Source organism: Bubalus bubalis, chromosome X, assembly GCF_019923935.1.
Source record: "Bubalus bubalis isolate 160015118507 breed Murrah chromosome X, NDDB_SH_1, whole genome shotgun sequence".
In the NCBI taxonomy this organism is placed as follows: domain Eukaryota; kingdom Metazoa; phylum Chordata; class Mammalia; order Artiodactyla; family Bovidae; genus Bubalus; species Bubalus bubalis.
In genome coordinates this window covers 70,253,859-70,325,947 of record NC_059181.1, presented here as the reverse complement: position 1 = coordinate 70,325,947, position 72,089 = coordinate 70,253,859, and the positions used below count along the sequence as shown (strand labels likewise).

At 39.6% G+C, this 72,089-nt stretch overlaps 1 pseudogene; it reads right to left on the bottom strand.

Moving 5' to 3' along the window:
* Positions 1–18,661: 18,661 nt before the first annotated feature.
* LOC123331917 lies at positions 18,662–58,830 on the bottom strand (annotated as a pseudogene).
* Positions 58,831–72,089: the final 13,259 nt, after the last annotated feature.

Here is a 72,089-nt window from a genome sequence, read left to right as displayed (position 1 = left end):
ATACAGTGAAGGTGATGAATAGATTCAAGATGCTAGATCTGGTAGACATACTGCCTGAAGAACTATGAATGGAGGTTCATAACATTGTACAGGAGGTGGTGACCAAAAGCACCCCTAAGAAAAGGAAATGCAAGAAGGCAAAGTGGTTGGCTGAGGCCTTACAAATAGCCGAGAAAAGAAGAAAAGTGGAAGGCAAAGGAGAAAGCGAAAGATACACCCACTTGAATGCAGAGTTCTAGAGAATAGCAAGTAGAGATAAGAAAGCCTTAAGCGAACAAGGCGAAGAAATAGAGGAAAATAATAGAATGGGAAAGACTAGAGTTCTCTTCAAGAAAATTGGAGACACCAAGGGAATATTTCATGCAAAGTTAGGTAGAATAAAGGACAAAAATAGTGAGGACCTAACAGGAGAAGAGATTAAAAGAGGTGGCAAGAATACACAGAAGCACTATACAAAAAGTTCTTAATGATCCAGAAACTATGATGGCGTTGTCACTCACCTAGAACCAGACAACCTGGGGTGTGAACTAAGTGGGCCTTAAGAAGCGTTACTATGAAAAAAGCTCATGAGGTCATGGAATTCCAGGTGAGCTATTCAAAGTCCTAAGGTTATGCCATCAAAGTGCTACACTCAATATGCCAGCAAATTTGGAAAACTCAGTAGTGCCACAGTACTGGAAAAGGTCAGCTTTTCTCCTCCCAATCTTGCAGAAAGGCAATGCCAAATGTTTAAACTACAGTACAATTGCACTCATGTCACATGCTAGCAAGGTTATGCTAAAAAAATCCTTCAAGCTAGGCTTCAGCAGAATGTGAACTGAGAACTTCCAAATGTACAAGCTGGACTTAGAAAAGGCAGAGGAACATGAGATCAAATTGCCAACATCTGCTGGATCACAGAAAAAGCAATGGAATTGCAAAAAATTCTACTTCTGCTTCACTGACTACACTAAAGCCTTTGACTGTGTGGATCATAACAAATTGTGGAATATGTTTGATAAGATGGGAATACCATGCCACTTTACCTGCCTCCTGAGAAACCTGTATGCATGACAAGAAGCAATAGTTGGAACTGGACACAGAACAATGGACTGGTTCCAAATTGGGAAAGGAGTATTTCAAAGCTGTTTACTGTTGCCCTGCTTATACTGAGTGCATCACAGGAAATGCTGGGCTGGATCATGCACAAGCTGGAATCAAGATTGCCAGAAATATCAACAACCTCAGATATACAAATGACACCATCCTAATGGCAGAAAGTAAAGAGGAACTAAAGAGATTCTTGATGAAGGTAAAATAGGAGAGTGAAAAAAACTGGCTTAAAACTTAACATTCAAAAGATGAAGCTCATGGAATCTGGTTGCATCACTTCACGGGCAAATAGAAGGGGAAAAAGTGCAAGCAATGACAGATTTCCTCCTCCCTCCAACCACTTCGCTGAGATCCAAAATCACCGTGGATGGTAACTGCAGCCATGAAATTAAAAGGCACTTGCTCCTTGGCAGAAAAGCTATGACAATCATAGACAACATAATAAAAAGCAGAGACACCACTTTGCTGACAAAGGTCCATATAGTCAAAGCTATGGTTTTCCCAGTAGTCATGTATGGATTTAAGAGCTGGACCATAAAGAAGACTGAGCACTGAAGAACAGATGCTTTCAAATTGTGGTGCTGGAGAAAACTCTTTGAAAGTTCTTTGGACTGCAAGATCAGACCCGTCAATCCTGAAGGAAATCAACCCTGAGTATTTATTGGATGGACCGTTGGTGAAGCTAAAGATCCAATACTTTGGCCCCCCGTTTCAAAGAGCTGACTCATTGGAAAAAAAAAAAAAAAAACCTGATTCTGGGAAAGATTGAAGGCGAAAGAAGAAGGGGGGCAGAGGATGAGATGTTTAGAGAGCATCACTGATTCAATGAACATGAAAATGAGTCTGGGAGATAGTGGAGAACAGAGGAGCCTGACGTTCTACTGTCCATGATGTTGCAAATATTCAGACACTACTTTATAACTAACAGCAATTACAAAAGGCTAACATACTATAAAAGTAGGATACTACCTATACAAAAATACAATATTAATACCAGCAACCATGATAAGAAGAGAGTAAAGATGTAGCAAAGGAATTGCATTTCAAATTGAGGGGCCAAAAACTTAAAATAACTTGAATATATACAGATTGCTCTATCAAATCCTATTGGGAAATGTTAACCAAAATAAAACAATAGATACACACACAGAAAAGAAACAGAAACCCAAAAATGACACAAGATGGTTATCAAACCACAAGAAAAAAGAACAAAATAGCAAGTGAGAAAACACACCTATAAAAACAAATGTAAAACAAACTGGCAATAGAAAAATATATATTAATAATCATCTTAAATGTAAGTGGATTAAATGTTTCAAACAAAAGACACAGACTGGTTGAATAGATACAAAAACAAGACCCTAATGTTTTTGTTCAGTCGCAGAGTCATGAATGACTCTTCGTGAACCCATGGACTAAAGTGTACCAGGCTTCCTCACCCATCACAATATCCCAGAGTTTGCTCAAATTAATATCCGCTGAGTCAGTGATACTATCTAACCATTTCTTCCTCTACCACCCTCTTCTCCATTTGCCTTCAATCTTTCCCAGCGTCAGGGTCTTTTCCAGTGACTCAGCTCTTCGTATCAGGTGGCCAGAGTATTAGAGATTCATCAATGGCATCAGTCCTTCCAATGAATATTCAGTGTTGAGTTCCTTTAGGATTGACTGTTTTGATCTCCTTACTGTCCAAGGGACTCTCAAGAGTCTTCTCCAGCAGCACACTTCAAAAGCATCAATCTTTCAGCACGCTGCTTACTTTATGGTCCAGCTCTCACATCCATACACGACTACTGGAAAAAACAAATTAAACTATATAGACTTTTGTTGGCAATTTATGCCTCTGCTTTTTAAAACACTGTCTAGGTTTGTCTACGAAAGTTGGCATAGCAACACTCATATTTTACAAAAAAGACTTGAAAATAAATACTGCTACAAAAGATAACAAAGGATACTATACAATGATCAAGGGATCATTCCAAGAAAAATTTGCAACAATTATAAATATATATGAACCCAACATAGCAGCACCTCAATTTTTAAGACAAATGACAGTAACAAAATAATTATGGGTGGACTTTAACACCCCACATTAAACAACAGACAGATCATCCAGACAGAAAATTAACAAGGAAACAAAAACCATAAATGATACATTATACCAGATAGACTTAACTGATATATATAGGATGTTCCAACAAAAAGCAGTAGAATAGATTTTTTTTTAAAACTCACGTGGAACATTTTCCAGAACAGATCACACCTTGGGCAACAAATCAAGCCTTGGTAATGTTAAGAAAATTAAACTCATATCAAGCATCTTTTCCTAACACCACAATGTGAGCTTAGAAATCAGTTATAAGAGAAAAATGTTAAAAACTCAGGCACATGGAGACTGAACTCTATGTTCAGTTCATTTCAATTCAGTTCAGTCGCTCAGTCATGTCCAACTCTTTGCGACCCCATGAATCGCAGCACGACAGGTCTCCCTGTCCATCACCAACTCCCGGAGTTCACTCAGACTCATGTCCATCGAGTCAGTGATGCCATCCAGCCATCTCATCCTCTGTCCTCCCCTTCTCCTCCTGTCCCCAATCCCTCCCAGCATCAGAGTCTTTTCCAATGAGTCAAGTCTTCGCATGAGGTGGCCAAAGTACTGGAGTTTCAGCTTAAGCATTATTCCCTCCAAAGAAATCCCAGGGTTGATCTTCTTCAGAATGGACTGGTTGGATCTCCTTGCAGTCCAAGGGACTCTCAAGAGTCTTCTCCAACACCACAGTTCAAAAGCATCAATTCTTCGGTGCTCAGCTTTCTTCACAGTCCAACTCTCACATCCATACATACTAAACAAACAATAAGTCACTGATGAAATAAAAAAGGAAAATAAAAACTGCCTAGGAGCAAATGAAAATGAAAGCATAATGATCCAAAACCTATGGGAAGGAACAACAGCAAGTCAAATAGGGAAGTTTTTAACAATATAATATTACTTCAGGGAATAAGAAAAAACCTCACACAACCTAAATTTTCACCTAAAGCAACTATAGAGAGAAGAACAAATAAAACTCAAAGGTAGTAGAAGAAAATAAATCATAAATATCAAGCAGATAAAATGAAATAGAGACAAAGGAAATAATGAAAAATATCAATGAAATTTAAACCTAATTCTTTGAGCATGCAGACAAAATTGATAAACCCTTTTAGTCAGTCTAATCAAGAAAGAAAGGAGAGGACTTAAATCACTAAAATTAGAAATGAAAAAGAAGTTGCAACATACATCGAAGAAATACAATGAATCGAGACTACTACAAGTGACTATATGGCAATACAAAGGACAACCTAGGAAAACTTATAGAGGACAAAGGAGGCAAGACTCTGCAATGAGATATGACTATCTAATCAATAAGTGATTATGGGAATACTGGACAACTACAAGTAAGTGAATGAAATTAGAACAATCAAAAAACCACTCAGGGGGGAAGGTCAAACATGGCAGAGGAATAGGATGGGGATACCACTTTCTCACCCATGGAAAGATCATCTGAACACTGAGCAAATACCACAAAACAACTTCTGAATGCTGACAGAGGACACAGGCACCCAGAAAGGCAGCCCATTATCTTTGAAAGGAGGTAGGACAAAATATAAAATATAAACAGAGAGACAAAAGAGTTAGGGATGGAGACCTGTCCTGGGGAGAGAGTCCTAAAAGAGGAGAAGTTCACAAACACCAGGAAACCCTCTCACGGGTGGGTCTGTGGGGAGTTTTGAATCTCAGAGAGCAACATAACTGGAAGGAAAAAATAAATAAAACCCATAGATTACGTGCCTACCTGCAATTCCCAGTGGAGTAGCCCAGACACTTGCGACTGCAGTGGGGGCTGAACAGGGAGGCGTGGGCTGCATTGCTTAGGGTAAGGACAGGGCCTGAATGCCCTGAGGACAATCTGAGGGAGCTAACATGAGATAGCAACCCAAACGGTGGGATAGCCAGAGAGAGAGGGAAAAAAAAAAAAAAAAAGAGGAGAGAGAGAAATTTACCACTAAAATAAATTTACCGCACGTGGCCGACAGCGAGAGGTGGAAGGCGAGGGGACAAACTAAGCCCCAGAGATGGAATCCTCAACCAAACTGGGAGCAGGCTTCCAGTTGCTAATCAAGTCTTCCTAGGATCCTGGACAGGTGACTTCTGCCAGGATTGTTACAGCCAGAAATCGGCACCCCAGAGGAGACACACAGCACACCTGAGACGGCACTCCCACTGTGCACCCGGGAAACTGAGCAGCTGGGATGGGGGAGGTGATAAGACGCACCTCCCACCTGGGGAGAGTGTGTTCATAAGTACCTGGTCGCCTGAGCTTCTCGGACCTGGGAAGGGCACAAAACGCAGGCCCAACCGAGTCTGCGCCTTTATGGAGTACCCGAGAACCTGAACCTGAGTGGCTTAGACCTGGGAAGTACATGCAACCCAGGGCCTACCTTAGACAGTTCCCCTGCAAAGCAACCTGGAGCCTGAGCAGTGTAGACCAGGAAAGAACACATGCTGTTAGCGGGGGCAAACCCATTGTGGCCCAGATACTGCCAGCACTCCCCACACACGCCAGTGATATTGGTTTGCAGTGTTTCTCCTTCCCCGCAGCACAATTGAACAAGTGAGCCTAAATAAATGACCATCTTCAGCCCCTTGTATCAAGGCAGAAGTTAGATGCAGAAGAGACTTGCAAACAGAGGAAGCCAAAATAAACAAAGAGGGAACCTCTTTGGAAGTGACAGGTGCAATAGATTAAAACCCTGTAGTTAGCACTGCTACATTGGAAGGGAACTATAGACCTTGAGAAGAAGTATAAGCTGGAATAAGGAATTATCTGAAACTGAACTGACCCTACACTGCCCTCAACAGCTCCAGAGAAAATCCTAAATATATTTTACTATTACCATTTTTAATTTTTCTTTAAATTTTAAGTTCTTTATTATTTATTTTTCATTATCTTGCAAAAAAAAAAAAAAGACCCTATCTTTAAAGCAAATTTTATAGTTTTTAATAACTTTCATGGTTTTGTTTTTTCTTTTTAATATTGTATTTTTGAAAGTCTAAGTTCTACTATAGATTTTTAATCATTGCTTTTTGGTATTTGTTATCAATTCTGAACCTTTAAGAATCCAATCTTCAGTACCAATTTTTGCTTAGGAGCATGATTACTGGCTTGATTGCTCTCTTCCCTTTTGACACTCCTTTTTCTCCCTGAGGTCACCTCTATCTCCTCCCTCTCCCCTCTCTTCTCTACTTAACTCTGTGAATCTCTTTGGGTATTCCAGGCTGTGGAGAACACTTAGGGAATTGATCACAGGCTAGATTGGTCACTCTCATTTGGACTCCCCCTCCTCTCCTCCTAGTCACCTCTATCTCCCTCTTCTCTTCTCTATGGAACTCCGTGAACCTCTCTGAGTGTTCCAGACTGTGGAGAACAATAGGGGATTGATTACTGGCTAGATTCCTCTCTCCCCTTTTGACTCCCCCTCTTCTCCTGGTCACCTCTATCTCCCTCCTCCCACTTCTCTTCTCCATGTAACTCTGTGAACCTCTCTAGGTGTCCCTCACTGTGGAGAATCTTTTCACCATTAAACTAGATGTTTTATCACTAGTGCTGTATGGATGGAGAAGTCTTGAGGATACTGTAGGAATAAGACTAAAAGCTAGAGACAGGGGCTTAAATCCCAAACTTGACAACATGAGAAAAATCCTGACTCCAGGGAACATTAATCAACAAGAGCTCCTCCAAAAGCCTCCATACCTACACAGAAACCAAGCTCCACCCAAGAGCCAACAAGTTTCAGAGTAAGGCATACCAAGCTAATTCTCCAACAAAGCAGGAACATAACCCTGAGCACAAAATACAGGGAGCCAAAAGTCACACCAAACACACTTACATCCCAAAAGTCACTACTGGACACTTCATTGCACTCCAGAGATAAGATATCCAGCTCTACCCACCAGAACACAGACACAAGCTTTCCTAACCAGGAAATCTTGACAAGCCATTCGTCCAACACCACTCACAGGGAGAAACCTCCACAATAAAGAGGAACCACAAACTTTCACTTCAAACACAGCAACCAAAACAAGATAAAAAGGCAGAGACATATTCAGCAGCTAAGGGACCATGATGAAAGCCCAAAAAAGCCAACAAAAGAGGAGGATATAGGGAGTCCAGCTGGAAAATAATTCAGAATAATGACAGTAAAAATGATCCAAAATTTTGAAAACAAAGTGGAGTTACAGATAAATAGTCTAGAGATAAGGATTGTGAAGATGCAAGAAAAGTTTAACAAGGACCTAGAAGAAATAAAAAAGAGTCAGTCAGTAATGAATAATGCAATAACTGAGATCAAAAGCACTCTGGAGTGAACCAACAGTAGAATAACTGAGGTAGAAGATAGGATAAGTGAGGTGGAAGACAAAATGGTGGAAATAAATGAAACAGAGAGGAAAAAAGAATTAAAAGAAATAACAACAACCTCAGAGACCTCTGGGACAATGTTAAACACCCCAACAATCGAATCATAGGAGTCCCAGAAGAAGACAAAAAGAAAGGCCATGAGAAAATACTTGAGGAGTTAATAGTTGAAAACTTCTCTAAAATGGGGAAGGAAATAGCCACCCAAGTCCAAGAAACACAGAGAGTCCTAAACAGGACAAACCTAAGGTGAAACACCCCAAGACACATAATCAATTTAATGAAAATCAAAAACAAAGAATAAATATTAAAAGCAGAAAGGGAAAAACAAATAACTTGGATTCCCATCAGGATAACAGTGGACCTTTCAATAGAAACTCTTCAGGCCAGAAAAGAATGGAAGGACACATTTAAAGTGATGAAAGAGAAAAACCTACAACGCAGATTACTGTACCCAGCAAGGATCTCATTCAAATATGAAGGAGAAATCCAAAGCTTTAGAGACAAGCAAAAGCTGACAGAATTCAGCACCACCAAACCAGCTCTTCAACAAATGCTAATGGATCTTCTCTAGACAGGAAAAACAGAAAAGGTTTATAAACTTTAACCCAAAACAACAAAGTAAATGTCAACAGGATCATACTTATCAATAATTCATTAAATGTAAATGGGTTGAATGCCCCAAACAAAAGACAAAGACTGGCTGAATGGATACAAAAACAAGACCCCTATATATGCTGTCTATAAGAGAACAGAGACATTATTTTTCCAACAAAGGTCCATCTAATCAAGGCTATGGTTTTTCCAGTAGTCATGTATGGATGTGAGAGTTGGACTATAAAGAAAGCTGAGCACTGAGGAATTGATGCTTTTGAACTGAGGTGTTGGAGAAGATTCTTGAGAGTCACTTGGACTGCAAGGAGATCCAACCAGTCCATCCTAAAGGAGATCAGTCCTGGGTGTTCATTGGAGGGACTGGTATAGAAGCTAAAACTGCAATACTTTGGCTGCCTGATGCGGAAAGCTGACTCATTTGAAAAGATCTGGATGCTGGGAAAAACTGAGGGCAGGAGGAGAAGGGGATGACAGAGGATGAGATGGTTGGATGGCATTATCAACACAATGGACATAGGTTTTGTGGACTCTAGGAGTTGGTGATGGACAGGGAGGCCTGGCATGCTGCGGTTCATGGGGTCACAAATAGTCAGATATGACTAAGCGACTGAACTGAACTGAATAAAAACACACCTCAAACCTAGGGATACATACAGACTGAAAATGAAGGGCTAGAAAAATATATTTTCCAGAAATGGAGACCAAAAGTTAGCAGGAGTAGCAATACTCATATCATATAAAAGAGACAAAGAAGGACACTACAACATGATCAAAGGATCAATCCAAGAATAAGATGTAACAATTATAAATATATATGTACACAACTAGGAGCACCACAATATATAAGGCAAATGTTAAGAAGTATGAAAGGGGAAATTAACAATAACAAAATAATAGTGGGAGACTTTAATACCCTACTCACTCCTATAGATAGATCAACAAAACAGAAAATTAACAAGGAAACACAAACTTTAAATGATACAATGGACCACTTATACCTAATTGATATCTATAGGACATTTCACCCTAAAGCAATGAATTTCACCTTTTTCTCAAGTGCACACGGAATCTTCTCCTGGATAGATCACATCCTGGGCCATAAATCTAGCCTTGGTAAATTCAAAGAAATTGAAATCATTCCAAGCAACTTTTCTGACCAAAATGCGGTATGATTAGATGTCAACTACAGGGAAAAAACTATAAAAAATACAAACATATGGAGGCTAAATAAAAAACTTCTAAATAACCAACAAATCACAGAAGAAATCAAAAAAGATATTAAAATATGCATATAAATGAATGACAAAGAAGACATAACAACCCCAAAACTATGGGATTCAGTGAAAGCAGTGCTATGGGGAAGGTTCATAGCAATACAAGCCTAACTCAAGAAACAGGAGAGAAATCAAATAAATAACCTAATCCTACACCTAAAGCAACTAGAAAAAGAAGAAATGAAGCACCCCAGTGTTAGCAGAAGGAAAGAAATGATAAAAATTAGGGCAGAAATAAATGCAAAAGAAACAAAGGAGACCATAGCCAAATCAACAAAGCTAAAAGCTGGTTTTTTTAGAAGATTAAAAAAAAAAAAATAGACAAACCATTAGCCAGACACATCAGGATACAAAGGGAGAAGAATCAAATCGCAAAAGTAGAAATGAAAATGGAGACATCACAAGAGACAACACACAAATACAAAGGATCATAAGAGACTACGATCAGCAACAATATGCCAATAAAGGGACAACTTGGAAGAAATGGATAAATTCTTAGAAAAGTATAACTTTGCAAAACTGAACGAGGAAGAAATAGAAAATCTTAACAGAACCATCACAAGCACGGAAATTGAAACTGTAATCAGAAATCTTCCAACAAAAGCCAAGGACAAGATGCTTCACAGCTGAATTCTACAAAAAATTTAGAGAAAAGCTAACACCTAACCTACTCAAACTTCCAGAAAACTGCAGAGGAAGGTAAACTTTCAAACTCATTATATGAGGCCACCATCACCCCAATACCAAAACCAAACAAAGATGCCACACAAAAAAGAAAATTACAGGCCAATATCACTGATGAACATAGATGCAAAAATCCTTAACAAAATTCTAACAAACAGAATCCAACAACATATTAAAAAGATCATACATCATGACCAAGTGGGCTTTATCCCAGGGATGCAAAGATTCTTCAGTATTCACAAATCAATCAATATGATACATCATATTAACAAATTGGAAAAATAAAAACCATATCATTTTCCCAATAGATGCAGAGAAAGCTTTGGAAAAAATTCAACATCCATTTATGATAAAAAAAAAAAAAAAAAAAAAAAAACAACAACTCTCCAGAAAGCAGGCATAGAAGGAACATACCTCATCATAATAGAAGCCATATATGATAAATCCACAGCAAACATTATCCTCAATGGTGAAAAATTGAAAGCATTTCCCCTAAAGTCAGGAAGAAGACAAGGGAGCCCACTCTCACCACCACTATTCAACACAGTTTTGGAAGTTTTAGCCACAGCAATCAGAGAAGAAAAACAAAAGTAATACAGATTGGAAAAGAATAAAACTCTCAGTTTGCAGATGACACGATCCTCTACATAGAAAACCCTAAAGACTCCACCAGAAAATTACTAGAACTAATCAATGAATATAGTAAAGTTGCAGGATATAAAATCAACACACAGAAACCCCTTGCATTCACATACACTAATAATGAGAAAACAGAAAGAGAAATTAAGGAAACAATTGGATTCACCATTGCAACAAAAATAATAAAATACTTAGGAATAAATGTACCTAAAGATACAAAAGACCTACATATAGAAAACTATAAAACACTGGTGAAAGAAATCAAAGAGGACCCAAATAGATGGAGAAATATACCATGCTCATGGATCAGAAGAATCAATTAAGTGAAAATGAGTATACTACCCAACGCAATTATACTATTCAATGCAATCCATATCAAGGTACCAATGGTATTTTTCAGAGAATTAGAACTAATAATTTCACAATTTGTATGTAAATACAAAAAACCTGCAAGAGCCCTTGAGATAAAAGAATGGAACTGGAGGAATCAACCTGCCTGACTTCAGGTTCTACTACAAAGCAACAGTCATAAAGACAGTATGGTGCTGGCACAAAGACAGAAACATAGATCAGTGGAACAAAACAGAAAGCCCAGAGATACATCCATGCACCTATGGACACCTTACCTTTGACAAAGGATGCAAGAATATACAATGGAGAAAAGGCAATCTCTTTAACAAGTGGTTCTGGGAAAACTGGTCAACCACTTGTAAAAGAATGAAACTAGAACACTTTTTAACACCATACACAAATATTAACTCAAAATGGATTAAAGATCTAAATGTAAGACCAGAAACTATAAAACTCCTAGAGGAAAACATAGGCAAAACACTCTCTGATGTAAATCATAGCAGGATCCTCTATGACCCACCTCCCAGAGTAATGGAAACAACAGCAAAAATAAACATATGGGACCTAATTAAACTTAAAAGCTCTTGTACAACAAAGGAAACTATAAGCAAGGTGAAAACCTTCAGAATGGGAGAAAAGAATAGCAAATGAAGCAACTGACAAAGAATTAATCTCAAAAATATACAAGCAACTCCTGCAGCTCAATTCCAGAAAAATAAGCGACCCAATCAAAAAATGGACTGAAGAACTAAACAGACATTTCTCCAAGGAAGACATACAAATGGCTAACAAACACATGAAAAGATGTTCAACATCACTCATTATCAGAGAAATGCAACTCAAAACCACAGTGAGATACCATCTCACACTAGTCAGAATGGCTGCTATCAAAAAGTCTACAAGTAATAAATTCTGGAGAGGGTGCAGAGAAAAAGAACCCTCTTACACTGTTGCTGAGAATAAAAAAATAGTACAGCCACTATGGAGAACAGTGTGGAGATTCCTTAAGAAACTGGAAACCGAACTGCCATATGACCCAGCAATCCCACTGCTGGGCATACACACCCAGGAAACCAGAATTGAAAAAGACACATGTACCCCAATATTCATCACAGCACTGTTTACAATAGCCAGGACATGGAAGCAACCTAGATGGTCATTGACAGACGAATGAATAAAAAGCTGTGGTACATATATACAATGGAATATTACTCAGCTATTAAAAAGAATGCATTTGAATCAGTTTTAATGAGGTGGAGGAAACTGGAGCCTATTATATTGTGTCAAGTAAGTCAGAAAGAAAAACACCAATACAGTATATTAATGCATATATATGGAATTTAGAAAGATGGTGATGATGACCCTAGATGTAAGACAGCAAAAGAGACAAAGATGTAAAGAACAGACTTTTGGACTCTATGGGAGAAGTCGAGGTTGGGAAGATTTGAGACAATGGCACTGAAACATGTATATTATCATATGTGAAATCGATCACGAGTCCAGGTTCATTGTACGAGACAGGTTACTCAGGGCTGGTGCACTAGGATGACCCTGAGGGATGGGATGGGGAGGGAGGTGGGAGGCAATGTCAGGATGGGGAACACATGTAAACCCATGGCTGATTCATGTGAATGTAGGACAAAAAAACCACCAGAATTTTGTAAAGGAATTTGCCTCCAATTAAAATAAATTTAAAAATGCACAAAATATATTGGAAATTGTTTAAATATCAAATATAAGGCCAAATACTATAAAAAATCTTAGTGGAAAACATAGGCAGAACACCCTTATAGATAAATCATAATAAGATCTTTTTAAATTTACCTTTTAGAGTATGAAAATAAACACAATGATAAACCAGTGGGACTTAATTAAACTTAAAAGCTTTTACAAAGCAAAGAAAACAATAAACAAAATGAAAAGATAACTGCTGTTGTGAAGGAGACTTTCTGAATTACAAAGGCCTCCACATCCCCACAGTGGAGTGTGATAAGCTGGGATACAGTGTTACATTCAGTCTTTATGTCTCTGTTGGTGCCTCTTGGCTGTGACAATTTCTCATACTTTCCTCATTTTTTATGACCTTAACAATGTTGAGGAGTACTTCCCTGTTCTAAACACTGAGTCTTCTGCTTCAGTAGGCTAAAATGGAAAGAGATAGTAGGGGAGCCACTTCAGGTTCATAAAAAAAAAAAAAATCAGTTTAGAGGAATATTATATATCTTAATCCATTTTGGCCAATAATGAAGATAAAATAAAAAGAAGAGGAAGTCTTGGGGCACTACCCAGGAGATGGGCCTGAAGATCTAAAGTGGTAGAACCGAGTTTAATAAACTGAAACAATAGAGAACTCCCGACTCTACAGAATATTAATTGGTTTAATATTTCCCAAAGGTCTGCATCTCAACAACTAAGATCTGGTCCCTCCCAAAGGCCAGCAAGCTGCAGTGCCAGATTATGCATGCCAAACAGCTAACAAAACAGGAACTGGATCTTACCCATTAGCAGACAGGGTGAGTATATGTGTGTTCAGTCACTTCAGTCATGTCCAACTCTGTGAGCCTGCTAGGCTCCTCTGACCATGGGATTCTCCAGGAAAGAATACTGGAGTGGGTTGCCATGCCATGGGATGGTCCTGACCCAGGGATTGAACCTGCGTGTCCTGCATTGTAGGCCAATTCTTTATTGCTGAGCCACCAGGGAAGCCCAGCAGACAGGCTGGCCAAAGCAATAACAGACCTACATACACCTCAAAACATATCACTAGATGTGGCACTGCCCTTCAGAGAGACAAGATCCAGCTCAACTCACCAGGATACAAGTGCCAGCCTCCCAAATCAGGAAGCCATCATAAGACACTGGTCCAACCCCACCAACTGGGAACAGACTCCACAAGTAAGAGGAACTATAACCTGGAAGCCTGTGGAAAGGAGACCCAAAACACAGTAGATTAAAATGAAGGGACAGAGAAACATCCCACAGTGAAGGAATATGCTAAAACCTCACAAGACCAAACAAATGAAGAGGAAATAGACAATCTAGCTGAAAAATAATCAAGAGTAATGATAGTAAAGATGATCCAAGACCTCAGAAATATAGTGGAAGTACAGATAAACAGAACAGAGGCACATATTGAGAAAGCACAAGAAAGTCTTAAAAAGGAACTAGAAGAGATAAAGAACGGACAATCATCAATGAAAAACACAATAACTGAAATTAAAAAAAAAATACACTACAGGAAACCAATAGCAGAATAACTAAGAAATAAGAGTGTATAAGTGAGCTGGAAGATGCAATGGTGGAAATAATTGAAGCAGAACAGAATAAAGAAATAAGAAAAGAAATGAGGACAGGCTTAGTGACTTCTGGGACAACATTAAGCACAACATTCAAATTATGGGGGTCTCAGAAGAAGAAGAGAAAAGTTAGGGTATGAGAAAATATTTGAGGAGATTACAGTCAAAAACCTTACCTAACATGAGAGAGGAAATAGCCACCCAAGTCTCAGGAGCCCAAAGTGTCCCATACAGGATAAACCCAAAGGAAAACACCCCAAGACACATATTAATCAAAGTAACAAAAATTAAGCAAAAAGAAAAAAAAAATATTAAAGTTGGCAAGGGTAAAGCACCATATAACATATATAGGTATCCCCAAAAGTTAACAGCTGATCTTTCAGCAGAAACTCTTCAGGCCAGACGGGAGTGGCAGGATATATATATTAAAAAAAAAAAAAATGATGAAAGGGAAAAAACTACAACAAAGATTACTCTATCCAGCAAGGATTTCATTCAGATTCAACAGAGAAATCAAAAGCTTTACAGATAAGCAAAAGTTAGAAGAATTCAGAACCATCAAACCAGCTTTAAAACCAATGGTAAGGGAACTTCCTTAGACAGGAAACACAAGGAAAGAAAAGACCTACAAAAACAAACCCAAAACAAAAAAGTAAATGGTAATAGGATTGTGCATAACAATAGTTACCTTAAATGTAAATGGATTAAATGTTCCTACCAAAAGACACAGACTGGCTGAATGGATAGAAAAACAAGAACTGTATGCATGCTGTTTACAAGAGACCTACTTCAGACCTCGGGACACATACAGACTGAAAGTGAGGGGCTGGAAAAAGATATTCCATGGAAATAAAAATCAAAAGAAAGCTGGAGTAGCAATACTCATATCAGATAAAATAGACTTTAAGATTAAAAACTTAAGGAAAGATAGTACATAATAATGAAGATATCAATCTAAGAAGAAGATATGACAATTATAAATATATATGCACCAAACATGGGAACACAATACATAAGGCAAATGCTAACCATATAAAAAGGGAATTGACAGTAACACAATAATAGTGGAGGACTTAACACCTTACTCAAACCAAATGACAGATCATCCAAACATAAAATTAAGAAGGAAACACACATCTTAAATAACAGCTTGTAACAGTAGAACCTAATTGATATCTATGGGACATTGCAATCCCAAACAGTAGAATACATTTTTTTTCTCAAGCACACATGGAACATTTTCCAGGATAGCTCACTTCTTGGGACACAAATCAAGCCTTGGTAAATTTAAGAAAACTGAAATTGTATCAAGCATTTTTTCTGACCACAACACTATAAGATTAGATATCAAGTACAGAAAATAATATAAAAACACACAGAGGCTAAACAGCATATGTCTAAATAATCAAGAGATCATAGAAGAAATCAACCAGGAAATAATAAAAAAAAAAATCTAGAAAGAAACAAAAATGAAAAGATGACAAGCCAAAGTCTATGGCATGCAGCAAAAATGGTGATAAGATGGAAATTTATAAAAATAAAAGTTTACCTCAAGAAATGAGAAAAAAAATCAATAATAAAATGTAATCTTACAACTAAAGCAAAAAGAAGAACAATAATAATAATAATAAAACCCTGGAGTTATCAGAATGAAATAAATCATAAAGATCAGAGCTGAAGTAAATGAAAAAAATATGAAGGAAACAATAGGAAAGATCAATAAAATTAAAAACTGGTTCTTTGAAAGATAATATTGACAAACCATTAGTCAGAGTCATCAAGAGAAAAAGGGAGAAAACTTAAGTCAATAAAGTTAGAAATAAAAAATGAAAAGTTAGAACAAATAACACAGAAATACAAAGGATCATAAGAGACTACTTTGAGCAACTATATCCAATAAAATGGAAAACCTGGAAGAAATGAACAAATATTTAGAAAAGTGTAACCTTCCAAGACTGAACCAGGAAGAAATAGGAAGTATGAACAGAAAAATCACAAGCAATGAAATTAAAACTGTAACAAAAAAACTTCTACAAACAAAACCCCAGGACTTGATGACTTCATAGCTGAATTCTGTCAAACTTTTAGAGAAAGTTTATGCAGGTCAGGAAGCAACAGTTAGAACTGGACGTGGAACAATGGACTGGTTCCAAATAGGAAAAGGAGTATGTCAAGGCTGTATATTGTCACCCTGCTTATTTAATTTATATGCAGAGTACATCATGAGAAATGCTGGACTGGAAGAAGCACAAGCTGGAATCAAGATTGCCGGGAGAAATATCAATAACCTCAGATATGCAGATGACACCACCCTTATGCCAGAAAGTGAAGAGGAACTCAAAAGCCTCTTGATGAAAGTGAAAGTGGAGAGTGAAAAAGTTGGCTTAAAGCTCAACATTCAGAAAAAGAGGATCATGGCATCCGGTCCCATCACTTCATGGGAAATGGATGGGGAAACAGCGTAAACAGTGTCAGACTTTATTTTTTTGGGCTCCAAAATCACTGCAGATGGTGATTGCAGCCATGAAATTAAAAGATGCTTACTCCTTGGAAGGAAAGTTATGACCAACCTAGATAGCATATTCAAAAGCAGAGACATTACTTTGCCAACAAAGGTCTGTCTATTCAAGGCTATGGTTTTTCCTGTGGTCTTGTATGGATGTGAGAGTTGGACTGTGAAGAAGGCTGAGCGTCGAAGAATTGATTCTTTTGAACTGTGGTGTTGTAGCAGACTCTTGCGAGTTCCTTGGACTGCAAGGAGATCCAACCAGTCCATTCTGAAGGAGATCAGCCCTGGGTTTTCTTTGGAAGGAATGATGCTAAAGCTGAAACTCCAATACTTTGGCCACCTCATGTGAAGAGCTGACTCATTGGAAAAGACTCTGATGTTGGGAGGGATTGGGGGCAGGAGGAGAAGGGGAGGACAGAGGATGAGATGGCTGGATGTCATCACTGACTCGATGGACGTGAGTCTGAGTTAACTCTGGGAGTTGGTGATGGACAGGGAAGCCTGGCGTGCTGTGATTCATGGGGTTGCAAAGAATCAGACACGACTGAGCGACTGAACTGAACTGAACTGAACACATATCCTGCTCAAACTCATTTAAAAAAATTGCAGAGGTGGGAGAGGGTGGGATGATTTCGGAGAATGTCATTGAAACATGTATAATATCATATAAGAAATGAATCACCAGTCCAGGTTTGATGCAGGATACAGGATGCTCGGGACAGGTGCACTGGGATGACCCAGAGGGATGGTATGGGGAGGGAGGTGGGAGGAGGGTTCAGGATGGGGAACACGTGTACACCTGTGGCAGATTCATGTTGATGTATGGCAAAACCAATACAATATTGTAAAGTAATTAGCCTCCAATTACAATAAATAAATCAAAAAAAATTCCTAGGCTTTCAAATGTGTATTCTCAACACTTGACCTTTAATGAACTTTTCTTCCTTTTTAGATAAGCTAAGAACAGCTGTGCACTCTAGCATGAGTCACCCAGGTCACAATTCCCTGTTGATTTTGTAATAAAATGCTGCTGAACAAAAAGAAAAAATTGCAGAGGGAGGAACACAGACCAAGTAATTCAATAAGGCTGAAAGCTTATGGTGAATGATGTTGGACTCATGATCTCTGAAGATTTAGCTTCAGGATCAGGGACCAGGCTTGATCACTCAAGAGCTTTTGTGTAGCAGAGTTTTATTGAAGTGAAAAGGGACAGAGAAAGCTTCATCAGAAGGGGGACAGAGAGTCCCCCCCTCACTAGTCTAAGCAAGGGAGCTATATACTTTTTGAAATTGGTTATTACAATAAATCAAAAGAATGTCCCAGGGTTGTAAATATCTTACCAGACCCACTCCCATAATATACATTTTAAGATAACAGGATTAGTCAGAAGGTTCTCAAAAAGGAGAAAACTTGTCCTCAAGCATGATACATTGTTGTTATATAATCCTTACTAAGACTAAGGAATGTAGAAAAAAAAAAAAAGTTTTTTCTTTTCTCCTCCTTGAGAATTCCAGACCCTTATCTCCTCCTTGAGAGCCCCAGACTCCTTTCTCCTCCTCCTTGAGGAACCCGGACTTCTTATGAACCTGCCTATTGACTCTCTCAGCCCCTACTTTTCTTTTAGGAGAATTATGTTGCCAACTGAAAGGGGCATTGTTTTCATTCCATAACTACTTCCTGCTCTGAGGGCCATTGTCTCTAAATTGTTGAGACAACATATTCTCCTAAACCTCATATTGAGGGTCTCTAATCCAGGGGCCCCAAGTAATAGTTGGAGGAGGCTGTGACACTCGTAGGAGCCTGGGCAACCATTTGTAACGTAAAAGCTTTCAGATGGTTAGAAACATCCAGTTATACATTTACAGATGCAGGGATCAAACAGTAAAAACAGAACATTAGAATTATTATGATTAAGATAGTTTTCCACCATGGGAAGCTAGTTAATGTTTCTCAAAGTGAGGTGACTGAGGCTTCAGGAGAATCCATAGCTTGAATAATTTTGTTCATGTGTTTAGTAAACTGAGTAACATTAGTATTCATATCTGGTATATATGTACAGCATTGGGTATGAATAATAGCACAAGTTTCTCCTTGTGCAGCCAATAGAATATCTCAGGCCAATCTGTTTTGTAAAACCAGCTTTCTAATTTGTATTTGTTCTGTGTTAAGGGCTGAAATAGCTTTTTGAGAATCTTGTTAAGCCTGTTGAGTAAAGTTAGAGCATGAACTCATAGCATAACACCTGTAGTTCTCAGAGAAAGAACAAATATTGCAGCCAGATAATCATACCAGTGAAACACAGACTTTGCCCAATTAGTTTTAAGGTATGGAAGATTAGCAGGCTTCTCTGGAAACTCTGAAAATATGAAGCCATGAGTAAAAGCTAGACCTAGGGTTCATATCCCTATCCAGCCAGGGGGAAGCCACACCCATAGATAAGAGCCACATATCCAGTAGGTCCCGTTTGGAGCAAACCAGCATGACTGAGGGGTCCAGTCCCAATCAGTGTCTGGCCAGGCAAAAGGATGACCTGAACTAGGACTGAAAAACACAGGAATGATTACATTGCATATTTATTGAGGCCAAAAAGTCCTAATTGTTTCCAGTCATTATAATTAAGTTGTCAGCTAACTTCCATGGATGGCTCTGTTAGTTCCCAGCATATAGGAGCGTTAGATTGTAGGTGTCCCTTTTCAGGAGTTAGCTATATGGCCTCATCCCATATTTGATAAGCATCAGGTAGAAAACCACCAGATCTAGACCCATTCACTTTCTTATGTACAGCAAAATAGTCATTAAGCCAAGTTAAAACATAATCAGAATTAAAAGTTACATTATGTGCATAGTTACATCAGTCCATCTTAAGATTGCTAGATGTCATTGGATCAAGAAGAGGCATCACATATGATTGCTGTTGGGGAACGTATGCACAGAGTTGAAGAAAGTCCTTTCCTTGAAATGGAGAAGCCCACCATGGGAATCCTTCAGTAGATGAGGAGGAGGATCGGTCCACAGACCCAGAAATTAGACAGATAATGGAGGCTGGGTCAGGGCTCACCTCCCAGAGTTCTCATAATGTCTGTTGAAAGCTGAAAGCTCACATAATTAATTCTAAGGCTTTAGGATCTACGACAATATCTGTGTGCAAAAACAGTCTGTCATAGAGACAGTCCCTTCTTTTTAGGGGCAGTTCAAGACATCATTAAAGCTATGGGTGTAACTTTAAACCAACTTTCTTGTGTTTCTTTCTATGCACATTTCTCTTAATAATGTCATTAGCATTTTCTACCTTTCCTGAAGATTGGGGTCTCCAGGAACAGTGGAAGTGATATTCTATTTCTAGAGCTGTTGACATCCCTTGAGTTACAGCAGCTTTAAAGGCATAGCCATTGTTTCTCTGGAGGCTCTGTGGCAGCCCAAATCCGGGAATAATTTCATGGATTAAATTTTTTATAACTTCCTTAGCCTGTTCATTACAGCAGGGATAGGCCTCAATCCATCCAGTAAGTGTCCACCCAGACCTGTAAGCAAGAAAATCCATTTGTTTTTGGCATTAGAGTAAAAGGAACCACAGCCTCATTTATTATTCATAAACCTTGAACTAGTCTCTATTTATCATTTTACTTTTTCACACCCAAAATAGGAGTGGTGTATGGACTATTACAGGAAGTTAATAGCCTCTGTTCCTTTAAATTTTCAATGATGAGTTTTAACCCTTAGCCTCAGGCTTTAGTGGGTACTGCTTTTGATGTGGAACTATGTGGGAGTCTTTGAGCTTGATAATGACAGCAACAGCATTTTGTACTCGAGCCACAGTTTTTCCATCAGCCCACACTTTAGGATTTACATTTTGTTCAATTAATGGGAGAGAAAGAGTAGGCTCCATATTCATGAAAACAGAGGCCACACCCAGCTTGGACCTTTCTCAGTATATCCCTCTCTGAAATGGGTGAGGGAGACTCTGGCACAATTAGAAACTCATGAGAAAACAGCATAAGAGTCCTTGTTGCAGCTTAAAGGACAACTGAAACAATAACATTTGGCTCATCCAGACAGCCGCATTAAGGTAGTCGATCAGGAGGAAAGCAGACCAGGGGCTTCAGTGAGCACAGAGAAAGTTGCCCCAGTGTCCAAAATAAAATCAACTGATTGGCCCCCACAGTTATTAATACTTGGGGTTCCTCAGGTGTAATTAGGATGGGAGCTTGTGTGGGGACCCCTAGGCACCTTCAGTCCCAATTGCCTTGAGAGTCCAACCACTGGGCCTATGTCTTGGAGGGCAGTCTATCCTCATGTATGGTTCTTTACAGACCAGACATGGAGCAGGGTTAGCTTAGGAGGGTTAGCCCCTCCTTTCCACAGTAATAACAAGTCCATCCCTTATCACCTGGGTCCCTCTGGGCATTTTTCCTCAGGCTGTTTCAGAGTGTATCTAACAGCCGTGCTGGGGCTTCAATCTTTGCCTGGTTCTTTTTTGCCTTTTATTTTCCTCCTCATATTCTCTATCATAATATACTGTCTGAGCCAGCTGCAACAGTTTTTCTAAAGACTGATTCAGTCCAAACGCCTGTTTTAGTAGCTTACAGTAGATGGCTGGAGACAACTGAGTGATAAATCTATCTTTGAAGATTATTTCTCCCTCTGAGTTTTCCGAATCAATGACAGTAAACTTGTGGAGAGCCTCCAGTCTATCCAGGAATTTACTAGGAGTTTATCCCTGTTCTATGTCAGCCAACTTAGCATAATTTTAAAGTCTTAGTGTGCACTCACTTGAGTCCTTTAAGAATACATCTGACAAAGTGGCTCTGTTATGAAAACTGCTTTACTCCCAGTAGGAAGGAGGGCTATTTCGTGTTCCCTCTTTCCCCTTGCCTCACATTCAAGCCTTTCATCTCCAAAAGTAGTAACTTTCCCCAGAACTCAAGCTCTCCAGTCAGGAGTCAGCAGCACCTGTCCCAAGACATACTTTACATATCTCCAAGTAAGGTCAGGTCATAAAGTCAGTCTTGTAGAGGCTTCTATGTACTTTTTGGATCCTCTAAATAGTCTCGGCCACAATTGGGACTGCTTGAATTTCTACTGAGACTGAGGAAACCTCTTCTGGAAGGGTGCCCTGATTCTCAGCCTGTTCAGTTGGGAACCCTGGATACTGGGGCCAAGTAAGAGGACAGGAGTCAGCTGTAGGTTTCACACCCAAATCTGCACCCTTAAGACACAAGTCTGGCATGTTCTGCAGAGAGATAAAGAGCAACATATATGGCACTTATAACTATTTCTCTTGTTTTCTACAGAATTGGTATAATTGTAAAACAGTATTATAATTAAGAGACCCTTCAACTAGCCAGTGTTCCTCATCTTCCAAAGGATACTGTGGCCATTAAGTATCACAGAAGAAGATCAGGTGTGCCTTTTTTTAAAATTTGGGGATCAAACTTGTCTTAGTTTTATTTTATTTTATTTTTTTGGAATACATTTTAAAGGAGTGGTTCTGGAACTATTAGCTCCCATCCGTAAGAGGGAAAAAAACAACATCTACAGCTGTGGTTTTCTTTCCACAGGAGGCATCCCTCCCTGCTCTAGATGGGGGCATATACAGACTTTCCACCTAAGTTTTCCTTTCCTGGTTGGACTTAGTCTGTCCCTTACTGACACAAGTGCCTTACTTGTCCCTCCCAGTTCTATCACTGAGGTGGGGTGGAGATGCATCAGAGGTAGACCTAATGGTATCCCAGATTGATTTTCAGTTCCTTACCACCAAGACCTTTGATTTGCCCTTTTCCTCTGATGCCACCCGGGGTGGAGCAGAGTAGCTCTCTGGAATGTTTCCCAAGCTAGGACTACTATAGGAAGCATCCATGTTCTGTATGCCTACACACATTCCTGAGTACAGTCCTGATCACAGTAGAAGCAGTGAGTCATAAAGGGATAAACAACAACCAAGACGTCCCTTCTGAGTGTCACCACACCAGTATATGTGATAGCAAAAGAGATTGGCCAGTGAGCAAAAAGTGATTTTTGCCCTCAAGATACTAAGGCTAATATTTCCAGTTCATTTCCACAGCTTCCACAAAAGAAATATCTAAGGAGTTGAGACAGAAGCCAAGAGCTTTCTCTGGTCTGCCGAGAGCTAGCACTACCAAAGGAAGAAGCCCACTACACTTCCAATCTGACCAGATCCTGCAATGCCCGATCTGTGTCCTTAAAAACCTAATGGTCAACAGCAATGCTTGTATCCACACAGATCAGAAGCACAGCCATGACAAAGATTCACTTTCAGGTTGGGGGCCCTTGAGGCAGACAGCCAAGAGAGTGGCCTCTAGCTTAAGAGACGGTCCTGAAGCTAGAGCTCCGCTTCACTCCCAAACATGCTCTTGCAACTTTCAGCTCCTAGCAAGGCTAGGTGCTTCCATACAGGGGGTCTAAGTAAAAGTACACATTAACGGCATGGATCACCAATCCCTAGAGAGTCTATGAACCGACAGAGTAGGTTAGTAGTTCTAATTCCCCCCACAGTTATGAAATGGTCAAAGAGACCAGTAAAAGGAGACTGAGAAAAGGAAGTTCAGTCCACATGCTTTGCCCATTTCTGGCCTCTCCCTTCAAAGGGATATTGGGTGTCTCTTGGCATTGGCAGGTCGGTATAAAGCCCCTGACAAGGATCCCCTTTCTGGGACTGCCTTCAGTCATCACAAAGCACCATGAAACCAGAGAGAAGGGCTCATTTCTTGCTTTGAGCACGGCATGTCATTCATTCACACAAACACACTATAGAGTTAGTAAAGCAAAGCAGAAAACGTGTATAGTGAGAAAGCAGAGAGGCTAGAGCTCTGAGTGTTCTTACCTTGTGCTGAAGATCCTGGATGAGCCCCCAAGATGATAGCTTATGGTGAAGGATATTGGATTTGTGATCTCCAAAGAAGAAGATTTAGCTTTGGAACCAGGGACCAGGCTTGATCGGTCAAGAGCTTTTGTATACCGGAGTTTTATTAAAGTGAAAGGGGACAGAGAAAGCTTCTGGCATAGACATCAGAAGGGGGATGGAGAGTGCCCCCCTCGCTAGTTTTAGCAAGGGAGTGATATACTTTTTTTTACTGGTTATTACAATAAATCAAAAGAATGTCTCAAAGTTGTAAAGATCTTACTAGACCCACTGCCATAGTATACATTTTAAGATAACAGGATTAATCAGAAGGTTCTCAAGGAGAAACTTGTCCTCAAGCAGGATACATTGTTGTTATATAATCTTTACTAAGACTAAGGAATGTAGAAAAAAAAAAAAAAAAAAAAACTTTGTCCTTTCCTCCTCCTTGAGAATTCCAGACATGTATTTCCTCTTCAAGAGCCCCAGACCCCTTTCTCCTCATCCATAGGGACCCCGGACTTCTTATCAACGTGCCTAGGAATTGACTCTCTCAAGGCCACCATCACCCTGATATCAAAACCAGACAAATATATCACATTGGGGCCGTCCTAAGATGGCAGAGGAATAGGACGGGGAGACCACTTTCTCCCCCACAAATTCATTGAAAGAACATTTGAACACTGAGAAAATTCCACAAAACAACTTCTGAATTCTGGCAGAGGGCACCAGGCACCCAGAAAGGCAGCCCATTGTCTTCGAAATGAGGTAGGACAAACTATAAACGATAAAAAGAGAAACAAAAGTGTTAGGGATGGAGACCCATCCCGGGAGGGAGTTGTAAAAGAAGAGAAGTTTCCAAACACCAGAAAACCCTTTCACCGGTGGGTCTGTGGGGAGCTTTGGAATCTCAGAGGGCAACATAACTGGGAGGAAAAATAAATGAATAAATAAAACCCACAGATTACATGCCTAATGGCAACTCCCAGCACTAGTATCCACACCAGCAACCGGGGGCTGAACAGGGAGGCACAGGCTGCACTTCTTAGGGTAAGGACCAGGCCTGAATGCCCTGAGGGCATTCTGAGGGAGCTAATGTGAGATAGCAAGCTAAACTGTGGGATAGCCAGAAAGAGAGAGAAAAAAAGAGAGAGAGAGAGAAATTTCCCACAAAAAGCCCTAACCTAAGGCATTGCTGGCCCTGCTCACAGAACAAAGGACTGAGTGAATACCAGAAGAGAGTTAGCCGGCAGCAAAGCAGCCCATCTCCTGCCAGAGGCAGGAAGGCAGGCGGGCAACAGCCAGCTGGAAAGGTGAAATCTAGGCCCCAGAGATGGCATTCTCTAACCAAACTGTGAGCAGGCTCCCAGTTGCTAACCAAATCTTCCTGGGATCCTGGACTGTTCACATCCACCAGGAGGGTTGCAGCCAGAGATCAGCTCCCCAGAAGAGACACACAGTGCACCTGAGATGGCACTCCCACTGCTCACTCAGGAAACTGAGCAGCTGGGGCTGGGGAGGCCATTAGATGCACCACACCTGGGGAGTGTGCGCTCAGCAAGCACCTGGTAGCCTGAGTTACTCGGACTTGGGAAGGACATAAAACACAGGCTCAACCAAGTCTGCACATTTGTGGAGTACCCAAGAACCTGAACCTTAGCAGCTAAAACCTGGGAAGTGAGTTCAAACCAGGGCCTGCTTTACACAGTTCCCCTGCAGAGCAACCTGGAGCCTGAGAAGTGTAGACTGGGAATGTACACACACCATGAGTGGGGGCAAACCCAGTGTGGCTGAGACACTACGTGCGCTCCCCACACACGACAATGATATTTGTTTGCAGTGTTTCTCCCTCCCTACAGCATGATTGAACGAGTCAGCCTAAATAAGTGACCACCTTCACCCCCTTGTGTCAGGGCAGAAATTAGAAAATGAAGAGACATGCAAAAAGAAGACGCCAAAATAAACAGAGGGAACCTCTTTGGAAGTAACAGGTGCAACAGATTAAAATCCTGTAGTTAGCACCAACTACATAGGAAGGGGCCTATAGATCTTGAGAAGTATAAGCTGGAACAAGGAGCTCTCTGAAACTGAACAGAATCCACACTGCCCACAGCAGCTCCAGAGAAATTCCTAGATATATTTTTCAGTTCAGTTCAGTCGCTCAGTCATGTCCGACTCTATGTAACCCCGTGAACCGCAGAACGCCAGGCTTCCTTGTCCATCACCAAATCCCAGAGTTCACCCAAACACATGTCCAGTGAATCTGTGATAACATCCAGCCATCTCATCCTCTGTCGTCCCCCTCTCTTCCTGCCCTCAATATTTCCCAGCACCAGGGTCTTTTCAAATGAGTCAGCTCTTCACATCAGGTAGCCAAAGTATTGGAGTTACAGCTTCAACGTAAGTCCTTCAAATGAAAACCCAAGACTGATTTCCTTTATGATGGACTGGTTGGAACTCCTTGCAGTCCAAGTGTCTCTCAAGAATCTTCTACAACACCACAGCTCAAAAGCATAAATTCTTCGGTGCTCAGCTTTCCTTATTGTCCAACTCTCACATCCATACATGACCACTGAAAAACCATAGCCTTGACTAGATGGCCCTTTGTTGACAAAGTAATCTCTCTGCTTTTTAATATGCTGTCTAGGTTGGTCATAACTTTCCTTCCAAGGAGTAAGCGTCTTTTAATTTCATGGCTGCAGTAACCATCTGCAGTGATTTTGGAACCCAGAAAAATAAAGTTAACCACTGTTTCCACTGTTTCCCCATCTATTTTTCATGAATTGATGGCACTGGATGCTACAATCTTAGTTTTCTGAAAGTTGAACATTAAGCCAAACTTTTCACTCTCCTCTTTCACTTTCATCAAGAGGCTCTTTAGTTCTTCTTCACTTTCTGCCATAGTTCAGTTCAGTTCAGTCACTCAGTCATGTCTGACTCTTTGCAACCCCATGGGTTGCAGCATGCCAGGCATCCCTGTCCATCACCACTCCTGGAGATCACTCAAACTCACGTCCATCGAGTCAGTGATGCCATCCAGCCATCTCATCCTCTGTCGTCCCCTTCTCCTGCCAACTTTTCTGCCATAAGGGTGGTGTCATCTGCATATCTGAGGTTATTGATATTTCTCCCGGCAATCTTGATTCCAGCTTGTGCTTCTTCCAGTCCAGCATTTCTCATGATGTACTCTGCATAGAAGTTAAATAAGCAGGGTGACAATATACAGCCTTGACAGACTCCTTTTCCTATTTGGAACCAGTCTGTTGTTTCATGTCCAGTTCTAACTGTTGCTTCCTGACCTGAATATAGGTTTCTCAAGAGGCAGGTCAGGTGGTCTGGTATTCCCATCTTTTTCAGAATTTCCCACAGTTTATTGTGATCCACACAGTCAAAGGCTTTTGCATAGTCAATAAAGGAGAAATAGATGTTTTTCTGGAACTCTCTTTCTTTTTCCGTGTTCCAGCGGATGTTGGCAATTTGCTCTCTGGTTCCTCTGCCTTTTCTAAAACCAGCTTGGACATCTGGATATTCACAGTTCATTTAATGCTGAAGCGTGGCTTGGAGAATTTTAAGAATTACTTTACTAGCATGTGAGATGAGTGTGATTGTGCATTTGAGCGTTCTTTGGCATTCCCTTTCTGTGGGACTGCAATAAAAACTGAACTTTTCCAGTCCTGTGGCCACTGCTGAGTTTTCCAAATTTGCTGGCATACTGAGTGCAGCACTTTCACAGCATCATCTTTCAGGATTTGAAATAGGTCAACTGGAATTTCATCACCTCCACTAGCTTTGCTCGTAGTGATGCTTCATAAGGCCCACTTGACTTCACATTCCAGGATGTCTGGCTCTAGGTGAGTGACCACATAATCGTGATTATCTGTGTCATGAAGATCTTTTCTGTACAGTTCTTTGGTGTATTATATTTTTACTATTATAATTTTTAATTTTTTTTTAAATTTTAAGTCCTCTATTATTCCTTTAATTTTTATTTCCAAAATCTACTATTACCTTGTAAAAAAAGACCCTATTTCTAAAGCAAACTCCATATATATTTCTTATAATTTTTGTGATTTTTTTTTTAATATTGTATTTTTTAAAGTCTAACGTCTAGTCTAGATTTTTAATCTTTGCCTTTTGGATTTTTTTTTTTTTTCAAATTTTTACCTTTAATTTTTTACCTATAATCCAAACTCCAGTACCCATTTTTACTTAGGAGTGTGAATACTGGCTTGGTTGCCCTTTCCCCCTTTTGACTCTCCTTTATCTCTCCTAGGTTACCTCTATCTCCTCCCTCCACCTTCTCTTCTCTACCCAACTCTGAATCTCTTTGGGTATTCCAGGCTGTGGAAAACACTTAGGGAACTGATTACTGGCTAGATCTGTCTCTCTTCTATTGACTGCCCCTTTTCTCCTCCTGGTCACCTCTATCTCCTTCCTCCCTCTTCTCTTCTCTGTGTAACTCCGTAGCCCTCTCTGGGTGTTCTAGGCTGCGGAGAACACATAAGGATTTGATTAATGGCTAGATGGCTCTCTCCTCTTTTGATTTCTCCTCTTGTCCTCCTGTTCACCTCTGTCTCCCACCTCCCTCTTCTCTTCTCTGTGTAACAGTGAAGCTTTCTGGGTGTCCCTCATTGCAGAGAATATTTTCTCATTAACCTATATGTTTTATCATTGGTGCTGTATGGATGGAGAATTCTTGAGGCTACTGTAAGAATAAGACTGAAAACTATAGGCAGGAAGCTTTTGTCCAAAACCTGAGAACAATTCAGCACCACCAAACCAGCGTTTCAACAAATTTTAAAGGATCTTCCTTAGACAGGAAACAGAAAAGGTGTATAAACTCGAACCGAGAACAACAAAGTAAATGGCAACAGGATAATACTTATCAATCATTACCTTAAATGCAAATTGGTTGAATGCCCCAACCAAAAGACAAAGACTGGCTGAACGGATACAAAAATAAGACCCCTGTATATGCTGTCTTCAAGAGACCCACCTCAAAGCAAGGGAAACATACAGACTAAAAGTGAAGGGCTGTAAAAAGTTATTTCACAGAAATGGAAAACAAAAGAAAGCAGGAGTAGCAATACTCATATCAGATAAAATAGACTTTGAAATAAAGGCTGGGAAACGAGACAAAAAAGGACACTAAATAATGATCAAAAGAGACACTGATGTATAGAACAGTCTTATGGACTCTGTGGGAGAGGGAGAGGGTGGAAAGATTTGGGAGAATGTCATTGAAACATGTAAAATATCATGTATGAAACGAGTCACCAGTCCAGGTTCGATGCACGATACTGGATGCTTGGGGCTGGTGCACTGGGACGACCCAGAGGGATGGAATGGGGAGGGAGGAGGGAGGAGGGTTCAGGATGGGGAACACATGTATACCTGTGGCGGATTCATTTTGATATTTGGCAAAACTAATACAGTTATGTAAAGTTTAAAAATAAAATAAAATTAAAAAAATAAATAAATAATGATCAAAGGATCAATCCAAGAAGAAGATATAGCAATTATAAATATATATGCACCCAACATAGGAGCACCACAATATGTAAGGCAAATGATAGCAAGTATGAAAGGATAAATTAACAGTAACACAATAATAGTAGAAGACTTTAATACCCCACTCACACCTATGGATAGATCAACAAAACAGAACATTAGCAAGGAAATACAAACTTTAAATGATACAATGGACCACTTAGACCTAATTGATATCTATAGGATATTTCACCCAAAAACAATGAATTTCACCTTTTTCTCAAGTGTACATGGAACCTTCTCTAGGATAGATCACATCCTGGGCCATAAATCTAGCTTTGGTAAATTCAAAAAAATTGAAATCATTCCAAGCATTTTTCTGACCACAAGACAGTAAGATTAGATGTCAATTACAGGAAAATAAACTATTAAAAATTCCAACATATGGAGGCTAAACAACACGATTCTGAATAACTAACAAATCTCAGAAGAAATAAAAAATGAAATTAAAATATGGATAGTAACAAATGAAAAGGAAAACACAACAACCCAAAAGCTATGGGACACTGTAAAAACAGTGTTAAGGGAAAGGCTCATAGCAATACAGGCTTACCTCAAGGAACAAGAAAAAAGTCCAATAAATAACCTAACTCTACACCTAAAACAACTAGAAAATGAAGAAATGAAGAACCCTAGCATTACTAAAAGGAAATAAATCATAAAAATAGGTTAGAAATAAATGCAAAAGAAAGAAAAGAGACCATAGTAAAGAAACCTAAGTCAAAGACCATAGTCAAAAAACCTAAAAGCTGGTTCTTTGAGAAGATAAATAAAATTGAAAAACCATTAGCTAGACTCATCAAGAAACAAAGGGAAAAGAATCAAATCAACAAAATTAGAAGTGAAAATGGAGAAATCACAACAGACAACACAGAAATACAAAGGATCATGAGACTACTATCAGCAACTATATAACAATAACATGGACAACTTGGAAGAAATGGACAAATTCTTAGAAAAGTATACCTTTCCAAAACTGAACATGGAACAAATAGAAAATCTTAACAGACTCATCACAAGTGCAGAAATCGAAACTGTAGTCATAAATCTTCCAACAAACAAAAGCCCAGGTCCAGATGGCTTCACAGCCGAATTCCACCAAAAATTTAGAGAAGAGCTAACACCCATCCTACTCAAACTCTTCCAGAAAATTGCAAAGGAAGGTAAACTTCCAAACTCATTCTATGAGGTCAAGAACACCCTAACACCAAAACCAGACATAGATGACACAAAAAAAGAAAACTACAGGCCAATACCACTGATAAACATAGATGCAACAATGCTTAACAAAATCCTATCAAATGAAATCCAAAAACATATGAAAAAGATCACACATCATGACCAAGTGGGGTTTATCCCAGGGAGGCAAGGAGTTTTTAATATCATCAAATCAATCAATATCATACACCACATTAACAAATTGAAAGACAAAAAACATATGATTATCACAATAGATACAGAGAAAGCTTTTGACAAAATTCAACAACCATTTATGATAAAAAAAAAACAACCTTCAGAAACAAGGAATAGTAGAAACATACCTCAACATAATATAAGCTATATATGACAAACCCACAGTGAACGTTATCCTCAATAGTGAATACTTGAAAGCATTTCCTGTAAAGTCAGGAGCAAGACAAGGGTGACCACTCTCATCACTACTATTCAACATAGTTTGGAAGTTTTGGCCATAGCAATCATATCAGAAAAGGAAATAGAAGGAATCCAGATTGGAAAAGAATAAGTAAAACTCTCACTATTTGCAGATGACATGATCCTCTACATAGAAAACCCTAAAGACTCCACTGGAAAATTACTAGAGCTAATCAATGAATATAGTAAAGTTGCAGGATATAAAATCAAAACACAGTAAGCCCTTGCATTCCTATACACTAACAATGAGAAAACAGAAAGATAAATTAAGAAATCAAGTCAATTCACTGATGCAAAGAAAAGAATAAAATACTTAGGAATAAATCTACCTAAAGAAACAAAATACCTATATATAGAAAACTATAAAACACTGGTGAAAGAAATCAAAGAGCACACTAATAGATGGAGAAATATACCATGTTCATGGATCAGAAGAATCAATAGAGTGAAAATGAGTATACTACCCAAAGCAATTCATAGATTCAATTCAATTCCTATCAAGCTACCAATGGTATTTTTCACAGAGCTAGAACAAATAATTTCACAACTTGAAATACAAAATCCATTGAATAGCCAAAGCAATCTTGAGAAAAAAGAATGGAACTGGAAGAATCAACCTGCCTGACTTCAGGCTCTACTACAAAGCTACACTCATCAAGACAGTATGGTACTGGCACAAAGACAGAAATATAGATCAATGGAACAAAATAGAAAGCCCAAAGATACATCTACACACCTACGGACACCTTATCTTTAACAAAGGAGGCAAGAATATACAGTGGAGAAAAGACAATCTCTTTAACAAGTGGCGCTGGGAAAACTGGTCAACCACTTGTAAAAGAATAAAACTAGAACATTTTCTAATACCATACACAAAAATAAACTCAAAATGAATTAGAGATCTATATGTAAGACCAGAAACTCTAAAACTCCTAGTGGAAAACATAGGCAAAACTCTCTCCGACATAAATCACAGCAGGATCCTCTATGACCCACCTCCCATAGTAATGGAAATGAAAGCAAAAATAAACAAATAGGACCTAATTAAACTTAAAAGCTTTTACATAATGAAGGAAGCTATAAGCAAGGTGAAAAGACAGCCTTCAGAATGGGAGAATGTAATAGCAAACGAAGCAACAGCCAAAGAATTATTCTCAAAAATATACAAGCAACTCCTGCAGCTCAATTTCAGAAAAATAAATGACCCAATCAAAAAATAGGCCAAAGTACTAAACAGAGTTTCTCCAAAGAAGACATACAGATAGCTAACAAACACTTGAAAAGAGTGCTCAACATCACTCATTATCAAAGAAATGAAAATCAAAACCACAATGAGGTACCATCTCACGCCAGTCAGAATGGATGCTATCCAACAGTCTACAAACAATTAATGCTGGAGAGGGTGTGGAGAAAAGGGAATCGTCTTACACTCTTGGTGGGCATGCAATCTAGTACAGCCACTATGGAGAACAGTATGGAGATTTCTAAAAAAAAAAAAAAAAAAAAAAAAAAACAAACAAACAAAAAAAAACTGGAAATAGAACTGGCATATGACCCAACAATCCCCCCACTGCTAGGCATATACACAGAGGAAACCAAAATTGAAAGAGACATATGTACCCCAATGTTCATTACAGCACTGTTTAAAATAGCCAGGACATGGAAACAACCTAGATGTCCATTAGCAGATAAATGCATAAGAAAGCTGTGGTACATATACACAATGGAATATTACTCAGCCATTAAAAAGAATACATTTGAATCAGTTCTAATGAGGTGGATGAAATTGGAGCCTATTATACAGAGTGATGTAAACCAGAAAGAAAAACACCAATACAGTATAAAAAATTCATATATCTGGAATTTAGAAAGATGGGACGATGACCCTATATGCGAGACAGCAAAAGAGACCCAGATGTATAGAACAGTCTTTTGGACTCTGTGGGAGAAATCAAGGGTGCAATGATTTGAGAGAATAGCATTGAAACACGTATATTATCATATGTGAAACAGTTCGCCAGTCCAGATCTGATGAATGAAACAGAGTGCTCAGGGTTCATGCACTGGGATGACCCTGAGGGATGGGATGGGGAGGGAGGTGGGAGAGGCATTCAGGATGGGGAACACATGTACATCTAGTGCTGATTCATGTCAATGTATGGAAAAAATAACTACAATATTGTAAAGTAATTAGTCTCCAATTAAAAAAAAATATATATCACATTAAAAAAAATTACATGCAAATATCACTGATGAGCATAGATGTAAAATTCCTCAACAAAATTCTAGCAAACAAAATCCAATAACACATTAAAAGGATTATAGACCATGATCAAGTAGGGTTTATCGTAAGGGTGCAAGAATTCTTCAATGTATGTAAATCAAACAATGAGATACATCATATTAACAAATGGCAAGGTGAAAACAATATGATCATCTCAGCAGATGCAAAGAAAGCTTTCAACAAAATTCAACACCTATTTGTGATTAAAAAAAAAAAAACACCCCAGAAAATCAGCATAGAATGAAACTACCTCAATATAATAAAGTCCATATACAACAAAGCCACAGGGAGCATTATTCCCAACAGTGAAAACCTGAAAGGCATTTCCTCTAAGATCATTAGCAAGGCAAATGTGGCCAGTCTTACCACTATTATTCAATATGGTTTTGGAATTCTTAGCCAAAGCAATCAGAGAAGAAAAAGAAAAGGAGTCAAAACGGAAAAAGAATTTAAATCTCTCACTGCTTGCAGGTGACAGAATACTATGCATAGAAAACTCTGAAGATAACAGTAGACAATTGCTAGAGCTAATCAATTAAGTTGCAGGATACAAAAGTCATACAGAGAAATCTCTTTCATTCCTATACACAAACAATGCAATATCAGGAAAAAAGGAAGCAATCCCATTCACTATTGCAACAGCAACAAAAAATAAAATAATTAGAAATAGACCTACCTAGAGACAACAGACATACCTGCAGAAAACTATAAGACAGCAATGAGAGAAATCAAAGATCGCACAAACTGACAGAGTGATATACCATGTTATTGGATTGGAAGAATCAATATTGTAAAATAACCATACAAGCCAAAGTAATCTACAGATTCAGTGCAATCCCCAGCAAATTACCAACAGTACTTTTCACAGAACAAATAATTTCACAGTTTGTATGGAAACACAAATGAACCTGACTAGCCAAAGCAACCTTAAGACAGAAAAATGGAGCTGAAGGATTTAACATTTCTGACTTCAGACTATACTACAAAGCTACAGTCATCAAAACAACATGATACTGGCACAGAATGGAAATATAGATCAATGGAACCAGATTGAAAGCCCAGAAATTAATCCATGCTTGTCTGGACACCTTATCTTTGACATAAGAGGCAAGAAAATACATTGTAGAAAAGATAGCTTCTTCAATAAATGGTGCTGGGAAAACTGGAGAGTTACATGTAAAAGAATGAAATTAGGACATGGATTATAGACGTAAATGCTAAATGTAAGACCATGTGTAAGAAACTAGAAAACTCTTAGAGTAGAACATAGACAGAACACAATTTGATGCAAATTGAAGCATGATCCTCTCTTATCCACCTCCTAGAGTAACAGAAATAAAAAAATAAACAAATGGTGTCTAATTAAACTTAAAAGTATTTACACAGCAAAGGAAACTATAAACAAGATGATAGACAAACTTCAGAATAGAAGAAAATAATTGCAAACCAAACAAATGACAAAGGATTAATCTCCAAAGTATATAAGTAGTTCATGCAGGATTATCAGAAAAACAAATAACCCAATCAAAAAAATTGGCAGAAGGTATTTTTTTTTCCAGTAGTCATGTATGGATGTGAGAGTTGGATTATACAGAAAGCTGAGCTCCAAAGAAATGATGCTTTGAACTGTGGTGCTGGAGAAGACTCTTGAGAGTCCCTTGGACTGCAAGGAGATACAACCCATCAATCCTAAAGGAAATCAGTCCTGAATATTCATTGACAGGATTGACGCTGAAGCTGAAGCTCCAATAATTTGACCAACTTATACAAAGAATTGATTCATTGGAAAAGACCTTGATGCTGGGAAAGATTCAAGGCCGGAGGAGAAGGGGACAACAGAGGATGAGATGGTTGGATGGCATCACTGACTCAATGGACATGAATTTGAGCAAGTTCTGGGAGTTGGTGATGGACAGAGAAGCCTGGCATGCTACAGTCCATGGGGTTGCAAAGAGTCAGATATGACTGACTGACTGAACTGAACTGAACTGAAGACCTAAACAGACACTTTTCTAAGGAAGACATACTGATGGCCAAAAAACACATGCCCAACATCATTCATTGTTCAGTTCAGTTCAATTCAGTCGCTCAGTCGTGTCTGACTCTTTGCAACCCCATGGATTGTAGCATGCAAGGCTTCCCTATCCATCATCAACTCCCAGAACTTGCTCAAATTCATCTCCATCAAATCAGTGATGCCATCCAACCATCTCATCCTCTGTCGTCCCCTTTTCCTCCTGCCTCCAATCCGTCCCAGCATCAGAGTCTTTTCCAATGAGTCAAATCTTTGCATGAGGTGGCCAAAGTACTGGAGCTTCAGCTTTAGCATCATTCCTTCCAAAAAAATCCCAGGACTGATCTCCTTCAGAATGGACTGGTTGGATGTCCTTGCAGTCCAAGTGACTCTCAAGAGTCTTTTCCAAAACCACAGTCAAAAGCATCAATTCTTTGGCACTCAACTTTCTTCACAGTTCAACTCTCACATCCATACATGACCACTGGAAGAACCATAGCCTTGACTAGACAGACATTTGTTGGCAAAGTAATGTCTCTGCTTTTGAATATGCTATCTAGGTTGGTCATAACTTTCCTTCCAAGGAGTAAGCATTTTTTAATTTCATGGCTGCAGTCACCATCTGCAGTGATTTTGGAGCCCAAAAAAATAAAGTCTGACACTGTTTCCCCATCTATTTGCCATGAAGTGATAGGACCAGATTCCATGATCTTCGTTTTCTGAATGTTGAGCTTTAAGCCAACTTTTTCACTCTCCACTTTCACTCTCATCAAGAGGCTTCTTAGTTCCTCTTCACTTTCTTCCATAAGGGTGGTGTCATCTGCATAACTGAGGTTATTGATATTTCTCCCGGCAATCTTGATTCGAGCTTGTCCTTCTTCCCGTCCAGCGTTTCTCATAATGTCCTCTGCATAGAAGTTAAATGAGCAAGGTGACAATATACACCCTTGATGTACTCCTTTTCTATTTGGAACCAGTCTGTTGTTCCATGTCCAGTTCTAACTGTTGCTTCCTGACCTGCATACAGGTTTCTCAAGAGGCAGGTCAGGTGGTCTGGTATTCCCATCTCTTTCAGAATTTTCCACAGTTTATTGTGATCCACACGGTCAAAGGCTTTGGCATAGTCAATAAAGGAGAAATAGATATTTTTTCTGGAACTCTCTTGCTTTTTCCATGATCCAGCTGATGTTGGCAATTTGATCTCCGGTTCCTCTGTCTTTTCTAAAACCAGCTTGAACATCTGGAAGCTTACAGTTCACGTACTGCTGAAGCCTTGCTTGGAGAATTTTGAGCATTACTTTACTAGCATGTGAGATGAGTGCAATTGTGCGGTAGTTTGAGCATTCTTTGGCACTGCCTTTCTTTGGGATTGTAATGCAACCTGACATTTTCCAGTCCTGTGGCCACTGCTGAGTTTTCCAAATTTGCTGGCATATTGAGTGCAGCACTTTCACAGCATCATCTTTCAGGATTTGAAATAGCTCAACTGGAATTCCATCACCTCCACTAGCTTTGTTCTTGGTGATGCTTTCTAAGGCCCACGTGACTTCACATTCCAGGATGTCTGGCTCTAGGTGAGTGATCACACCATCGTGATTATCTGTGTCATGAAGATCTTTTTTGTACCTTTCTTCTGTGTATTCCTGCCACCTCTTATTAGTATCTTCTGCTTCTGTTAGGTCCATACCATGTCTGTCCTTTATCAAGCCCATCTTGCATGAAATGTTCCTTTGATATCTGTGATTTTCTTGAAGAGATCTCTAGTCTTTCCCATTCTGTTTTTTTTCCTCTATTTCTTTGCCTTGATCACTGAGGAAGCTTTCTTATCTCTTCTTGCTATTTTTTCTGCATTCAGATGCTTATATCTTTCCTTTTCTCCTTTGCTTTTCACTTCTATTCTTTTCACAGCTATTTGTAAGTTCTCCCCAGACAGCCATTTTACTTTTTTGCATTTATTTTTCTTGGGGATGGTCTGGATCCCTGTCTCCTGTACAATGTCATGAACCTCCATCCATATTTAATCAGGCACTCTGTATATCAGATCTAGTCCCTTAAATCTATTTCTCACTTCCACTGTATAATCATAAGGGATTTTATTTACATCATACCTGAATGGTCTAGTGGTTTTCCCTACTTTCTTCTATTTAAGTCTGAGTTTGGCAATAAGGGGTTCATGATCTGAGCCACAGTCAGCTACTGGTCTTTTGTTGTTGTTGTTGACTGTATAGAGCTTCTCCACCTTTGGCTTCAAAGAATATAATCAATCTGATTTTGGTGTTGATCATCTGGTGATGTCCATGTGTAAAGGCTTCTCTTGTCTTCTTGGAAGAGGGTGCTTGCTATGACCATTGCATTTTCTTGGCAAAACTCTATTAGCCTTTTCCCTGCATTATTCCATATTCCAAGGCCAAATTTGCCTATTATTCCAGGTGTTTCTTGACTTCCTACTTTTGCATTCCAGTCCCCTATAATGAAAAGAACAACTTTTTTGGGTGTTATTTGTAAAAGGTCTTGTGGGTCTTCATCAGATCAGATCAGATCAGTCACTCAGTCCAGTCTGACTCTTTGTGACCCCATGAATCGCAGCATGCCAGGCCTCCAAGTCCATCACCAACTCCTGGAGTTCACTCAGACTCACATCCATCGAGTCAGTGATGCCATCCAGCCATCTCATCCTCTGTCGTCCCCTTCTCCTCTTGCCCCCAATCCCTCCCAGCATCAGAGTCTTTTACAATGAGTCAACTCTTCACATGAGGTGGCCAAAGTACTGGAGTTTCAGCTTTAGCATCATTCCTTCCAAAGAAATCCCAGGGCTGATCTCCTTCAGAATGGACTGGTTGCATCTCCTTGCAGTCTAAGGGACTCTCAAGCGTCTTCTCCAACACCGCAGTTCAAAAGCATCAATTCTTCAGTGCTCAGCCTTCTTCATAGTCCAACTCTCACATCCATACATGACCACTGGAAAAACCATAGCCTTGGCTAGACGAACCTTTGTTGGCAAAGTAATGTCTCTGCTTTTGAATATGCTATCTAGGTTGGTCATAACTTTCCTTCCAAGGAGTAAGCGTCATTTAATTTAATGGCTGCAATCACCATCTGCAGTGATTTTTGAGCACAAAAAAATAAAGTCTAACACTGTTTCCAGTTTCCCCATCTATTTGCCATGAAGTGATGGGACCGTATGCCATGATCTTCACTTTATGAATGTTGAGCTTTAAGCCAACTTTTTCACTCTCCACTTGCACTTTCATCAAGAGGCTTTTTAGTTCCTCTTCACTTTCTGCCATAAGGGTGGTGTCATCTGCATATCTGAGGTGATTGATATTTCTCCTGGCAATCTTGATTCCAGCTTGTGTTTCTTCCAGTCCATCATTTCTCATAATGTATTCTGCATATAAGTTAAATAAACAGGGTGACAATATACAGCCTTGACGAACTCCTTTTCCTATTTGGAACCAGTCTGTCGTTCCATAGAACCATTCAACTTTATCTTCTTCATCATTACTGGTTGGGGCATAGAGTTGGATTACTGTTATATTGAATGGTTTGCTTTGGAAACAAACAGAGATCATTCTGTTGTTTTTGAGATTGTATCCAGGTACTGCGTTTCTGACTCTTTTGTTGACCATGATGGCTACTCCATTTCCTCTAAGGGATTCCTGCCCACAGTAGTAGATATAATGGTCATCTGAGTTAAATTCACCCATTCAAGTCCATTTTAGTTCGCTGATTCCCCTAGAATGTCAATGTTCACTCTTGCCATCTCTTGTTTGACCTCTTCCAATTTGCTTTGATTCATGGACCTGACATTCCAGGTTCCAATGAAATATTGCTCTTTACAGCATTGAACATTGCTTCTTTCACCAGTCACATCCACAACTGGGTATTGTTTTTGCTTTGGCCCCATCCCTTCATTCTTTCTGGAGTTATTTCTCCACTGATCTGCAGTAGCATATTGGGTACCTACTGACTGGGGGAGTTCCTCTTTCAGTGTCGTATCATTTTGCCTTTTCATACTGTTCATTGGGTTCTCAAGGCAAGAATACTGAAGTGGGTTGCCATTCCCTTCTCCAGTGGACCATATTCTGTCAGTCCTTTCCACCATGACCCATCCATCTTGGGTGGCCCCACGGGCATGGCTTAGTTTCATTGAGTTAGACAAGGCTATGGTCCTAGTGTGATTAGATTGACTCGTTTTCTGTGATTATGGTTTTAGTGTGTCTGCCCTCTGATGCCCTCTTGCAACACCTCTTGAAACCCACTCATTATTAGAGAAGTGCAAATCAAAACTATAATGAGTTACTAGATCATACCAGTCATATTGGCCATCATTTTAAAAAAATTTACAAACAGTAACTGCTGTCTGTCTATTCCCTGATACATATGTGGTTGAGTCTTTTTAGGTCCCTTTGTGCATGTGTTGTATCTCACAAGTCCTACTGAGGCAGTTTGTTTGTAAATGAGTGACAAATACTTGTTTTGTGGTGGATTTGATTGTGGACCTTGCAGTAGACTGTGAATTTGTTCCAGCTCCTCTTAACCATTTCTGGAAGCACATGAAGAACATTGATTTGGGCAGTTACCCATGGATGAATGATCCTTGTATAAAATCATGATGAAAAGTTCCAGCCCAAAGCTAGAGCAAGAAATACAAATTTGGACTAAATGGGGTGGATAAGATAAAGAATTTAACTATGCAGCATCGCCCCTCCACCAAATTGCACAGTTAAGGCTAAATGAAATCTTAAAAGACTAAGATGTTTCCCACAGGAGGAAGGGAGTTCAGGATAGTGAGTGTCTGGCTTCCATTGCTGGCAGGACACTATCAAAAGGACTAAATTCTCTATGTCAGTCTCTACAATAAATCTGAAGCTTCCTGACTGGGAACAGACAAGAGAGAGGCAGATAATATTGCAGAAAGCATTAAAAGGATGCAGTCTCTTCTTACTGCCCTGTGGAATTTATCAGAAAGCCTGCCCATGAAATACAAGGAAAGCCTAACCCTCAGATCTCTCCAACTGGCCTTGGGAAAACCCAGTATCCCATGTGCTTCGCCTATACACCCACTCTGCAACTGCCCCCTGTGAAGACTCCTGAAGGTAGTGGCAAGAGTAAGTTTTAGTAGACAGTTCAGGAGAACACACAAAAACCAGACCAGGGTCCACAGACCAGTAGAAACCATAAACTGCAGCTGTAGTACCACGTTTGGGAATAGAGATGGTCTCAGAAGTTGGCCTGGTGTGTTGTAAGTCTGAGAGAAATTATATAAGCCTAAGAATTCTGCCACAAGAAGGAACAAGTAGTGTGGAGTAGATGTATCCATACAAGTTCTGAGAAAGCCTATGAATCTCTGGGCTCTCTGGTAGCTCAGCTGGTAAAGAATCCACCTGCTATGAAAGAGACCCTGGTTCAATTACTGGGTCAGGAAGACCTCCTGCAGAAGGGATAGGCTACCTGCTCCTATATTCTTGGGCTTCCTTGGTGACTCACCTGGTAAAGAATCTGCCTGCAATGTGGCACAGGTGGGTTCGATCCCTGGGTTGGGAAGATCCCCTGGAGAAAGGCACAGCTACCCACTCTAGTATTATGGCCTGCATAATTCCATGGGCTGTATAAGTAGACTGAGAGAAGTTGTTTCTTCTATGAAAATAGTTAGTAAAGATAAGAGGAAGTGACAGCTTTTTCAAATGCAGACGGGTTTTCAAGTGCAAAGACAGTAACATAAATCTCTAAGAAACATGAGAAAATAAACATGACATAAACAAAGGTTCACAATAATTTTTAGTAAACCAATCCCAAAACATGGGATTTATAATTTACAATAGAAAGTATTCAAAGTAGCCATTTTGAGGAAAATCAATAAGCTAAAAAAAAGACACACAGAAAATTCAATGAAATTAGTAAAATGCTATATGAATAAAATTATAAATTTAACAGAGAAGTTATCAAAATAAGAAACAAACATAAGAGGCGGTCTTAAGGTGGCAGAGGAATAGGATGGGGAGACCACTTTCTCCCCCACAAATTCATCAAAAGAACATTTAAAGGCTGTGTAAATTCCACAAAACAACTTCTGAATGCTGGCAGAGGACATCAGGCACCCAGAAAAACAGCCCATTGTCTTAGAAAGGAGGTAGGGAAAAATATAGAAGACAAAAAGAGAGACAAAAGAGGTAGGGATGGAGCTCCGTCCAGGGAAGAGAGTCTTAAAAAAGAGAGAAGTTTCCAAACACTAGGAAACACTCTCACTGCCGAGTCTGTGGTGAGCCTTGGAACCACAGAGGGCAATATAACTGGGAGGAAAAATAAATAAATAATTAAAACCCACAGATTACGTGCCCAACGGTAACTCCCCCAGTGGAGAAGCAGCACAGATGCCTGTATCTGCCACTAGCAAGCCAGGGCTGGGCAGGGAGGTGCGGGCTGCATTGCTTAGAGCAAGGACTGGGCCTGAATGCCCCAAGGGCAATCTGAGGGAATTAGCTTGGGCTAGCAAACCAGACTGTGGGATAGCTACCACGCAAAAAGCCCTAACCTAAGGCACTGCCAGGCCCGCTCACAGAACAAAGGACTAAGCAGAGCTAGCCGGCTGCAGACCGTCCCGCTCCAGTGACAGGGAGCCAGAGCCAGAAGGGGAAAATCGCAGCCCCAGAGAGGCATTACCTACCAAACTGCAAGCAGGCTTCATTGCTAGCTAAGACTTCTTGGGATTCTGGACAGTCAACATCTGCCTGAGAAGGTGCCCTGGTTGTACACACAGAAAACTGAGCGGCAAGGACGGGATAAGCGGTAAGTTGCAGCGACCACACTCACCAAACACCTGATCACCTGAGCTGCTTGGACCCGAGAAGGGCACAAAACGGAGGCCCAACCAAGTCTGCGCCTTTGAGGACTACCCGAGTATCTGAACCTGAGTGGCTTAGACCTGGGAAGTGCACACAACCCAGGGCTGGCCTCACACAGTTCCCGGCAGAGCAAATAGAGCCTAAGCAATGTAGACAGGGAAAGCACACAAGCCGTGAGCAGGGGCAAACCCAGTGTGGCCAAGACACTGCGAGCACATGCCAGTCTTATTTGTTTGCAGCGCCCCTACCTCCCCACAGCACGACTGAACAAGTGAGCCTAAAAAAGTGTCCACCACCGCCCCCTTGTGTCAGGGCAGAAATTAGACACTGAAGAGACCAGCAAACAGAAGAAGCTAAAACAGAGGGAATCACCTTGGAAGTGACAGGTGCAATAGTTTAAAAACCTGTGGTTAGTACCGACTACATAGGAAAGGGCCTATAGGTCTTGAGAAATATAAGCCGGATGAAGGAACTATCTGACAATGAACTGACCCCACACAGCCCACAACACCACCAGAGAAAGTCCTAGATATATTTTTACTATCATTCTTTATTTTTTTTTTAATTTTTAAGTCCTCTATTACTCCTTTATTATTTTTTTTATAACCTACTATTACCTTGCCAAAAAAAGAGACCCTATTTTTCTAAAGCAAACTTCATGTATATATATTTTATAATTTTTGTGACTTTTTTTCTTTCTTTTCCTTAATATTGTATTTTTGAAAATCCAAACTCTACTCTAGATTTTTAATCTTTGCTTTCTGGTATTTGTTATCAATTTTGTACCCTTAAGAATCCAATCTTCAGTACTCATTTTTACTTGGGAGTGAGATTACTGGCTTGACTGCTCTCTCCCACTTTGGACTCTCCTTTTTCTCCACCAGGTCGCCTCTATCTCCTCCCTCCCTCTTCTCTTCTCTGCCCAGCTCTGTAAATCTCTTTGTGTGTTCCAGATGGTGGAGAACACTTAGGGAACTTGTTACTGGCTGGATCCATCTCTCTCCTTTTGATTCCCCTCTTTATCCTCCTGGCCACCTCTGTCTCCTTCCTCCCTCTTCTCTTCTCTGTATAACTCTGTGAACATCTCTGAGTGGTCCAGACTGTGGAGTGCACATAAGGAAGTGATTACTGGCTAGTTTTCTCTCTCCTCTTTTGACTCCACCTCATCTCACCCTGGTCACCTCTATAACCTCCTCCCTCTTCTCTTCTCCATGTAACTCTGTGAATGTCTCTGGGTGTCCCTCACTGTGGAGAAACTTTGCATCTTCAATCTAGATGTTTTATCAATGGCACTGCATAGATGGAGAAGTCTTGAGGCTACCATAAAAATAAGACTGGAAACCAGAAGCAGGAGGCTTAAGTCCAAATCCTGAGAACACCAGAGATCTCCTGACTCCAGGGAACATTAATCAATAGGAGCTCATCAAACACCTCCATACTTAAACCGAAACCAAGCACCACCCAAGGGCCAACAAGTTCCAGAGCAAGACATACCGGGCAAGTTCTCCAGCATCACAGGAACACAGCCCTGAGCTTCAATATACAGGCTGCCCAAAGTCACTCCAAACCCACTGACATCTCATAATTCATTACTGGACACTTCATTGCACTCCAGAGAAAAGAAACCCAGCTCCATCCACCAGAACACCGACACAAGCTTCGCTAACCAGGAAACCTTGACAAGCCACATGTACAACCCCACACACAGTGAGGAAACTCCACAATAAAGAGAACTCCACAAACTACCAGAATACAGAAAGGTAACCCTGGATAGAGCAATATAAACAAGATGAAGAGACAGAGGAATAATCAGCAGGTAAAGGGACAGGATAAATGCCCACCAAACCAAACAAAAGAGGAAGAGATAAGGGATCTACCTGATAAAGAACTCCGAATAATGATAGTGAAAATGATTCAAAATCGTGAAAACAAAATGGAATCACAGATAAATAGCCCGGAGACAAGGATATGAAGATGCAAGAAAGGTTTAACAAGGACCTATAAGAAATAAAAAAGAGTCAATATATAATGAATAATGCAGTAAATGAGATCAAAAACACTTTGGAGGGAACAAAAATGGGAATAATGGAAGCAGAATATAGGATTAGTGAGGTAGAAGATAGAATTGTAGAAATAAATGAATCAGAGGAAAAAAGAAAAACAAATTAAAAGAAATGAGGACAATCTCAGAGACCTCCAGGACAGTGTTAAAGGCCCCAGCATTCGAATCATGGAGTCCCAGAAGAAGAAGACAGAAAGAAAGACCGTGAGAAAATACTTGAGGAGATAATAGTCGAAAACTTCCCTAATGTGGGGAAGGAAACAGCCACCCACGTCCAAGAAACCCAGAGAGTCCCAAACAGGATAAGCCCAAGGCAAAACACCCCAAGACACAAATTAATCAAATTAACAAAGATCAAGCACAAAGAACAAATATTAAAAGCAGCAAGGGAAAAACAACAAATATCACACAACGGAATTCTCATAAGGATAACAGCTGATCTTTCAATAGAAACTCTTCAGGCCATGAGGGAATGGCAGGACATACTTAAAGTGATGAAAGGAAATAACCTACCGCCCAGATTACTGTACCCAACAAGGATCTCATTCAAATATGAAGGAGAAATCAAAACTTTACAGACAAGCAAAAGCTAAGAGAATTCAGTACCACCAAACCAGCTCTCCAACAAATGCTAAAGGATCTTCTTTAGACAGGAAGCACAAAAAGGGTGTATAAACTTGAACCCAAAACAACAAAGTAAATGGCAACAGGGTCATACTTATCAATAATTATCTTAAATGTAAATGGGTTGAACACCCCAACCAAAAGACAAAGACTGGCTGAATGGATACAAAAACAAGACCCCATTATATGTTGTCTACAAGAGACCCACCTCAAACAAGGGACACATACAGACTGAAAGTCTTCACTTTCACTTCCAGTGAAAGGCTGGAAAAAGGTATTCCACACAAATAGAGACCAAAATAAAGCAGGACTAGCAATACTCATATCAGATAAAATAGACTTTAAAACACAGGCTGTGAAAAGAGTCAAAGAAGGGCACTACATAATGATCAAAGGATCAATGCAAGAAGAAGAGATAATAATTATAAATATGTTTGCACCCAACATAGGAGCACCACAATATGTAAGACAAATGCTAACATGTCTGAAAGGGGAAATTAAGAATAACACAATAATAGTGGGAGACTTTAATACCCCACTCACACATATGGATAGATCAACTAAACAGAAAATTAACAAGGAAGCACAAATTTTAAATGACACAATAGACCAGTTGGACCTAATTGGTATTTATAGGACATTTCACCCCAAAACAATGAATTTCACCTTTTTATTAAGCACACATGGAACCTTCTCCAGGATAGATCACATCCTGGGCCATAAATCTAGCCTTGGTAAATTCAAAAAAAAATGAAATCATTCCAAGCATCTTTTCTGACCACAGTGCAGTAAGATTAGATCTCAATTACAGGAGTAAAACGATTAAAAATTGCAACACATGGAGGCTGAACAACACGTTGCTGAATAACCAACAAATCACAGAAGAAATAAAAAAGAAATCAAAATATGCATAGAAAAGAATTAAGATGAAAACACAAAAACCCAAAACCTGTGGGACACTGTAAAAGCAGTGCTAAGTGGAAGGTTCATAGCAATACAGGTATACCTCAAGAAACAAGTCAAATAGATAACCTAATGCCATACCTAAAGCAACTAGAAAAGGAAGAAATGAAGAACCCCAGGGTTAGTAGAAGGAAAGAAATCTTAAATATTAGGGCAGAAATAAATGCAAAAGAAAGAAAAGAGACCATACCAAAATTCAACAAAGCCAAAAGCTGGTTCTATGAGAGGATAAATAAAATGGACAAACCATTAGCCAGACTCATCCAGAAACAAAGGGAGAAAAATCAAATGAATAAAATTAGAAATGAAAATGAAGAGATCACTACAGACAACATAGAAATACAAAGGATCATAAAAGACTACTATCAGCAATTATATGCCAATAAAATGGACAACTTGGAAGAAATGGACAAATTCTTAGAAAAGTACAACTTTCCAAAACTGAACCAGGAAGAAATAGAAAATCTTAACAGACCCAACATAAGCACACAAATTGCAACTGTAATCAGAAATCTTCCAGCAAACAAAAGCCCAGGTACAGATGGCTTCACAGCTGAATTCTACCAAAAACTTAGGGAAGAGCTAACACCTATCCTACTCAAACTCCTTCAGAAAATTGCAGAGCTAGGTAAAATTCCAAACTCATTCTATGAGGCCACCATCACTATAATACCGAAACCTGACAAAGATGCCACACAGAAAAAGAAAACTACAGGCCAATATCACTGATGAACATAGATGCAAAAACCCTTAACAAAATTCTAGCAATCAGAATCCAAAAACACATTTAAAAGACTATACACCATGATCAAGTGGGCTTTATCCCAGGGATGCAAGGATTCTTCAATATCCGCTAATCAATCAATGTAATACACCACATTAACAAATTGAAAAGTAAAAGCCATATGATTATCTCAATAGATGCAGAGAATACTTTTGACAAAATTCAACATCCTTTTATGATAAAAACTCTCCAGAAAGCAGGAATAGAAAGAACATACCTCAACATAATAAAAGCTATATATGACAAACCCACAGCAAACATATCCTCAATGGTGAAAAATAGAAAGCATTTCCCCAAAAGTCAGGAACAAGACAATAGTGTCGACTTTCACTACCAGTATTCAACATAGTTTTGGAAGTTTTGGCCACAGCAATCAAAGCAGAAAAAGAAATAAAGGAATCCAAATTGGAAAAGAAGAAGTAAAACTTTCACTGTTTGCAGATGACATGATCCTCTACATAGAAAACCCTAAAGATTCCACCAGAAAATTACTAGAGCTAATCAATGATTATAGTAAAAACTTTCACTGTTTGCAGATGACATGATCCTCTACATAGAAAACCCTAAAGATCCCACCAGAAAATTACTAGAGCTAATCAATGATTATAGTAAAGTTGCAGGATATAAAATCAACACACAGAAATACCTTGCATTCCTATATGGTAATAACAAGAAAATAGAAAGAGAAATTAAAGAAACAAGTCCATTCACCATTGTAAAGAAAATAATAAAATATTTAGGAGTGTATCTACCTAAAGAAATAAAAGACCTGTATATAGAAAACTATAAAACTCTGGTGAATGAAATCAAAGAGGACACTAATAGATGGATAAATATATCTTGTTCATGGATCAGAAGAATCAATATAGTGATAATGAGTATACTACCCAAAGCAATCTATAAACTCAATGCTGCTGCTGCTAAGTCACTTCAGTCGTGCCTGACTCTGTGTGACCCCATAGACGGCAGCCCACCAGGCTCCCCCATCCCTTGGATTCTCCAGGCAAGAACACTGGAGCGGGTTGCCATTTCCTTCTCCAATGGATGAAAGTGAAAAGTGAAAGGGAAGTCACTCAGTCGTGTCCGACTCTTTGCGACCCCATGGACTGAAGCCTACCAGGATCCTCCGCCCATGGGATTTTCCAGGCAAGAGTACTGGATTGGGGTGCCATTGCCTTTTCTGAGATTCAATGCAATCCCTATCAAACTACCAACGGTATTTTTCACAGAGCTAGAACAAATAATTTCAGAAATTGTATGGAAATCCAAAAAACCTCGAATAGCCAAAGCAATCTTGACAAAGAAGAATGGAACTGGAGGAACAAACCTGCCTGACTTCAGGCTCTACTACAAAGCCACAGTCTTCCAGAAAGTATGGTACTGGCATAAAGACAGAAATATAGATCAATGGAACAAAATAGAAAGCCCAGAGATAAATCCACGCACCTATGGACCCCTTAACTTTGACAGAGAAAGCAAGAATATACAATGGAGAAAGACAATCTCTTTAACAAGTGGTGCTGGGAAAACTGGTGAACCACTTGTAAAAGAATGAAATTAGAACACTTTATAACACCATACACAAAAATAAACTCAAAATGGATTAAAGATCTAAATGTAATAGAAGAAACTATAAAACTCCTAGAGGAGAACATAGGCAAAACACTCTTCAACATACATCACAGCAGGATCCTCTATGACTCACCTCCCAGAATATTGGAAATAAAAGCAAAAATAAACAAATGGGATCTAATTAAATTCAAACCTTCTGCACAACAAAGGAAACTATAAGCAATGTGAAAAGACAGCCTTTAGAATGGGAGAAAATAATAGAAAATGAAGCAACTGACAAACAACTAATCTCATTAATATACAAGCAACTCCTGCAGCTCAATTCCAGAAAAATAAATGACCCAATCAAAAAATGGGCGAAAGAACTAAACAAACATTTCTCCAAAGAAGACATACATATGGCTAAAAAACACATGAAAAGATGCTCAACATCACCCATTATCAGAGAAATGCAAATCAAATCCACAATGAGGTGCTATTTCACGCCAGTCAGAGTGGCTGCTATCCAAAAATCTACAAGCAATAAATGCTGGAGAGCGCATGGAGAAAAGGTAACCCTCTTACACCTTTGATGGGAATGCAAACTAGTACAGCCACTATGGAGAACAGTGTGGAGATTCCTTAAAAGCTGGAAATAGAACTGCCATATGACCTAGCAATCCCACTGCTGGTCATACACACTGAGGAAACCAGAATCGAAAGAGACACGTGTACCTCTATGTTCATTGCAGCAGTGTTTATATTAGCCAGGACATGGAAGCAACCTAGATGTCCATCAGCCGATGAATGGATAAGAAAGCTGTGGTACATATGCAGAATGGAGTATTACCCAGCCATTAAAAATAATACATTTGAATCAGTTCTAATGAGGTGGATGAACCTGGAGCCTATTATACAGAGTGAAGTAAGCCAGAAAGAAAAACACCAATACAGTATACTAACACATATATATGGAATTTAGAAAAACGGTAACAATAACCCTGTATGTGAGAGAGCAAAAGAGACACAGATGTATAGAACAGTCTTTTGGAATCTGTTGGAGAGGGCGAGGGTGGGATGATTTGGGAGAATGGCATTGAAACATGTATAATATCATATATGAAACAAATCGCCAGTCCAGTTTCAATGCATGATACAGGATGCTTGGAGCTGGTGTACTGGGATGACCCAGAGGGATGGTATGGGGAGGGAGGTGGGAGGGGGGGTTCAGGATGGGAAACACGTGTACACCCGTGGCAGATTCATGTTGATGTTTTGCAAAACCAATAGAACATTGTAAAGTAATTAGCTTCCAATTACAATAAATAAATTTATATTTAAATAAAGAAAGAAACAAAAAATGTAAAATTTTTGAGTTAAAGAATCCAATGATTGAAATAAAAGAAAAAAATGCAAGAAAGAGCATCAAGAATACAATAGACCAGACAGATGAAAGAATATGTGAGACAGAAGATACTTTTAAGTTACACAGAGGAAAAAGAATAAGTATTTTTAAAAAGTGAAAGGAATATTGTATGATCCATGGCATATCATAAAAAGAACTACTGTATTCAGTTATTATTTATTTAGTAAAGAGTTAATGTATATTTAGTTACAGCCTACAAAGTACCCCCATAGTCAGTATCATCCAAACATAAAATTAATAAAGAAACATAAGCCTTAAATGATACATTGGACCAGTTGGCCCTAATTGATACCTGTAGGACATTTCATCCAATAATTGTTGGTATTGAATGGGGAGAAAGACTCAAGAGGGAGGTGATAAGACAAAACACCAAGATTAATAGTGAAAGTAACATTCACCAACCAAGAACATCCAAAGCAATTCACAAACTTACAAAAAGAAAAAGGCATATAAACAAGAATAAAAAAAGAGGAGAGCAATCAAGCCAATAAACTCATAAATAAGAACAGTAAAAACTAGATTAGCAAAAATATAAAATCATAAATATGGAGAAAATACAATATAACTGAATAGTATGGTAAAAATAGGAAAAACATAAACTAAAACAAGTTTATTTAAAAATTAGATTTTTTAAAATGTATTTATTTGAATTGGGGGTTAATTACTTTACAATATTGCATTGGTTTTGCCATACATCAACAGGAATCCGCCACAGGTGTAGATTTTTTAAAAAAGAAAAATGTAAGGTAAAAATTAAAGGAATAATAATTAAAAATATTAGAATAGTATGAAAAAGAAGAAATAAAAGAAAAAAAAAAAACCAGTTATATTGGAGTGGTTGTACCGATGGTGTGATCACTCACCTAGAGCCAAGACATCCTGGAATGCGAAGCCAAGTGGACCTTAGGAAGCATCACTATGAACAAAGCTAGTGGAGATGATGGAATTCCAGTTGAGCTATTTCAAACCCTAAAATATGAAGCTTTAAAAGTGCTGCACTCAATATGCCAGCAAAATTGGAAAACTCAGTAGTAGCCACAGGACTGGAAAAGGTAAGTTTTAATTCCAATCCCAAAGAAAGGCAATGCCAAAGAATGCTCAAACTACTGCACAATTGCACTCATCTCACACGCTAGTAAAGTAATGCTCAAAATTCTCCAGGCCAGGCTTCAGCAATACATGAACCATGAAATTCCATATATTCAAGTTGGTTTTAGAAAAGGCAGAGGAACCAGAGATCAAATTGCCAACATCCGCTGGATCGTAGGAAAAGCAAGAGAGTTCCAGAAAAACATCTATTTCTGCTTCTTTATTGACTATGACAAAGCCTTTGACTGTGGACCACAATAAACTGAAAGAGATAGGAATACCAGACCACCTGACCTTCCTCTTGAGAAACCTATATGCAGGTCAGGAAGCAACAGTTAGAACTGGACATGGAATAACAGACTGGTTCCAAATAGGAAAAGGGGTACGTCAAGGCTGTGTATTGGCACCCTGCTTATTTAACTTCTATGCAGAGGACATCATGAGAAACACTGGGCTGAAAGAAGCACAAGCTGGAATCAAGATTGCAAGGAGAAATGTCAGTAACCTCAGATATGCAGATGACACCACCCTTAGGGCAGAAAGTGAAGAGGAACTAAAAAGCCTCTTGATGAAAGTGAAAGAGGAGAGTGAAGAGTTTGGCTTAAGGTTCAACATTCAGAAAACTAAGATCGTGGCATCTGGTCTCATCACTTCATGGCAAACAAATGGGAAACAGTGGAAACAGTGTCAGATTTTATTTTTCTGGGCTCCAAAAGCACTGCAGATGGTGACTGCAGCCATGAAATTAAAAGATGCTTAGTCCTTGGAAGGAAAGTTATGACCAACCTAGATAGCATACTGAAAAGCAGAGACATTACTTTGCCAACAAAGGTCCGTCTAGTCAAGGCTATGGTTTTTCTAGTGTTCATGTATGGATGTGAGAGTTGAACTGTGAAGAAAGCTGAGCACCAAAGAACTGATGCTTTTGTCTGTGGTGTTGGAGCAGACTCTTGAAAGTCCCTTGGACTGCAAGGAGATCCAACCAGTCCACTCTGGAGAAGATCAGCCCTGGGATTTCTTTGGAAGGAATGATGCTAAAGCTGAAACTCCAGTACTTTGGTCACCTCATGGGAAGAGTTGACTCATTGGAAAAGCCTCTGATGCTGGGAAAGATTGATGGCAGGAAGAGATGGGGACAAAAGAGTATGAGATGGTTGGATGGCATCTCCGACTCGATGAACATGGGTTTGCATGAACTCTGGGAGTTCGTGATGGACAGGGAGGCCTTGAGTCACAAAGAGTTGGACACGACTGGGAGACTGAACTGATCTGAAGAAGAATGTCCTCCTTACTCCTCCATTGACCTCTTCATGCAGTGAGTGCCAGCCAATCTACATGTTTGTGAAGTTCTCCAATAATTCTAGGAAGGTGTCTGGACATGCTGAGGGCACTATGGGGTCTGCTCAGCCTCAGATCTGCCCTTAGCCAGCTTTTACTTGCTCTCAAAGTTCACAATTACCCCTAAAGTCTACACTCTCGAGCTAATTGTGGGGATTTAATCTGCTGAACTTGTGGCTTCAAGTGCTAATTCCCTACCTCTTGTTTTGTCACGCAGCCCATGGTGCTCCACTTTAGTTCTGGGACTGCCTCTGCTTGTAGGCCACCCGCCGGTGTCTGTTCCCTGCCCAGACAAAAGGGGATGAAGGCCGAAGTTTATTAAAGCTCACTAGCTCAGTCGGGCTGGGGAGAGGACCGGGTATGGCAGCCACAATTGGAATGTACCAGGGAATGCCTGCAGTGGCAGAGACCTGATTGATGTTGTTATAGTCTGAGGCAGGTCATGAGATCTCCCAGAGGAATTGGTCCCAGATCATGGGTCCATAGAAAGAGCCTAGCTGCCTTGGCTCCCAGGAATGTGTGGGCTATAGCTTGTGCCTGCCCACGGCTTGGTGGTCGCTGCTACTTCCAGAGCTGGAACCACAGCAGTAGTATTTTGTCCACTGTCTCAGGCATTCTCCCTGGCTTTGGTAGTAGTCACTCAGTTTGAGTTCCTCACTCTGGGACTGTAAACTTCAGTTGCATCTAGTTCCACCTCTGCCTCTCACGCCAGCTTTTCTGAACATCTCTATGTTCTCTATGGGAAATTCATAGCTGTTGTTCCTACCACCTATGGCATTTATGAAGGCAGGTTCCTGAGATCTGCAAGAAATTAGAGGAATTCCTGAGATCTGTGAGGAATTAGAGGGTCCCTGTGCCAACAATCTCTTGCCTCTCTGACAAGCCCAGGCTTTTCCCTGGATTCCCTCAGCTGTGTTCTAGCTCTCTCAGAGTATTTTCATGGCAGCCAACACTTGACCTCTCCCTGGAGTCTGACCCCCACAGCGTGAATCTCAGCACCAAGGCCCCTCTTGTTGTGGGCAATGTAAACCGCTTTTTGGCTGGGAAGTGCTTTTCCTTAAAGATCTCTGTGATGAATTCTCTCTGTTTTCCCTTCCTGGCACCTGTTGCTGAGTTCCCTTCTGAGGTTCTGCAGCTCCCTACTCCCTTAACCCCATCCCTGACTGTGAAGGGATGCCAAGATGTGGAAACTTTTCTCCTTCAGTACTCCCTCCCCAGGGCACAGGCCCCCATCCTGAAATCCTTTGCCTCTTTTTTATCTTTTTCTTTTGGTCTACCTCATTCTGAGGAAATTGACTTCTCTTTTTGGAAAACTGGAATTTTCTGTCTGCATTTAGCAAGTGTTATGCAGGAGTTATTCCACATGCAGATTTATTTTTGATGTATTTGTGGGAAGAAAAGTGATCTCCCCATCTTATTCCTCCACCATCTTCTCCAGATCCTTTACATATCCTTTATGTATGATTAATCCAATACCTCTACTATATTATTTACTTTTTCAGTGAGATATATTCTTTCAAATGTTTTCTTGTTACTAGTCACACCTTTAATTTTCAACTTAAAGAAGTCCCTTTAACATTTTTGTAAGGCCAATTAGTGGTGGTAAACTTCTTTAGCTTTTGTTTGTCTAGAAAACTCTTTATCTTTCAATCAATTTTTTAACAATAACTTTGGTAGACAGAGTATTCTTGGTTGAAGTTTTTTTTTTTCTTTCATAATTTGAATAAATCATGCCACTCCCTTCCAGACTGCAAAGAGTCTACTGAAAAAGCTTCTTATAGTCCTATGGAGGTACCCTTGTGTATAGAAAAATAAGAAAATATTAAGTAAATAAAGCAGATATTAACAGACATAAAAAGAGAAATTGACAAAAATATACTAATAGTAGGGAATTTTAATATCCCACTTAAATTAATGGATGTGTCATCTAGACTGAACATCAATAAGTAAACAATGGCCTTAAATGACACATTGGACCAGTTAGACTTAACAGATATCTACAGGAGATTCCATCCAGTACCAGTCAGAATACACATTTTTTTTCAAGTGTACATGGTACATTCTCCATAATAGATCACATGATATTACCAGAATAGAGGGCAGTCTCAACAAATTTAAAACAATAGAAATTACATCTTTTCTAACCACAAATGCTAGCAAGATAATGCTCAAAATTGTTCAAGCTAAGCTTCAACAGTACGTGAACCAAGAACTTCCAGTTGTAAAAGGTGTATTTAGAAAGGACAGAGGAACTAGAGATCCAATTGCCAACATCTGTGGGATCATAAAAAATGCAAGGGAGTTACAGAAAAAAAAAATATTTCTGCTTCATTGACTATGCTAAAGCCTTTGACTCTCTGGAACACACAAGCTGCGAAAAATTCTTAAAGAGATGGGAATATCAGACCACCTTACCTGCCTCCTGATAAACCTGTATGCAGGCCAAGAAGCAACAGTTAGAACTGGATATGGAACAACGAACTGGTTCCAAATTATGAAAGGAGTATGTCAAGGCTGTATATTGTCACTCTGCTTATTTAACCTATATGCAGAGGACATCATGTGAACTGCTAGGCTGGAATCAAGAATCATGAAGCACAAGCTGGAATCAAGATTCCCCGGAGAAATATCAATAACCTCAGATATACAGGTGACACCACCCTAATGGCAGAAAGCAAAGAAGAACTAAAGAGCCTCTTGATGAAAGTGAAAGAGGAGAGTGAAAAAGCTGGCTTAAAACTCAATATTCAAAACAATGAAGATCATGCCATCTGGTCCCATTCCATCATGGCAAATAGATAGGGAAAAATGGAACCAGTGACAATTTTTTTTTGGGGGGGGGGGGCTCCAAAATCACTGTGGATGTCGACTGTAGCCTTGAAATGAAAAGATGCTTGCTCCTTGGAAGAAAATCTATGACAAACCTAGATGACATATTGAAAAGCAGAGACATCATTTGCCTACAAAGGTCTGTCTAGTCAAAAATATGGGTTTTCCAATAGTCATGTATGGATGTGAGAATTGAACCACAAAAAGTGCCTTTGAACTGTTGTGCTGGAGAAGACTGTTGAGATTCCCTTGAACAGCAAGGAGATCAAACCCGTCAATCCTAAAGGAAATCAATCCTGAATATTCATTGGAAGGACTAATGATGAAGCTGAAGCTCCATTATTTTGGCCACCTAAAGGGAAGAGCTGATTCATTGGAAAATATACTGATGCTGGGAAAAATTGAGGGCAGGAGGAGAAGGGGGTGACACAGGATAAAATGGATGGATGGCATCATCGACTCAATGAACATGAGTTTCAGAAAAATCCAGGAGAAGGTGAAGAACAGGGAAACCTAGCATGCTGCAGTCCATGGGTTTGCAAAGAGTTGGACACGACTGAGTGACTGAAAAACAATTGATTTTTAGCTTCATACCACTGTTTCCTGGGTGGCTAAGTAATAAAAAATACACCTGCTAAGGCAGGAAGCACAAGAGACATGGGTTCGATCTCTGGGTTGGGAAACTGCTTTGGGGGAAGAAATGGCAACCCACTCCAATATTCCTACCTGGAAAATCCAATGGATAGAGGAGCCTAGTGGGCTACAGTCCATAGGGTCATAAAGAGTCGGACACGACTGAGCACACATGCATATATACATATATATTTTGTTGTTCAGTCACTTAGTCATGTCCCCATGGGGGGGACCCCAATGGACTGGAGTATGCCAGGCTTCCTTGTCCTTCGCTATCTCTTGGAATTTGCTCAAACTCATATCCATTGAGTCAATGACGCCATCTAATCATCTCATCCTCTGTCATCCCCTTATCCTCCCACCCTTAATGTTTCCCAGCTTCAGAGTCTTTTCCAATGAGTTGGCTCTTTGCATCAGGTGGCCAAAAAGTTTGAGCTTCCCCTTCAGCCTTAGTCCTTTCAATGACTGCTTAGTGCTAATTTTCTTTAGGATTGACTGGTTATCTTCTTGCTGTCCAAGGGACCCTCAAGAGTCTTCTCTAGCACCATAGCTCAAAGGCATCAATTTTTAGGCATTCAGGCTTCTTTGTGGTCCAGCTCTCACATCCATACATGGCTACTGGAAAACCCATGGCTTTGACTAAGATGGACCTTTGTTGGCAAAGTGACATCTTTGCCTTTTAACACTGTCCAGACTTGTCAGAGCTTTTCTTCCAAGGAGAAAACATCTTTTAATTTCATGGCTGCAGTCACCATCCACAGTGATTTTGCAGCCCAAGAAAATAAATCCTGTCACTGTTTCCTTATTTTCCCCATCTATTTGCCATGAAGTGTTGGAACTGGATACCATGATCTTAGTTTTTTTGAATGTTGAGTTTTAAGCCAGCTTTTTTGCTCTCCTCTTTTACCTTCATTGAGAGGCTCTTTAATTTCTTTTCACTTTTTGCCATTATAACCAAGAGATGAATTCAACCTAAATGTCCATCAACAGATGAATGGATATAGAAGCTGTGGTGTGTGTGTGTGTGTGTGTGTGTACACATGATTTAATATTTAATAGCCATAAGACAGATGAAATTTTGTCATTTGTGACAAAATGGATGGATATGGAGTGTATTATGCTTAGTGAATTAGTCAAAGAAATAAAGACAAATAGTATTTATTGTTACTTGTATGAGGAATTAAAAAAATGAACATAACAAACAGAAACAGACTCACAGATGCAGAGAAGAAACTAGTGGTTACCCATAGGGAGACCAGTGAGGAGATGGGCAAGACAGGTGAAAGGGATTAAGAGGCATAGTCTACTAAGTGCAAAATATATAAGATAAAAAGTATTGTACAGCACAGGGAAAATAGCTGATATTTTATAATAACTGTAAATGGAGTATAATCTACAAAAATGTTCAATAACACTTTAGTAAACCCAAAAAAATGAAATTCTGCCATTTGCAATAACATGGATGAATCTGGATGGTATTATGCAAAAAGAAATGTCAGTCATAGAAGAATACATACAGCATGACTTCACTAACATGAGGGGTGTGTGTGTGTGTGTGTGTGTGTGTGTGAGTTTCTCAGTCATGTCTGATTCTTTGTGAACCTATGAACTGTAGATGGCCAGGCTCCTCTCGCCATGAAATTCTCCAGGCAAGAATACCGGAGTGGGTTGCCATTCCTTTCTCCAAGGGATCTTCCCAACCCAGGGATTGAACCCGAGTCTCTTGCATTGCAGGCAGATTCTTTACCATCTAAGCCACTAGGGAAGCAACATGAGGTACCTGATTAAGCTTCAATTATGAAAGATGAATTTGTTCTAGGGATCTGTTGTATAATTTAGTGATACAGTCAATAGTATTGTGTATGCACATAACATTTCATTAAGAGTGTTGATCTCATGTTAAGTATTCTCACTACAAACACACACACACAATAGACACAAGTAAACTTTTAAATGTAATAAATATATCTTATTGCATTGATTGTGAAGATGGTTTAACAGGTGTATGCATATATCCAAACTCATCAAGTTGCATATATTAAACGTGTACAGTTTTTAAAAATATATCAAATATACCTCAATAATTCTGCTTTTCAAGAAAAGAAAACCTTGCATAAATAAGTCAAATTCAAAATACTAAAACACAAATATAAATAGAAAATGTTGAAAGGTTGTTGCTGAATCAAGAAAGACGCTGGGATTCTTGGCCTCTAGAGGAGAAGAATTCAATCTGGGGCCAGAGATGAAGGAAATGGCAAACCACTCCAGTATTCTTGCCTGGAGAATCCCAGGGACAGGGAAGCCTGGTAGGCTTCCGTCTACGGGGTCGCACAGAGCTGACACTACTGAAGCGACTTAGTAGCAGCAATAGCAGCAGCAGAGGAGAATTCAATCTGGGGCCAGAGATGAGGCTTCATTACTCAGAGCTTTTGTGTAATAAAGTTTTATAAAAGTATAAAAAGGATAGAGAAAGCTTCTGACATAGACATCAGAAGGGGGCAGAAAAGGACCCCCTTGCTAGTGTTAGCAATGGAGTTACATACCTTTTAATTAGTTATTACAGTGAATCAAAAGAGTATCTGGAGGTTGTAAAGACCTTACTAGACCCACTCCCATAATTTACATTTTAAAATAACAGGGTTAGCCAGAAGGTTTTTTTCTAGAAACGGTCCTCAAGCAGGATACACTATTGTTATATAATCCTAAGGAATGTAGAGGAAAAAAAAAAATGTCCTTTCCTCCTCCTTGAGAATTCCAGACCCTTCTTTCCTTGGGGACCCCCAGACTTCTTATCAACTTGCCTAGGAATTGACTCTCTCACCTCCCCCCTTTTCTTTTAGGAGAATTATATTTTCAAGGAAAATGGGAGTCATTTTTGTTCCATAACTGCTTCCGAGCTGACAAGGGGCATTGTCCCTAAATTGGTGAGGCAACATATTCTCCTAACCCTCATATTGAGGGTCTCTGATCCAGAGGCCCCCATAAGTAATAGTTGGATGAGGCTGTGGCACTCGTAGGAGCTTGGACAACCATTTGTGACTTAAAAGCTTTCAGATGGCTAGAAACAAACCCCATTATACAGTTACAGATGTAAGGCAAAATAATCATTAAACCAAGTTAAAATCAAAATTACAAGTCACATTATGTCCATATTTACATCAGTCCATCTGAGGATTGTTAGATGTCATCACAGAGTTGAAGACAGTCCTTTCTTTGATGTGGAGAATCACACCATGGGAAGTCTTCAATTGATGAGGAGGGGAGTGCTCTGCAGACCTAGCAATTAAACCGATTGTGGAATGTGGCATAGGCCTGAGTGCAGGACAGGAAGGCATTGTCTTGACGGTCAAATGGCAGACTCAGGACTTTTGAAGTCAGCAGAATTAGGCTCATATAGATTATCAGGCCCATCTGAAAAGTACGAAGTCAGAGCATATAAAGTAAATATATAAAATAATATCACTTAGTTCTGGTCATGGTGCCACCTCTTAACTTGAGTGTGATGCACACACGAATCAATTCCTGGCATTTTGACAGATATGGGAGAAGAAAGAATAACCTGGCAAGGGCCTTCCCAGAGGGGCTTGAGGGATTGGCCCCCAGATCCCAATGTTTTTACCAGGACTTCGGTTCCTGGCTCAAATAGAGGCTTCCTTGACTCAGAGGCTGGGTCAGGAGTCACCTGCTGGAGTTCAATTAAAGCCTGTTGAAAAGCTGAGAGCTGAATTACATAATTAGTTAATCTAAGGCTTTAGGATAACTGTTCCATTGGGCATTTTCAGGAATTATTAATCATCCATCCAAGGACTGTAACCATCCTTTATCAGTAATCTTTGCTGCTCTTTTCTCATATCTTTCCTCAGTATATTGTGGTTTTTCCTGTTCCACAAGACCTGTCCAGATCAAAGGTGTCTGCAGTGAAGGGGTTTCATAAAATGCAGCTTTTCTGGCTTTACAGTCAGCCAGCTGATTACCTTTGGCTACTTTACTCCCATCCCTGCTGTGCCCTTTACAATGCATAACAGCTACTTCTTTAGTACAATATATAGCAGTTAAAAGTCTCCATTTGCCATTTGATTTATTTATACCCAAAATCGGAGTGTTGCATCTACTGTTACAGGCAATTAATAGGTCCTGCTCCTTTAAATTCTCAATTATGGGTTTTAACCCATCCTTAACCTCAGGTTTCAGTGGATACTGCTTCTTATGTGGAAATAAGTGCAGGTCTTTGATCTTGACAACTACAGGAATAGCATTTTGTGCTGAACCCACAGATTTTCCATCAGCCCACACTCTAGGATTTACATTTTGTTCAATTAAAGGGAGAAAAAAGGAGGGCTTCATATTCATGAAAACAGAGGCATGGACTTTTCTCAGTATATCCCTCCCTAAAAGGGGTGAGAGAGACTCTGACACGATCAGAAACTCATGTGAGCATATCAGTGTCCCAGTTACAACTTAAAGAACAACTGAAATAATACCTTTTGGCTAGTCCAGACAGTCCCACTATGGAAGCGGATGAGGAAGAAAGTGGGCCAGGGGCTTCAGTAAGCACAGAGAAAGTCGCCCCAGTGTCTAAAAGGAAATCTATGGATTGGCCTCCCATAGTTATTAATACCCGGGGTCCCTCAGGTGTAATTAGGATGGGAGCTTATGTAGGGACCCCTGGGCACCTTCAGTCCTGATTGTCTTGAGAGTCCAACCCCTGAAATCTACACCTCTGAGGGAAGTCTCTCCTCCAGTGCAGTCCCTTGCAGACCAGACATGGAGCTGGGGGCAGCTTAGATGCCTGAGGGAAATCCTGCTTGAGGTGCCCCTCCTTTCCACAGTAATAGCAAACTCACCCCTTTTACCTCGTTCCCTCTGGGCATTTTTCTCAGGCTGTTTAAGAATGGTTCTGACAGCCATTACAATGGCTTCCACCTGTTCCTTTGTCTTTTTCTGCCTTTCTTTCTTTTCTTCATATTCCCTACCACAATAGACTGTTTGAGCCAGTTGCAACAGATTATCTAAAAACTGCTTTGGTCCATACGCCTGTTTTGATAGCTTATGGTGGATATCTGGAGCTGACTGAGTGAGAAATCTATCTTTTAAGATCACTCTCCCCTCTTCTCTTTCGGGATCAATCTCAGTGCATCTGTGAAGGGCTTCTCTCAGTCTATCTAGGAATTTACCAGGAGCTTTCTTCTCCTCCTGTTCTATGTTTGCCAATTTGGCATAGTTTAAAGTCTTAGCAAGCACTTGCCTGAATCCCTCAAGAATACATCTGACAAAATAACTCTGACCCCATCTTCCTTTAGCAGTGTTATAGTCCCAGTCTGGTTCTACGGTCAGGACTGCCTGATTCCCAATGGGTAGGGTGGCTATTTTCGTCCTCCCTCTTCTCTACTGATTCATCACCAAGCTATTCATCTCCATAAGCAACCGCTTTTCCCAAATCTCAAGTTTTTGAGTCAGGAGTCAGTGTTTGTCCCAAGATATACATCACATCTTTTGAAGTAAGGTCATAAAGCAGAGTAACACCTTTAAAAGCTCTAATATATTTTTCTGGGTCCTCTAAATAATCTCTCAGATCATCCTTGATTCTTTGTATTTCTTGTTAAGAAAAGGGCTTGTTAACTCTCATAGACTGATTATTTCTCCTGGTGGGTGCTTCATGAAGATGCAACAGCTTGTGTGGCTGTTCCTAAGTCTCTCTGGCTGCTCTGTGCATACGATCCCAGGGATAGGTTGAAGAAACCTGCTTTTCTTGATCTCTCTGTTTCGTGTCCTCCATCTTGTCCTGTATTTCACCCTTAATTTTTGCTGTCTGAGCTTATCTTACTTCGATTGTCTGAGTTTCTATTGAAACCAGAGGAGTCTGAGGTCATACTGAGACAGGAGTTGTTTGGACTTCTACTTGGACCGTTTGAATCTTAGCTTGGGTTTCTACTGAGATGAAGGCAACCCTTCTTGGTGTGTGGGGGGGTGGTTCTCTGACTTTCAGTTTGCTCAGTTTTGAGCCCCAGATATGGGGGCAAAGTAGGAGGACAAGAGGGGGCTGAAGGTTTCACACCCAAATCTATACCCTTAGAACATAAATATGGCATACCCTGCAGAGAGAAAAAGGGCAACATGTATGCTACTTCTAACCATTTCCTTTGTTTTCTACAGAACCAGTCTAATTGTAGAACAGTAATAATTGAGATCCTTCAACAGGTCAGTGTTCCCCATCTTCTAAAGAATACTGTGTCCATTCAGTATCACAGAAAAAGATCAGGAGTGCCTTCTTTAAGCTCTGAGGATCAAATCTATCCCAGTTTTTCAGGATACAGTTCAAAGGAGTGAGGCTGGAATTGTTAGCTCCCATCTGTAAGAAAGAAAGAAAGGGACAACAGCCATCTTTCTACTGGAGGCATCCCTCCCTGCTATAGATGGGGGTATAGACAGACTTTACACTGAAACTTTGCTTCCCTGGTTGGACTTAGTCTGTCCATTACTTGCCATACTTGCCCCTCCCATTGAAATGGGGTGGAGATGCACCAGGGGTAGACCTGATGGCATCCCAGACTGATGTCCAGTTCCTCACCATTAAAACCTTGCTTGCCTCTGATGCCACCCGGGGTGCAATCAAAGTAACCTTCTTGAATGCCTCCAAATCTAAGACTGCTTGGGGAAACATTTGTCACCTGAGTGCCTGTGCACAACCCTGAGTATATTTCTGACCACAATAAGACTGGTACGAAAATAAAACAGATGTTCCTTCCATGTGTCACCACACCAGTATAAGCGATAGCAAAAAAGATGGTGAAGGGCTGGACAGTGAGGAAAAAGTGGTTTTTGTCCTCGAGTTATTAGGGCCTGTCCTTCCATTTCATTCCCACAGATTCCACAGAAAGAATATCTAAGGAGTTGGGACAAAAGCCACTGGAAAGCCTCCTCTGGTCTACTAAGAGCTAGCGTTACCAAAGGAAGAAACTCACCGTACTTCCAATCTGAGTAATCTTTAACCTCAGAGATGCTCTTGAAGCTAGAGCTCCATCTAGCTTCTGAACTTTCAATCCCTAATGAGGCTAGGTGCTTCCTGACTACTAGTCCAAGTTTGGGACCTACATAACAGTACACAGTAACAGAATAGATCACAAGTCCCTTGAAAGTCTATGATCTGACAGATAGGTTAGTAGTTCTAATTCCCAAGAAGTTATGAAATGGTCAAAGACACCGGAAAGTTTGGCTGAGAAAGGAGAGTTTGGTCCACACGCTTTGCCCATTTCTGGTCAGTCCCTGAAGGAGACATTTGGTGCCTCTTGGCATTGGCAGGTCGGTATAGTCCCCCAACAGGTTTCTGCCATAAACTGTATGAGGTCACTGCAGAACCACAGAGCAGGGCTCCTCACTTGCTTTGCACAGGGCATGCCATTCATTCACACAAGCAAACTGTAGGGTTAGTAAAATACAGCAGAAAATGTGTTTGCTAGGAGAACAAAGAACTAGAGCTCCAAGCATCTTTACCTTGTCCTGAAGAATCCCAGACAAGCCCCCAAGATGAAAGGTTGTTGCTGAACCATGAAAGATGCTGGGATTCTTGGCCTCTGGAGGAGAATTCAATCCAGGGCCAGAGATGAGGCTTGATTGCTCAGAGCTTTTGTGTAATAAAGTTTTATTAAAGTATAAAAGGGATAGATAAAGCTTCTGACATAAACATCAGAAGAGAGCAGAAAGAGGACTCCCTTGCTAGTGTTAGCATTGGAATTATACATCTTTTAATTAGTTATTACAGTGAATCAAAGAATGTTTGGAGGTTGTAAAGACCTTACTAAACCCACTCCCATAATTTACATTTTAAGATAACTGGATTAGTCCGAGGTTTTTTTGTTTTTTTTTTTGTTTTTTTTTTTTGTTTTTCTAGAAACTGTCCTCAAGCAGGATACATTATTGTTATATAATCCTAAGGAATGTAGAGGAGAACAAATTTGTCCTGTCCTCCTCCTTGAGAATTCCAGACCCCTCTCTCCATGGGGACCCCCGGACTTCTTATCAACCTGCCTAGGAATTGACTCTCTCAATATTAGGCAGAGAAAATTAAGTCATTACATTCAGGATTTAATTGATTTACATCCATATGTCTTCCAATCAGAAAATATAAAGCAAGAGGACTCAAAAATTTTATAGTGGCCAAAATATTGTAAGAAAACCTACCACCCAAGTATTCTATATCAAACAATAATATCTTATAAGAGAGAAGGAAAAATTATTCTGAAATTAAAGGACAAATAAGAAAATTCAACACCAGCAGAATGTCAATACAATGACTGCTGTCTATATGTGATTTTATGAACATAGAGAAAAATAAGAGAATATATACTAGGTCGTGACTATAGTTATGAAAAAGTAGAGAAAAAAATTGGGTGGGAGGAGGCAAGAAAAAATATACATTTTAATAAGAGATACACTTAAAGTCATATATTAAATAATTCACACATGCCATGCAGTAATTTATTTATATGTATAAACTCATTTCTTATTGACAATATGATATACATCATTATACAGAGGGTGAAACTGAGAAATAAAGAAATTTTATGACTTTACCAAGGTCTCATAAATGGTAAATAATGCAGATAGGATATGAATCCAGGTTCTCTGCCCTCAGAGCAAAATATGATTTAAGTCACATTTGTGAATTTATATAAAATTAAATGTGTTTATATGTGCATATATTTTAAATAAAAATTAAATACAAATAAAGAGCATAACTATAACTTAACTGACTTAGTGTACAACATGATAAATGACATAAAGAATAACCTGAAAGTCATTTGAGAGCATCAGGGATAAAGAAACAGCTGTAAAAACTTTTAAGAATTTCAAAAATAAGCATGTCACTTATAAAGGATTTAAAATAACATCATATTTCTGAGAAGCATAATTGGAAGTTATAATGATATGTAGCAATTTTTTAAAAACTCTGATGTAAAATTATTTTTCAATCTAAAAGTTAATATCCAGGCAAACTAAATTAAGCAAAACTATGATAAATATATATTCAAATGCACAAGGGCTCAACATTTATCATCATTGCACAATTCCTTATCAAGATCATACAGGATGTGCTTCAGCAAAAAGGAGGAGTAAAGCAAGACAGCGGAAAATATAGTATGGAGGGAATTAGGAGAAAGGTAAAGAAATTGCCAGGATTACAATTCTGCAGTAGGCTTGAAGAGCAAATAGTCCAGACTACAGGAAAATGGAGGTATCTAGATGCAAGTATTATCAAAACAAAAATGGAAACAAAATTAAAAAAAAGTAATTAATAATCAGATACTATTGACTATGTGGAAAAGTGTATTGAGATGCTATTGAAGATGGATGGAAGAGTAACAATAGATACAAAGGAAAATAAAAAATGAAAATCTTTATCGGGGCAATTATCAATTCCAGAATATTACTGTGGTAAATACAAACACCATTTTAAACACTGGGAAAAGCAAAAATTACATAAAAAGAAATATAATTATTGTATGCTCTTTGGCTCAGTCATGAACAGCACTTGCACAGTCATAATGATATTGTAAATTACTACTAAGTCAATTACAAATTGTATTTTAACTATGCTTGGAGGATGGAATAAGATGAAGTCAGTACTGGGTTGTTGTCAATTAATAGTGTACTATAAATAAAGTCCATTCTGAAGGAGATCAGCCCTGGGATTTTTTTGGAAGGAATGATGCTAAAGCTGAAACTCCAGTACTTTGGCCACCTCATGCGAAGAGTTGACTCATTGGAAAAGAGTCTGATGCTGGGAGGGGTTGGGGGCAGGAGGATAAGGGGACGACAGAGGATAAGATGGCTGTATGGCATCACTGACTCGATGGATTGAGTCTGAGTGAACTCTGGGAGTTGGTGATGGACAGGGAGGCCTGGCATGCTGCAATTCATGGGGTCGCAAAGAATTGGACACGACTGAGCGACTGAACTGAACTGATAAATAAAGTATAAAACAATAAGGAATGACTATTTGAAATATAGAGTTATGTGCCAGAAATTCAGTTCAGTTCAGTCGCTCAGTCATGTCTGACTCTTTGTGACCCCATGAATCACGGCACGCCAGGCCTCCCTGTCCATCACCAACTCCCAGAGTTCACTCAAACTCATGTCCATTGAGTCAGTGATGCCATCCAGCCATCTCATCCTCTGTCGTCCCCTTCTCCTCCTGCCCCCAATCCCTCCCAGCATCAGGGTCTTTTCCAATGAGTCAACTCTTCGCATGAGGTGGCCAAAGTAGGAGTTTCATCTTTAGCATCAGTCCTTCCAAAGAACACCCAGGACTGATCTCCTTTAGAATGGACTGGTTGGATCTTCTTGCAGTCCAAGGGACTTTCAAGAGTCTGCTCCAACACCACAGTTCAAAAGCATCAATTCTTCAGCGCTCAACTTTCTTCACAGTCCAACTCTCACATCCATACGTGACCACTGGAAAAACAATAGCCTTGAGTAGATGGACCTTTGTTGGCAAAGTAACATATCTGCTTTTGAATATGCTATCTAGGTTGGTCATAACTTTCCTTCCAAGGAGTAAGCGTCTTTTAATTTCATGGCTGCAATCACTATCTGCAGTGTTTTTTGAGCCCCCAAAAATAAAGTCTGACACTGTTTCCATTCTTTCCCCATCTATTTCCCATGAGGTGATGGGACCAGATGCCATGATCTTAGTTTTTTCTAATATTGAATTTTAAGCCAGCTTTTTCACTCTCCTCCTTCACCTCTTAAATAAACTCTTTAGTTCCTCTTCTCTGTCTTCCATTAGTGTGGTATTACATGCATTATCTGAGGTTGTTGATATTTCTCCAGGCAATCTTGATTCCAGTTTGTGATTCGTCCAGCCTAGAATTTCAGATGATATTCTTGGCATGCAAGTTAAATAAGCAAGGTGACAATATATATAGCCTTGGCATACTCCTTTCCCGATTTTGAACCAATCCATTGTTCCACATCTGGTTCTAACTGTTGCTTCTTGATCAGGTTTCTCAGGAGGCAGTTAAGTTGGTCTGGTATTCAATGGCTTTAAGAGTTTTCCACAGTTTGCTGTGATCCACACAGTCAAAGGCTTTAGTGTAGTCAATGAAGTAGAAGTAGATTTTTTTTTCTGGAATTCTCTTGCATCTTCTTTATCCATTTGTCCATTGACTGATGGATATGTTCGTTACCATAATCAGTGTATATGATACAGTTGTTACCATATCTTAACTATTGTGACTAATGGTGTGATAAGCGTGGGAATGTAGATTTTTTTTTTTTTTGATAGCCTGTTTTCATTTACTTTGGATATACACAGAGAAGTGTGATTGGTGGATCATATGGTAGTTCTATTGTTATTTTTTTAAGAAATTTTCATAGTGGTTGAGTCAATTAATTTACGTTCTCACCAGTGTGCACAACAGTTTCTTTTGTTCACATTCTCATCAATATTTGTTATCTCTTGTCTTTTTGACACTAGTCATTCTAATGAGTATTAACTGATACCTCCTTGTAGTTTTAATTTGCATTTCCATGATGATTAATGCTATCACATATGTTTTAATTTACTTGTTTACCATTTATATGTCTTCTTTGAGGCAATGTCTATTATTAATTGGATTGTTGAGGCTTTCTTTTTATTGACTTTATTAGTTCTTTATATATTTCAGATATTAACTTATTTCCAGATGTACAGGCTGGGTTTAGAAAAGGTAGAGGAACCAGACATCAAATTGCCAACATCTGTTGGATCATAGAAAAAGCAAGGGAATTCTAGATTGAAGGCAGGAGAAAAAAGGGGATGACGGAGGATGAGATGGTTGGATGGCATCACCAACTCAATGGACATGAGTTTGAACAAACTCCAGGGAATGGTGATGGACAGGGAAGCCTGGCATGCATGCATCCATAGGGTTGCAGAGTCTGACAGGAATTCGTGACTGAGCAGTGATATCTATCTATCTACATACCTACCTACTAGTCAATTGAGAGAGAAAGAAAAAGTCCTGCCATTTGCAACACCATGTATGGATCTTGAGGGAATTATGCTAAGTGAATTAAGACAGAGAAAGACAATATCATTTCTACATAAAGGCTAAAAAAGCTAAACTCTTAGAATCAGAGAGTAGATTTGTGGCTATCAGGGGTTGAGGGATGGGGAAAATGGGGAGATGTTGATAAAAGTAAACAAACTTGCAGTTTGGATATGAATAATCTCTGGAGATCTAATATATAGCATTGTGATTATAGTTAATGATACTATATTACACATTGACTAGCTAAGGGATAGATCTTAAATGCTTATCTCAGTTTTAAAAAATAAACAGTTTGCCAGCAGTTTCTATGCAATCCAGTTGGTTTTCCCACAATGGATTTGTTGAGCATATCAAGGCTTTGTTGTTGGATCATCTAGATGCATTGATTCTCTTCCAGGGTTGTTCACAAATATATAAATGACCACAAAGATTGCAGGGGCAGATTTTGCTGAGGAAAGAATCTCAGGAATCAATTGGACAAGAAGAGTGAGAGTGGCTTGGACATTTTATTTTGTTTTTCTTCTTGAAATTGAAATAGAAGTTGCTGACCCTGTTGTCTGTCGTATTGCCCAAGGATAGTTTCTCTACCAAAAGTCCTAACATGTAGTTTCACAGAATGGTACATTCATTTGCAAACATTTCCAATTTAATCTAACTAATAATATTTTCCAGTTGACAAAGCTTAAGCTTTTGAATTGGTTTGTCTTGTTCTATTTTGTTGTTGTTTATTTGCTCTATTTTGTTTTCTATTCCATTTGAATTATTTACTTTCTTTTGTCCATGGAAATAATCAGCATGCAGTTCATAATAAGAATAGAAGAAGAGAGTTTTATTTGAGCAAAAGTGAAAGCTAAAGGCTGGGACACACAGATTTCAGAAGCACTTGAATTGTCTTCCACTGGACTACAAAGTGGGGATGAGGTAGCCTTATAAAGGCAAAATCTGAAGTGTTACACTTAGTTCCATGAGTTCTTTCAAATGAAATATCACTGGAGCTGCAAGAAGTAAGGTTGATGAAAACATATTAGTTGGGGTTTGAAATCCTTGTCTTGTATATTCCCAGAGAAGACTTTGAGACTATAAGCTTGCAGCTGGAAGCTGCTAGCAGATGTTCCTTTGAGAAGGGCTGGTGTTGTCCTGGAGTTTGATACAATTCAGGAAATTCAAGAACCCAGAGATGCAGGAATGTGCTTGAGAAAATGCCAACACTGGTCTTCTAGCTCTGTTTTGAATGTGTGAAACAAACACACTTCTATTCCTTTCATCGCAAAGACCAAACATCAGATATGACAGGACTGCATCACTTCAAGTTTTTAAAAGAGAAAGAATAGCACTTACACACACTTTTTCAGCATGACCCTGGTGCCCAGAAAAGGAAGATTAAAAAAATAATAATAATAAGTAAAACATGCCATACTACCTCAAGTCAAAACAAGTTAGAGGTCTAGCAAATATGCTCATAGACCCAATTTCAAAGTTTACACTGTCTATGTAGTTTCAGAAAGCAACACCCAGAACAGTTAGAATACACAATGTCCACTTAGTCTTTTTCCCTTTTCCCTTTCACATTTATGTGTCTCACAGCCTCAAACACCATAGGTTAACCCTAACCCTAATTCCATTTGTTGTCAATAGTATTTATTGTCAATAATGTTAGTCATTTGTTGATTAGAAATAAGCATTAAACAAATGTATCCTACTGAATAACATAGGGAACTATATTCAATATCTTGTAGCAAATTAGAAAAGAATCTGAAAAGTAATTTACATATATATGAATTATTTTGCTGTACACCTAAAAACTGACACATTGTAAGTCAATAAAATAAATGTATTGTTTTATATATTTTGTACCTTGGATAACACTCAAAATAGCTGAAAGCAATCTTGCAAGTTTATTAGTTCTTTTCCCTTTAAGCCTTTTACAAAAAACAAACAAACAAAAAAACTTGACTCAAATCAGATGGAGCTGCCAAGGATCACTCACACAGGTGAGCTGAATTCAACTGATTAGCTGTTAAGTGTTTACAGCTGTTAGGTTAGACTGAGGAAATTGTAGATAATCAGGGCTTCCCCTTACCAAAGAAGATTTGGAGCACGCATCATAGAAAAATAGAATTGTTTTGAGAATTGGATTTCTTGGATTTACAAAGTAAAATAAAGGAAAAATGAAAAGCAAAAGCAGCAAAAAACTTCTTAACATATACAGCAGATTTTGAACAGTTTAAAAGCAGGTTTATAGTGAGAAGTAATTCAACATTTTAATGTAGAGTTAATGAAATGTAAAGTTTCTCTGTGAAATTCCTAAAATTTTCCCTTTAAATTTTGGTGATAGCCTAAAATAAATCATTGAAAATTGAAATCTTAGGGAAAACAAGATGGTGTAAAAGTAGGTGGATGTGGAGTACATCTATCTCCACAGATACATCAAGAATATGCTTCCAGGTACAGAGGATCTTGCAGAACACCAGCTGAGAGCAGGAAGGAGTACCTTACCAATGGAAAAGAATACATAGAATCATGCAAAACTTGGCAGGATGGAAGAAGTGGGTGGGGTGGGGGGAAGGAGAGTCAGCAGGATTGGTCCTGCCTTGATGGGTGGGTAAACTGAAGCAGGGGTCCGATCCCCACATTGGGGCAATTGTTTGGGACAGAGGAGAAACATTCGAGGCTGTGAGTGAAGCACCTGATCTATGACAGTCTAAATGGAATTAGAATCACACAGACAACCCCTGCCACAGCCTGAAGAGGGACAGAAGTCACCTAGAAAGCACAGCAGCTGGGAGCTGGAGCATAGGGATTGTGGGGCAATCCCAGGGCAAGTGCTGCTGTTGACTGCTGGGAGATAGCCCTAAGGAACATGAAAGAGGAGATTGTGGTAGGAAATACCTGTGGAGGAAAGCCAGGCAATCATGGAGGCAAGGTGATACTGCTGAGTCATGCATAGGTGGTTGAGTCATCACTGTAGCCTCTCTCTCCCCACCACCAGCACCATCAGCTAAACAATAGAAAGGCTGGCCCGTCAAGTGCCTGGTGCACCAAACAACAGAGTAGGAGCCCAGCCTGGGGTGGGGGGAAGAGAGGGCTTTAAGTGCCTGAAGAGCCTAGAAATATTAAAGGATCCTATTCAGGGTGGGCATTTAAGTGACTCAAGTGCTCAGAAACAGAGAAGGACACTAGCCAGGGGGCGATTTAAGTGCCTGAATGGGCGGCACAACAGAGAAGGACCAGCCAAATGGGCCCTCTGATTGCCAGCTGCCAGAGGCTAGAAAAAGACGCTGATAGAGCCATAGCTCCTGTGGCTGAGGCAGTCAGTATCCCTGCACACTTGGCGCTCCCAGGGTACCTGTGACCCAGGAATTTTGACCACCTTCATGCTCAGTCCTCACTGGGGCAGAGCTGCCAAGACTAATTCAGTTCAGTTCAGTCACTCAGTCGTGTCCGACTCTTTGCGAACCCATGAATTGCAGCATGCCAGACCTCCCTATCCATCACCAACTCCCAGAGTTCACTCAGACTAGCGTCCATCGAGTCGGTGATGCCATCCAGCAATCTGATCCTCTGTTGTCCCCTTCTCCTCCTGCCCCCAATCCCTCCCAGCATTAGGGCCTTTTCCAATGAGTCAACTGTTCACATGAGGTGGCCAAAGTATTGGAGTTTCAGCTTTAGCATCAGCCCTTCCAAAGAACACCCAGAACTGAACTCTTTAGAATGGACTGGTTGGATCTCCTTGCAGTCCAAGGGACTTTCAAGAGTCTTCTCAAACACCACAGTTCCAAAGCATCAATTCTTCGGCACTCAGCTTTGTTCACAGTCGAATTCTCACATCCATACATGACTAATGGAAAAACCATAGCCTTGATTAGACGGACCTTTTTGACAAAGTAATGTCTCTGCTTTTGAATATGCTATCTAGGTCGGTCATAACTTTCCTTCCAAGGAGTAAGCATCTTTTAATTCTATGGCCACAGTCACCATCTGCAGTGATTTTGGAGCCCTTAAAAATGAAGTCTGACACTGTTTCCACTGTTTCCCCATCTATTTCCCATTAAGTGATGGGACCAGATGCCATGATCTTCGTTTTCTGAATGTTGAGCTTTAAGCGAACATTTTCATTCTCCTCTTTCACTTTCATCAAGAGGCTTTTTAATTCCTCTTCACATTCTGCCATAAGGGTGGTGTTATCTGCATATCTGAGGTTATTGATATTTCTCCCGGCAATCTTGATTCCCGCTTGTGCTTCTTCCAGCCCAGCGTTTCTCATGATGTACTCTGCATATAAGTTAAATAAGCAGGGTGACAATATACAGCCTTGACGGACTCCTTTTCCTATTTGGAACCAGTCTGTTGTTGCATGTCAAGTTCTAACTGTTGTTTCCTGACCTGCATATAGGTTTCTCAAGAGGCAGGTCAGGTGGTCTGGTATTCCCATCTCTTGAAGAATTTTCCACAGTTTATCATGATCAACACAGTCAAAAGCTTTGGCATAGTCAATAAAGCAGACAAAGATTTTTTTTTGGAACTCTCTTTTTTGATGATCCAGCAGATGTTGGCAATTTGCTCTCTGGTTCCTCTGCCTTTTCTAAAACCAGCTTGAACATTTGGAAGTTCACACATTGCTGAAGCCTGGCTTGGATA